Source organism: Tamandua tetradactyla, chromosome 5 (genome assembly GCF_023851605.1).
Source record: "Tamandua tetradactyla isolate mTamTet1 chromosome 5, mTamTet1.pri, whole genome shotgun sequence".
Classification (NCBI taxonomy): Eukaryota; Metazoa; Chordata; class Mammalia; order Pilosa; family Myrmecophagidae; genus Tamandua; species Tamandua tetradactyla.
Window position 1 is genome coordinate 194232585 of NC_135331.1, and position 72089 is coordinate 194304673.

The window sequence follows — 72089 nt, forward strand, 5'->3', positions numbered from 1 at the left end:
TCACATAATTCTGTGCTCAACACCATGATCATTTTTAGAACACTTGCATCACCACAGTGAAAAAAAAAAATCATGTACATCCCATACACTTTACCCTTCCCTCTCATTGACCAATACTATTTCAATCTTCACAATTTGTTTTACCCCTTATCCAACCTATTATTTATTTTTTATCCATATTGTTTTACTCATCAGTCCTTACCAGAGATAAAAGGAGCACAGACGCAAGGTTTCCACAGTCACATGTCACATTGTAAAAGCTATGTACTTCTACAATCATCTCCAAGAATCAAGGCTACTGGAATACAGCTCTACAGTTTCAAGCACTTCCCTCCAGCCACTTCGATACACCCTAAACTAAAAAGGGATATCTATCTATATAATGCATAAGAATAATCTCCAGGACAACCTCTGGACTCTGTTCGAAATCTCTCAGCCACTGAGATTTTATAATGTGTCATTTCTCTCTTCCCCTTTTTGGTTGAGAAGCCTTTCTCAATCCCATGATGTGGGACATGGTCTCCTGAAGGTTCTGTGACATTAGTAGCACTCCCTCTATCTGACCATTTAGAGTTCCCATTGATTCAATTATAGAACATGAAATTCCCAAGTGGTACCCCAGAAAATCCCCTTGCATTCAGACATATTCCTCCCTAACTTCAGGGTGCAGTAGCAATGCAACTTGTGAAAATGACCTGCAAGCCTGTGAATCATTTTGACAAAAATGACAACACTTCAAAGGGAAGACAGGGAAATGCATGGGGACCTCTAGGCTGTCCATCAAAAGCTCTCCTGACACAGCTATTTGAGCACACCAGAACATTTCTGCAAATAGTTTCCCAGCTGCCAAGTTTGGAAGCCCCCAGGGTCTTTGAGAGAAGTCATTCCTCACCCAGTCTTTATCCATGAGGACATGGTGGGCTCCTCAGGGATGAAGAGCTGGCTCACAGCTCTCAGAGACTAGTGACCAAAAGGACCTTCTCCAGGCAGGGCGGATTGGATGGTGTGAAAGGGGAGGGCAGGGCAGGAAATACAGAGTGTGATGCTTTCCTTCTTCAGTCTGTCAGTTGACCCAGGCGTGGGAGAGAGAAGGGACGGGGTGACAGAGAGAGGAAAATCCTAAAGGATCGTCCCAGGGCACCTTCCTTTTTTTTTTATTTTTACTTTGGTGGTCTTTTCTTTTTGGTGTGACTTGTGAATGTTCCAGTGTGCAGTGCTTCCTGCTTAAGATTCAGGAGACCCAGCATAGCATAGCCTTTGGTTAGGGAAGATCCTCTGTTGCGTTAGGGATTATGAAAAGTTAACTCCCGAGAGTGGGATGGAGGTGCTGGGGATCGAACCCAGGGCCTCGTGCATGCTAAGCACGCGCTCTACCACTGAGCTACACCCCCTGGGCGTTGTCCCACGGTATGCACGGGAAGTGGTGTTACCTGATCTCTTGGTGTTTGAGGATTTACTGAGTAACTGAAGTCCACGCTGCTGTTTCTGAAACCCTCAAGAAAGGGACTTAGCATTGTGGAGTGGAAGACCCCGTTCCTGCCACTTGCAGCTCGCTCAGCTGTCAGCCGCTCCAGGGACTGCGCCGAGCGGACCTCATCGCGGCGTGGGAGCTGCAGCCCGCCAAGGACAGCGGCAGGATGGAGCCTTCTCCTGACACTCCACATCGCTGCCTCTCCACCTGGACCAGGTAGAGTGCAAGGATGATGTGAAAACCGGGACCGCGAGAGCGTCGCAGGAAATTTAGGGCCAGGTGGGGAGAAAGAGCGAATTGGCATGAGCTCACAGGACTGGGTGTGGGGCCAGACGCCCCCGGCCCTCCTCAAGGCCCAGAACAGGGGTCAAGAGAGCAGACGGTCTCCCCGGAGGGCAGGACGGCAGCGCGGAGGGGAAAGGCCTTGAGTGCCCCTCGGTCTTCCACGCCCGTCTCAGGAGACCTGGGCGCTGTGGTTCCCTAATGGTTGCGCTGGAGACCCGGGCCGCGCCGGTACGGACGTCTCGGTGGTGAAATCCTCTACCGCCTCGTGCTTTTCCGTCCCCTCGCGGGGCGCAGAGCACCCCACGGCCGCCGCGGAGAACTTCTCTCTTCCAAGCCCCGGCGAGGCCAGGCCCGCTTCTGGGCATGGGGTGACTCGGGGTCTCGCAGCCGCACCCCCAGCTCCGCACCAACCCGGACCCGGCCCGAAGTGGGATGAAAGCGTGCGTCGCAGAGACCCGGGCGTCCTGTGCGCGGGGATCCCGGTGGAGAGCGCGGCGCGGAGAGCGCAGTGGAGCGCTGTGCAGGGCGCCCGGAGTGAGCATTTCTGTTGGCCGGGCAGGAGCTGCAGGGCCTGGTAGCTTCGCAGAGCCGCGGGACCTCTGTCTGTCCTGCTGTCCGTCTGCGGTGGTAGTTGTCCTGTGCATTGCAGAATGTTTATCAACATCCCTGACCTCTACACCCAACAGACGCCAGTAATGACCCTCCCCCCTTTATAGCCAGAAAGGCTTGACGTTGCCAATTGTCCCAGCACTTTACCCCCAAAGGTCCCCAGTCGAGAACCACTGCACTGGACCAAAGAACAAACTAGGGATGACTTATATGGCTGCCTCATCCTGAAAGGAATATAAGGTTTTCTTTTGATCGTTACGTGGAGAACCCAAGGAGAGAGCTACAAGCATTGTTTTCCAGTCGTTTATTCACTAGAAAGTATTTATAAACTATGTGTAATGTGAGAATCATTGTAATCCTTCAAATTTCCATTGGGCATTGACAATTCAACTGGACGTTGAAAATTATTAAAGGATAAAGTGTCTGTGACTTCATAAAGATTTGCCTGGATCTGGAGGGGAGTGGGAGACAAATACATCAGCACTTACACTATTAACTCCTTCTGGCGCAGACTTGGCTGAGCAGCTGTAACTCCAGTGGCCTCTGCTTAGACTCTGGATTTCCTGCTCATTCTCTATCACGAATTCCGCAGCCACCACACCGTACTCCTGTACCTCCACTAGGGCTGGCTCAGAGCCACAGCAGAAAATGCTGGATGGAGGGGTCAGCGGAACACAGCCCAGCAGGTGAGCTTGGGAAATTTCAATCTGAACAGAAAGAGAAAACAGGTCCTAAGTGAGAAACAACAAGCACGTGACGTCACAGACAGTCACTGCCTTACTAATACCTGGGGACCAGCATCCTGCTTGGGAACCCTGACAGGGCTCTGCCTCGGAACACCTTCTCTACTTCCGAGACCCACAAAGAAGCTCATGTGTTGCTGTGGCACCGCAGGGGTGTGCAGTGCTCCACCCTCCCCTGGTTCCTGCTTCAGCTCCTTAACCAGGTGTGTGTTCAGTTCCATCATGGGCAGCACCTGCTCTGTCAATGACAGGAGAGTGATCCAGGTCAATTCTGATGGGTTCCAGGTCAATTCTGGTGGGTTCCAGCTCGCGCCTTCCTTTCCCAGCTGCCTCCTCCGCAGACTTCAAGCTCCAGCCTCAGAGACCAGGACAGCAGCCTTACAGAGATGGTAAACCAGAACCCACAGCCATGGTGGTCAAATTCGCATGATAAAGCAATCATGAGTAGAAAGTAAAGCTTTGGACCCACAGAAGATGAGGCTCTTTTGGCACAAGACTATGGTGGCTCTGGGAGTGCCCAAATGCTCCTCCTATCTCTGGAAATCACTTTCTCCACAGTGGATTTGCAATGCTCAGGGATTCATGAGAAGTGTCTTCCCTTGGACAGGATACTAACAGTTCTTCACCAAGGAAGGGCTGAGATCACAGGACTCTGACTAGTTGTTAGACCAACCTCTAGCCGGCCAGGAGTACGCAGACAGGCATAGAAATTTAGGCACCTGAGGGAAATGGAAAACAAGGAGGAAATTTTTCTACTGAACCTCCTATCTGTCCACTGACACAGGTACAGTTGAAGTTGGCGAGGGTGGAGGAATCTAATAAAATAATGGTGCAAGGACCTTTTATTTCATTCTCCTTCCACCTGCCTTTTATTTCTTCCTGCTTCATAATAATGAGAAACAGCAGCAAAACATAAGCCGTCTATTGTGTTATGACATGCTTGTTTCTTCATCTTCACTGAACGTTTCAGTTTGCTAAATCTATGGACTGCACTATACCAGAAATGGATTGGCTTCTACAATGGGGATTTATCTGAAAACAGGCTGCTGGCATCCAGGGGTCCTCTGTCAGGTAGCAAGGCAGAGGCGGGGTCTGATGGTGCTTCACTGCCAGGTCTCACTCTCTGCTGCTGGTTCCAGAGCCCTCTTCCCTGAACTTCTTTGGATCTCTTCTTAGCATCTGGCCTTTTCTCTCTAAATTTTCTGGGTATTTGTCTCTGAGCTCTCTGACATTTTTCTGTCTTTTATTCTCATAATGGTTTCCAGTAAACAATGAAGACTCACCTTGAGTTGGGTTGGTCATAGCTCAATTAAAACCACCTAATCAAAAGCATGCACCCACATGAGGGCTGCACCCACAGAAATGGATTAAAGGAGCATGCATTTTCTGGGGCACATAAGAGCTTCAAACTGAAACACGGAGTGAGCAGCATTTTTACTCCTGTTATTTCATGACTTCATTGAGCTGAAAAATTCAGGTTAAAAGATTTGTGGAGAGTCAGAGGCCATAATAGAAAATGAGTAAATACCAATGGGTTGACTTTGCTGTGAGGAGTAAAATTACAAGTAAAGATATTCACAGGGAAGAACAGGAAATCCTCATGCAAACTTAGCAGTATTTAGCTGTGAAGGCGTGTGGAAACAAGCCTAGGAGATGTTGGGGATTGAACCCAGGGCCTCGTGCATATTAAGTATGCACTCTTACACTGAGCCACACTCCCTGGCCTGGCTGTAAGCAAAGAGGATCCTATATGAGGGACAACCAGCATTTTCTCCAAGTGTGCAGATGTTTAATTCTTCACAAGTCCAACTCCTCCCTGTTCAACTCATTGTCTCACATCCATGAAGGAGAAATAGAAATGCAATCCCCACCCCCGTCGAGGACTGCTTTAAGCCTACTCCCTATACAGTCCAGGACTGAATATGCTGCTATGTGTTAAGATACAGCTTTCTCCAAATGTTTTCTTTCCTGCCTACAAGATGCCAAAAGACACAGAAAATAGTGCAAGGAAATACAAAGATGAGTCCTGCGTGTGATCTCAGGGGAAGGTAGGTCCAGGTGGGCAGGTATAACAGGAAATTAATGATTGCACAGTAGCTTTCCAAATGGAGCAGCACCGAAGGCTTCTATGGGTGGCCTGACCGCTCTTAAAAACCGCTGCATCCGGATTTGAACATGGCAGCAGCTTTGTCCTCACAATGTTGAAGGCAAGAAAACACAAAAGACTGAAGAGAAAGGAAAAAGAAGAGAAAGCTGGGGGCTTCTGTTGTTACGGCATTCTCACCTGCATATGCAAGAAACAAACAAACAAAACAGCTTTTGTCTTTTGGATGTGAATGAATTTTTATTTTCCTGAACAATTTATGCCTTAGACGAGCACACACCAGGGTTACACCCCCCAGACCGGTCTACCCACACAGCTACATCTTCCCTGGCCACTGGACGTGCGTTCACAAGCACCAACATAACATCCCAATCTGCACCATACCTGTCCTGAAACAAATCCCTGTACTGAGCGCTGCACCCAGTACCCTGCTGCCTGCTGTACAACCATCCCACAAACACAAAGCCTTAGACTACTGAAAAAAGTCAACTCCCAAAGTACATCAATCAAGATGTCTACATGCGATGAAGACAGCGTAAGATCACTAAGCATATCATAACGTAGGCAGACATAGTCCTGCCTGATGACCAAATTAAAACACCTGAGGAGACACGGACACTGGAAGAAGTAGTCAAAGATGCTCCTACAACTCTACTTAAAAAATAAGTGGGATAGCGAATGACATAAAGGAGATCAGGGAAGATGGTAGAAGAGCAGAAAGAGGAATTTGAAATAATAAACAGAAAAATAGCAGGACTATTTTTTTGACTAAATAAAAAACATACTAGAGGCACACAACACCAGATTAGAAGAGACAGAAGAAAGAATAAGTGATTTAGAAGACAGGATAATTGACTATGAAGACTCAAGACAGCAAATGGCAAAAAAAAAAAAAAAAGATGGAAAAAATGAATGGGAACTCAAGGAGATGATAAGCAAAACAAAGCACACAAATATAAGAATCATTGGTGTCCCAGAAGGAGAAGAGAGGAGTAAAGGGCTAGGAAGTGTAGTTGAAGATATAATGGAGGAAAACTTCCCCACACTTATAATGGACATAAATGTACAAGTCAAAGAAATCCAAAGAACTCCAAACAGAATAAATCCAATCAGGCTTTCCCCAAAGAACATACTAATCAGTCTGTCAAATGTTAAAGAGAAGCAGAAAATCCTGAAAGTGGCAAGAGAAAAGCAATCTCCTACATACAAGGGAAATCAAATAAGACTGAGTTCAGACTCCTCAATTAGCACCCTGGAGGCGAAAAGGCAATGGTATGTTATATTCAGGATCCTAAAAGAGAAAGACTTCCAACCAGGAATTCTGCACCCAGCCAAACTGTCCTTTAAAATTGTGGGAGAGATTCAAGCTTTGACAGAAAAAGAAGTCTTGAAAGAATTTGTCAACAAGAGACTGGCCCTACCAGAAATACTAAATGGAATTCTGCTGGTGGAAAAAAAACAGACAGGAGAGGGAGGTCTGGAGGAGGGCACAGAATTCAAGAGGACAACTAAGGGCAATATAAAGAATACAAAGAGAAGGAGAGAAAAGAATACATAGATCTGACAAATAAAATAAAAACAATAAGATGGTGAAATCAAGAAACATCTTTTGAGTAACAATTTTGAATATTAACAGGCAAAACTTACCAATTAAAAGATACAGATTGGCAGAATGGGTTAAGAAACATAATGCAGCTACTTGCTGCTTACAAGAGACTCATGTTAGACACAAGAATACAAAGAAATTGAAGTGAAGGGATAGAAAAAGATCTTTCACACAAGTTGTAACCAAAAGAAAGCAAGAGTAGCTATACTAATATTGGACGAAATAGACTTTAAATGTAAAGACATCATAAGAAACAGTCTAGTTTGCTAGTTGCTGGAATGCAATATACCAGAAAAGGAATGGCTTTTTAAAAGGTGAATTCAATAAATTGCTAGTATACAGTTCTAAGGCTGAGAAAATGTCCCAGTTTAAGCAAGTCTATAGAAATTTCCAATCTAAGGCTTCCAGGGAAAGATACCTTGATTCAGGAAGACCGATGAAGTTCAAGTTTCCTCTCTCAAGTGAGAAGGCACATGGCAAACAGAGTTTCTCTCTCATTTGGAAAGGCACAGGGTGAACACAGTCATGGGTCCTCTCTCATCTGGAAGGGCACATGGCAAACACGGCTTCATCTGCTAGCTTCTTCTGCTGGCTTCTGTTTCATGAAGCTCCCTGGGAGGCATTTTCCTTCTTCATCTCCAAAGGCGCTGGCTGGTGGACTCTGCTTCTCGTGGCTCTGTTATTCTGCTCTGCTCTCAGAATCTCTTTCATTCTCCAAAATGTTTCTTCCTTTATAGGAATCCAGAAAATGATCAAGACCCACCCAAATGGGTTGAGACATGTCATCACTTAATCCAGCCTAACAACTACTCTTGATTCAATCACATTTCCAGGGAGATAATCTGATTACAGTTTCAAACATACAGTATTAAATAGGGATTATTCTGCCTTTGTGAAATGGGATTTAAATTAAAACATGGCTTTTCAAGGGTACATACACCCTTTCCAACCAGCACAAGAAATAAAGAAGGACACTGTATACTAATGAAAGGGTCAATTCACCAAGAAGATATAACAATCATAAATATTTATGTTCCCAACCAAGGAACTCCAAAGTACATGAGACAGACATTGCAAAACTGAAGGGAGCAATTGATGTTTCAAGAATAATAGAAGGAGACTTCAATACACCACTCTCCTCTATAAATAGAACAAGCAGACAGAAGATCAACAAGGAAGTATATAAGTTAAATAACTTGATACAGGAAATAGACCTAACAGACATATATAGGTCATTGCACCCAAAGCACGGGGTTACACGTCCTTCTCTAGTGCTGATGGAGTATTTCCAGGAGAGGTCATATGCTGGGGCACAAAACAGTCTTTATAAATTTTAAAATACTGAAATTATTCAAAGCACTTTCTCTGATCACAATGGGATGAAGCTGGATCACATAACCACCAAAAATGAGAACATTTACAAATATATGGAGATTAAATAACACACTTCTAAACAACCACTGGGGCAAAGAAGAAATTGCTAGAGAAATCAGCAGCTATCTGGAGATGATTGAAAATTAGAATACAACTTATCAGAACTTATGGTAACTTATCAGTATGGTAAAGGCTGTGCTCAGAGGAGAATTTATTGCCTTAAATGCCTATATTAAAAAACAAGAAAGAACAAAAACTGAGGACTTAACAGGAAGCCTGGAGCAGCCTGAGAATGAACAGCAGATTAACCCCAAAGCATACAGGAGGAGAAAAATAACAAGGTTTAAAGCAGAGATAAATGAATGGAAGAACAAAAGAACAATAGAAAAAATCAATAAAACCAAAAGTTGTTTCTTTGAGAAAATCAATAAAGTTGATGGGCCACTATCAAGACTGATAAAGAAAAAGAGAGAGGTAATGCAAATAAACAAAATTAGAAATGAGAAGGGCTGCATTACCACAGACCCTGAAGAAATAAAAGAAATCATAAAAGGATACTATGAACAACTATCCACCAACAAACTAAACAACTTAGATGAAATGGACAAATTCCTGGAGACACACAAACAAGCTACACTGACTCAGGAAGAAATAGAAAATCTCAACAAACCAGTCACAAGTAAAGAGATTCAATCAGTCATCAAAAATCTTCCTACAAAGAAAAGCCCAGGCCAGATGGCTTCACAGAGGAATTTTATGAAACATTGTGAAAAGAACTAACATCAATCCTGCTCAAACTTTTCAAAAAAAATGAAGAAGAAGGAACTCTACTTAACTCATTTTCTCAAGCTAGTATCATTTTAATTCCAAAACTGGGGAAGCATGGTATGAGAAAGGAAAATTAAAGGTCAATCTCCCTAATGAACATGGATGCAAGTATTCTCAATATAATATTAGCAAGTCGAATCCAACAACACATTAAAAGAATTATACACCATGACCAAGTGAGGTTTATATCAGGAATGCAAGGATGGTTCAACATAAGAAAATCAATTAATGTAATACAGCACATTAACAAATCTAAAGGAAAATCTCATGATCATCTCAATTGATGCTGAAAAAGCATTCAACAAAATTCAGCATCCTTTTCTGATAAAAACACTCTATAAGATAGGAATCAAAGGTAACTACCTCAGGATGATAAAGGAAATATATGAAAAACTAATAGCCAGCCTTGCACTCAATGGAGAGAGAGACTGGAAGCCTTTCCCCTAAGATCAGATAAAAAAACAAGCATGTCCACCACCAGCACTATTATTCAACATTGGCCTAGAAGTTCTAGCTAGAGCAATAAGGCAGGGCAAAGAAATAAAAGGCATCCAAACTGGAAAGGAAAAAGTAAAACTCTCATTACTTTCAGGTGATATGATACTATACTTGGAAGATCCTGGGAAATCTACAGCAAAGCTACTTGAGCTAATAAACAAATTCAGCAAGGTGGTGGGATATAAAATTAATGTGCACAAATCAGTAACATTTCTATACACAAGCAATGAGCTACCTGAGGAGTCAGTCAAAGAAAAAATTCCATTCAAAATTGCAACTGGAAGAATCAAATACTTAGGAATGAACTTCACTAGGGATGTAAAGGAAAAGAAGGCTAAATATAGATAAGATGTCAATTATCCCTGAATTGGTCTACAGATTCAACATAGTACCAATCAAAATTTCAACAACCTACTTTGAAGATTTTGAAATGCCAACTACCAAATTTGTCTAGAAAAGAAAGATCCTGAATAGCTAAAAGCATCCTGAAAAAGAAGAATGAAGTGGGAGGATTAACACTATCTGATTTTAAAACCTCTTAGAAAGCCACAGCGGTCAAAACAACCTGGTTCAGGCACAAAGACAACAGCATTGACCAATGGAATAGAATTGAGAGTGCAGAAATAGACCACCAAATCTCGTCAATGGACTTTTGACAAGGCTCCCAAATCCTCTGAACTGGGACAAAATAGTCTTTTCAATAATTGGACTTGGAAGAATTGGATATCAATAGCAAAGAGAATGAAAGAGGACCCCTGTTTTATACCCTACACAAAAATTAACTCAAAATGGATCAAACACCTGAATATAAGACCTAGAACCATAAAGCTTCTAGAAGAAAATGTAGGGAAACATCTTCAAGATCTAGTAATAGGAGGCAGCTTCCTAAAGTTTACACCCAAAGCACAAGCAACAAAAGAAAAAATAGATAAATGTGAACTCCTCAAAATCAAATGTTTCTGTACCTCAGAAGACTTTGTCAAAAAGGTGACAAGGTAGCCAACTCAATGAGAGAAAATATTTGGAAATCACATATCAAACAAAGGTTTGATCTCCTGTATAAACAAATAAATCATACAACTCACCAAAAAAAGAACAAATTATCCAATTATACAATGGGCTAAAGATAAAATAAGCATTTTTTCTGAAGAACAAATACAGATGGCTCAAAAGCACATGAAGAGATGCTCATTTTCATTAGCTATGAGGGAAATGCCGATGAAGACCACAATGAGATACCACCTCACACCTATAAGAGTGGCTGCTATTAAACAATCAGGAAACTATAAATTTTGGAGAGGATGGGGAGAAACTGGGACACTTATACACTGCTGGTGGGAATGTACAATAGTACAGCCACTATGGAAGACTGTTTGGTGGTTTTGTAGGAAACCAAATATTGAGCTGCCCTATGACCCAGCAATAACAGTACTTGATATATACCCAGAAGACCTGAAAGTAACAACACAAACAGACATTTGCACACCGAGGTTCATAGCAGCAGTAGTCATAATCGCCAAAAGATGGAAACAAACCAGTGCTCATCAACGGATAAGTGGATCAATAAAATGTGGTATACATATATGATGAAATATTGTACAGCAAGAAGACAAAATGACATCCTGAAGCACATGACAAGATGAATGAGCCTTGAGGGCATAAGGCTGAGTGAAATTAGCCAGACACAAAAGGACAGATACTGTATGATTCCACTTTTATGACCAGCATACAGATATAATCAGAAACTAATAATATAAAATACAGGGGACTTAGAGATACATAAAAGCTAGAGATGGGTGAATCATTAGCTAATGAGGTTGAACTCTAATGTCCTTACATTAGATAGGAGTGAAGATAACTCTCTAGTGGGTCTAGAAGTAATATTGCCATATTGAAGTTGAACAAAATTGAAAGGGGTTGTATAGACCTACATGTCCCACTGACTCATAGTAGAAATATGAATGAGTTCTTGTAAATAATTACGTTAAAGATATGATTCTTGTATAAAGAGTGTTTAAGTCCAGGGGACAGGGGGAAAACTGCTATTGCATGCTATGAGCTATGTTCAGAAGGAAACCATCAGCACTACCACAGCAACAGCAAAGGAAAATAATGGGGTGAGGGACAAGAGTTAAGAGGAGGTTTAGATCTCCTATTTGGTGAGGGTATGTTTATTGCTTTTCTGTCTCTTGGGAAGAATGAAATTATCTAAAATTAAGAATGTTGATGGACTGTGGACTTTGGGCTCTCTACGTGATGCCTGATGAATTCAGGTGGCTGAAGGATGCACTGATGAAGAATTAGAATGGTGAATGATGGTGTATACTTATGAAGGAAGGCTGTGCTGCTACAAATGGAATATTGTTGTGAGGCATGCAACAGTGTGAATGAACATGTGGGATATTTGGTGAGACAAAATAAGCCAGAAACAAAAGAACAATGGTATGGTCACCTTTAGAAAATGCTTATAAGAAAACATGGCCTGGATTGTAAACTTTTAGATGAGACACATTAAGTCCTGAGTGGTGATTATTATTTCTGGATTTTGGGAGGTTGTTATATAGATGTATATATAACCCGATATTTAGAGAGAAGAATGAAGCCAAACAGGTTGGGGTTAAATATAGGGATAAGGAAGACATTGTCTATATTTTAGAACCACACATACTCTTTGAGACCAATGGAAGAAAGATTTATTTGGTCTGGAACTGAAATTTTCTGTAGTGCATAATCTAATTCAACTTATATGTATAGTTCATTTCAACAACTGAAACAGAGAGCACAGAATGAGAAAGAGGTCCTTTAATCCTGTATATATTATTGTAAAGCCTGGAAACATCCTGGAGTACATTAACCAGATAATCAAAAAGTCTTGGCAAAGTCCCCTGAGGGAGGAGAGAAAGACTTTGGAGCTATTAAACCTCATCATCAGGGAACCCACTCATACTGTGTCAAACTTTAGGGACTCCCAAATCAATAGGCCATGCCCTTGATCATGAGGCTTACTCTTGTGAAGTTTATGTAGGTAGCGGAGAAACTTAGAATACCTATAAGCATGCATAAGAGTTACTTCTGGAGGACCTCTGTTTTTGCTCAAATGTGGCCTCAGTCTCTCTATGCCCAACTCTGCAAATGAAATCACTGCCTTCCTCCCTATGTGGGACATGATATTGAGGGATGAAAGTCTCCTTGGCAAAGTGGGAGAGGACTCACAGGGATGAATCCAGACTTGGCACCATGGGATCAACATTTCCATCCGGACCAAATGGGGGGAAAGAAGTGTAATCAATAAAATATCAGTGGCAATAGAGTTCAAATAGAGTTGAAAGGCTACTCTGGAGGTTGCTCTTATGTAAGCTTTAGGTATTTTGTTCTCATTTTCTAGCTGCTGGAATGCAATATACCAGAAATGGAATGGCTTTTAAAAAGAGGAATTCAGTGAGTTGCTACTTTACAGTTCCAAGGCCAAGAAAATGTCCCAATTCAAAGAGGAACCTGAGTGGCGACCTCTAGACTGTCCATAAAAGCTCTGCAGACACAGCTATTTCTTGCAAATAGTTTCCCAATTGTGGAGTTTGGAAGCCCCCAGGGTCTTTGAGAGAAGTCATTCCTTACACAGTCCTTATCCATGAGGACATGGGTGGACTCCTGTAGGTTGAAGAGCTGGCTCACAACTCTCAGAGACTACTGACCAAAAGGACCTTCTCTGGGCAGGGAATGTGGATGAATGTGAAAGGGGAGGGCGAAGCAAGAAACACAGAGTGTGAAGTTTTCCTTCTTCAGCCTCTCAGTTGACTTGGGCATGGGAGAGAGAAGGAGGGGGAAGGAATGACAGAGAGGGGAAAATCCTATAGGGTTGCCCCACAGTACCTTTCTTTTTTTGACTTATGCTTTGGCAGACTCTTCTTTTTGGTGCGACCTGTCTGGTGCACAGTGCTTCCTGCTTAAGATTCAAGACACCCAGAGTCGTATTTGGTCAGGGATTCAAGACACCCAGAGTCGTATTTGGTATCCCTGTTGTGCTAGGGATTATGAAAACTAAACTCCCGAGCGTGGGATGGAAGTGCTGGGGATCGAACCCAGGGCCTCGTGCATGCTAAGCACATGCTCTACCACTGAGCAACTCCCCCCACCCCCACCCCCACCCTGGGCGCTATTCTATGCTGTACACAAGTGATACTTTATCTCTTGGTGTTTGAGGATTTACTGAGAGTTTTAAGTCCACGCTGCAGTTTCTGAAACCCTCAAGAACGGGACTTTGCATTGTGGAGTGGAAGACCCCATTCCCGCACCTTGCAGCTCGCTCAGCCGTCAGCCCCTCCAGGGACTGTTCCTAGTGGACCTCATCGCAACGTGCCAGGTCCAAACCACCAAGGACAGCGCCAGGATGGCGCCTTCTCCTGAGACTCCACATCGCTGCCTCTCCACCTGGACCAGGTAGAGTGCAGGGATGATGTGAAAACCGGGACCGCTAGAGCGTCACGGGAAATTTAGGTCCAGATGGGGAGAAAGAGCGAATTGGCATGAGCTCACAGGACTGGGTGTGGGGCCAGACGCCCCCGGCCCTCCTCAAGGCCGAGACACAGCTGCGTTAGCCCAGAACAGGGGTCAAGAGAGCAGACGGTCTCCCCGGAGGGCAGGACGGCAGCGCGGAGGGGAAAGGCCTTGAGTGCCCCTCGGTCTTCCACGCCCGTCTCAGAAGACCTGGGCGCTGTGGTTCCCTAGTGGTTGCGCTGGAGACCCGGGCCGCGCCGGTACCGACGTCTTGGTGGTGAAATCCTCTACTGCCTCGTGCTTTTCCGTCCCCTCGCGGGGCGCAGAGCACCCAACGGCCGCCACGGAGAACTTCTCTCTTCCAAGCCCCGGCGAGGCCAGGCCCGCTTCTGGGCCTGGGGTGACTCGGGGTCTCGCAGCCGCACCCCCAGCTCCGCACCAACCCGGACCCGGCCCGAAGTGGGATGAAAGCGTGCGTCCCAGAGACCCGGGCGTCTTGTGTGCGGGGATCCCGGTGGAGAGCGCGGCGCGGGGAGCGCAGTGGAGCGCTGTGCAGGGCGCCCCGAGTGAGCATTTCTGTTGGCCGGGCAGGAGCTGCTGGGCCTGGGAGCTCCGCAGAGCCGCGGGACCTCTGTCTGTCCTGCTGTCCGTCTGCGGTGGTAGTTGTCCTGTGCATTGCAGAATGTTTATCAACATCCCTGACCTCTACACCCAACAGACGCCAGTAATGACCCTCCCCCCTTTATAGCCAGAAAGGCTTGACGTTGCCAATTGTCCCAGCACTTTACCCCCAAAGGTCCCCAGTCGAGAACCACTGCACTGGACCAAAGAACAAACTAGGGATGACTTATATGGCTGCCTCATCCTGAAAGGAATGTAAGGTTTTCTTTAGATCATTATATGGAGAACCCAAGGAGAGAGCTATAAGCATCGTTTTCCAATCGTTTATTCACTAGAAAGTATTTATAAACTATGTGTAATGTGAGAATCATTGTAATCCTTCAAATTTCCAGTGGACATTGGAAATTCAACTGGACATTAAAAATTATTAAAGGATAGGGAGGCTGTGACTTCACAAAGTTTTGCCTGGAGCTGGACAGGAGTGGGAGACAAATACATCAGTACTTACACTATTAACTGCTGACAGGGTGGCAACAGGCCTCTCTCTGATTCAGTTATTTGGATGATGAAGCCGTTTCTCTAGGGACAGTGTTGAGGAGGGGTAACACTTTGATGGCATAAGATAATTGTTTTTATATCCCACATGCTCAGATTGAATACCTTTTTATTTCCCTAGTGCATTTGTCCAGTAATCAGATCAAAATACATATCCAGGTGTGTCAGCTAAGGTTCTCTACAGAAATAGAATCAGCAGAAGATGGCTGTGAATCTTAGATTTATTAAAGTGTCTCACCTGACCATGGGGATGTTGAGTCCAAGCTCTGTAAAGCAAGTCCAAAGCTGACAGCTCCAGTAAGGTCTTCAAGGAATTCACGGGAGATGCTGGCTGGTTGAAGCAGAGACAGTGATTGTATCTTCTGAATCCTCCTTAAAAGCCTTCCGGTGATTAGATTAAGCATCGCTCATTTCTGAAGACACTCCCCATTAGTTGATTGCAAATGTAATCAGCTGTGGATGCAGCCAAATCCATGAAATGTCCTCATAGCAACAGCCAGGCCAGCACTTGCTTGACTAGACAACCGGGCACCACCACCTGGTCAAGTTGAGATGAACCTGACCATGCCATCAGGCTTGATATAAAAGCTGGGCAGTGTAAGAATTTGGAGAGGAAGAAGGAGATTAACTGCAGGGAAAATGCACTTAAATGTAAGTATTTATGGAAAAGCGGGTCCAGGGATGGGTTGTATATAGGGAGAATATACATATATGACAGAGGACATAACACAGAGAATCACTAAAATGTTAGCAGTCCACTGTAAAGAAGCCCTAGAATGAGCTTGAAAAAGGTATTTTAAAGAAGTTGGAGGAAAACAGGAATCCAAGGAGCTCCAGGAGGATTGAGATGTAAGAAAGCAGTCAAGGACAATATGTTCAATTCCTAGCTTTGAATGCAACCTTATTTGGAAATAGGGGTTTTTTTTTGTTTTTTTTTCCTTGCAGAAATTATCAAGTTAACATGAGACAATACTGGATTAGGTTAGGCCCTAAATCCAAAGACTGGTGCCTTCATAAGAGAACAGAGAGGCGGGTTTGGATACAGAGATGAGAGGAGACAAAGGTCAGCAGGCATGTGACAGTATGGGCAATGATGGAACTGGCTCAACTACAATGTAAGAAATGTCAAAAATTGCTCGGAGACTTCTGGGCCAAGATGGCGGCTTAGAAATGTGCACATTTTAGATCGTCCTCCAGAGCAACTATTAAATAACCAGAAACAGTACAGACCAGCTCCTGGGGCCACGTCAGTGACTGGACACACAGTGCACCCCAGTCTGGACCAGCTGGACAAATGTGAGCCCCCCAGAACTCTGAGTTCCCCAAGCCACAACAGTCGGCACCCCTCCACCACAGGCTACTTCCCAGAGGGGAAAGGAAAGAGGCTTTACCAGCAGCAGGAACTGAGCCAAACTAAACACTAATTGTGGAATTAATTAACAAATTCTGACTACTAAAAATAGGCCACCAGCTCAGGTGAACCTGGTCAAAGTCGAGGTTGCTCATTTTTGCCCCGGTACCAAGGGGACAGGGCTGATGGAAAAGGAAAGAAAAAAAAAAGAAACAATGGTTTCTGTGGCTGTGTTTCTACAAAGGCTTGACTGCCTTTTGATACAGCGGCAGGACTTCTCAGGCTGCAACTGCCCCAGGCATAGGCAGAAACAAGCTCATTTGATGGCTTGTCTGGAGGCTGTGCCTTCCCCAGGGGAGGGGTGAAGCCCAAATCAGGTGGAATCCCTCCTTCAAGCAATTCAGACAGCAGGGTTTGATAATTTGAAGCCATTAAAACCAGCCTAAAACCATTCTTCTGTCTCCACCCTGCCACCAGCAGGGATAGTCTGCCAAAGTTAAAGGTACCATATCATCTTATGCTAGTGGGACCTGCAGACAAACAGTGCCACATATGGGCAGGATAAGAAAAACAGAGTCCGGAGACTTCACAGGAAAGTCTTTCAACCTGCTGGGTCTCACTCTCAGGGAAAACCCATGCAGGTCACTCTTTCCTCCTGATAGGAGTCCAGTTTGGTCTAGAAAAATCTGGCTGGGGTCTATACTACCTAAGTAGACCCTCCTAAGGGTGGGGGGTTGGGAAGGCACCATTCAGGCAGGGAAAGAAACCAGAAAACAAGAACTGAAAAGGTCTCCTCTGTTAAACAAAACCTAAACTAGAGGTCCAGAAAAAGCTGAACTGAATGTCAAAGAACAGATAGCAACAAATTCATCCAGCAAGAAAACCCTAGGTAAAACAAGTGAAAGCAATCTCCAGAATAAACTAATTAAGGTAATTAAATGCCTAGAAGTCAGCAAGAAATAACAAATCACACTAGGAAAATTGAAGATATGGCCTAGTCAAAGGAACAAACCAACAATTCAAATGAGATACAGGAGTTGAAACAGTTAATTCAGAATATACGAACAGACAAGGAAAACCTCATCAAAAACCAAATCAATGAGTTGAGGGAGGATATAAAGAAGGCAAGGAATGAACAAAAAGAAGAAATGGAAAGTGTGAAAAAACAAACCACAGAACTTATGGGAATGAAAGGCAAGGTAGAAGAGATGAAAAAAACAATGGAAACCTACAATGGTAGATTTCAAGATGTAGAACACAAGATTAGTGAACTGGAGGACGGAACATCTGAAATCCAACAAGCAAAAGAAAATATAGGGGAAAAATGGAAAAATATGAGCAGGGACTCAGGGAATTGAATGACAATATGAAGCTCACGAATATACATGTTGTGGGTGTCCCAAAAGGAGAAGAGAAGTGAAATGGAGGAGAAAAACTAATGGAGCAAATTATCACCAAAAATTTCCCAACTCTTATGAAAGACTTAAAATTACAGATACAAGAAGTGCAGCATACCCCGAAGAGAATAGATCCAAATAGACATACTCCAAGACACTTACTAATCAGAATATCAGGTCAAAGAGAAAGAGAGGATCTTGAAAGCAGCAAGAGAAAAGCAAACCATCACATACAAGGGAAGCCCAATAAGACTATATGTAGATCTCTCAGCAGAAACCATGGAGGCGAGAAGACAGTGGGATGATATTTATAAATTATTAAAACAGAGAAACTGCCAACCAAGAATTCTATATGCAGCAAAATTGTCCTTAAAAAATGAGAGGGAAATTAAAACATTTTCAGACAAAAAATCACTGAGAGAATTTGTGACCAAGAGACCAGCTCTGCAAGAAATACTAAAGGGAGCACTAGAGACAGATACGAAAAGACAGAAGAGAGAGGTGTGGAGAAGAGTGTAGAAAGGAAGACTGGGAGTAAAGGTAAAAACAAGGAAAATTAGATATGACAGATAAAATCCAGAAGGCAAAATAGTAGAAGAAAGTACTACCCATGCAGTAATAACACTAAAAGTTAATGGATTAAACTCCCCAATCAAAAGACACAGACTGGCAGAATGGATTAAAAAGCAAGACCCATCTATATGCTGTCTCTAATAAAAGGACATGAGGGCAAGGACACAAACAGACATTTGCACATCAATGTTTATAGCAGCATTATTTTCAGTTACCAAGGGATGGAAAGAGCCAAATTGTCCATCAATAGACAGTGACTAAACAAACCGTGGTATATACATGCAATGGAATATTATGCAGCTGTTAGACAGAATAAAGTTATGAAATATGTAACAACATGGATGGACCTTAAGGACATTATGCTGAGTGAGACTAGCCAAAAACAAAAGGACAAATACTGTATGGTCTCACTGATATGAACTGACATTAGTGAATAAACTTGGAAAATTTCACTGGTAACAGAGACCATCAAGAGATAGAAATGGGGTAAGATATTGGGTAATTGGACCTGAAGGGATACAAATTGTGCAAAAGGACTGAATATGAAAACTCAGAAATGCTACCTAACTGTAATACAATTATGTTAAAATACTGAATGAAGCTGCATGTGAGAATGATAGAGGGAGGAGGGCTGGGGGCATAAATGAAATCAGAAAGAAAGATAGACAATAAAGATTGAGGTGGTATAATCTAGGAATGCCTAGAGTGTATAATAATAGTGACTAAATGTACAGATTTTAAAAATGTTTTTGTATGAGGAAGAACAAAGAATTGTAATTACTGCAGGGTGCTGAAAATAGATGGCAATTAATATTTATAAAAATTCACCTTATGTGTGAGACTAAAGCAAAAAAATGTTTATTTGGTACAAAATTTATATTTTGACTAGTACATTTTCTAATATAACTTATGTAGACAGCTTGGTTGAACACCATAAGTACTTGGAATCTTGGGTAGGACATGAGATTTTGTTGGTTTGTCCAGAGTGATGTCCCGATGAATCCCAGAGTGATTCAATCAGGGAGTGGGAAAGTATTTGCAAAGTCCCTTTGGGGAATGGTGAGAATGGGGAGAAATTCAACTTCCCCAAGTTGAATTCTTGATATTCTTACAAGCAGTGGGGACAACCAAAGCTATAGGCTGAGTCCCCAGTCTTGGGGTTCATTCATATGAAACTTAACCCCACAAAGGACAGGTCAAGTCTACTTAAAATTTAGGCCTAAGATTCACCCCCAAGAGAGCCTCCTTTGTTGTTCAGCTGTGGCCTCTCTCTCCAGCCAACACAACAAGCAAACTCACTACCCTCCCCCTGTCTACATGGGACATGACTCCCAGGAGTGCGAACCTTCCTGGCAATGTGGGACAGAAATCCTAGAATGAGCTGAGACTCAGCATCAAGGGATTGAGAAAAAACCTTTTCAACCAAAAGGGGGAAGAGTGAAATGAGACAAAGTGTCAAGGGCTGAGAGATTCCAAACAGAGTCTAGAGGTTATCCTGGAGGTTATTCTTATGCATTAAGTAGATATCACCTTGTTATCCAAGATGTAATGGAGAGGCTGTAAGGAACTGCCTGAAAATGTAGAGCTGTGTTCCAGTAGCCATGTTTGTTGATGATGATGAAATAAGGATATAGCTTTCACAATGTGACTGTGTGACTGTGAAAACCTTGTGCCTGATGCTCCTTTTATCTACCTTATCAACAGACTAGTAGAACATATGGAATAAAAATAAATAATAGAGGGAACAAATGTTAAAATAAATTTAGTTTGAAATGCTAGTGATCAGTGAAAATGAGGGGTAAGGGGTATGGTATGTATAACTTTTTTGTTTTCTGTCTTCATTTTATTTCTATTTCTGTTTCTTTTTATTTCTTTTTCTGAATTGATGCAAATGTTCTAAGAAATGATGAATATGCAACTTTGTGACAATTGTGAATTACTGATTGTATATGTAGAACGGAATGGTCATATGTTAATGTTTTTGTTTGTTTGTTGTTAATTAAAAATTAACAAATAAATAAATTTTTAAAAAAATTTCTGGGACCCCTTCTTCCCTAGAGCCTGCAGAGCACGGCACCTCTGGCTACTTGATTTCAGACTTGTAGCCCCCAAAACTGTCACAAGAATATATTTGTGCTGTTTTAGCCACTCAGATTGTGGTACTTTGTTATAGCAGCCCTGGGAAACTAATTAATTACTCATGGCTACAGAAGGAGTTAATGGGAAAACATGTGAAAGAATCTCCAGACCTTACACAGAGCTGGGATTATTTCACTTTCTCAACAGCTGAAGCACAGAACCATTCTCTACATGAGCATCAAATGAAGGGTAAGCTTTGGGGTAAGGCCAATTTAGCACTAGATGAAATATATTCTTGTCCTGACTAGCAAAGTTTAAAATGAAACCTCAAAGGATAGAACCAGTTTCAATGTTTTCAAACAATTTAATTATACCTCAGAAAATGCCTAAAATTATTTAAAGGAATACATTAAAAATTCCAGCTATTAATGGAAAATTGACACTTCCTGATAGCTAATAAAAATCTCTAGACATGCAAAAAAGCATGAAAATATGTCATAAACTAAAGATTAAAAAATCAGTCAAAAGGAGACCCAGAAATTATTTTGTGATAGGATTTGTAGATCAGAACATGGCCACAGCTAATATAAATGTATTCCTTATGTGCAAGAAGGGAGATGAAAGTGTGGGCATGTTACAGACAGACGTGAAATAGTATAACTTTAAAAAGATCAAAATTGAATTTGTAGAGATGAAGTACATAGTGTACATCTGGAAAAATACACCAGTGGGTGGAGGATGGATTAGAAACCAAGACCTGGCACTGGGTGTTCTCAGATTCTTCTTTCTTTAAGGATAATCTCTCCCATTAGCCTCCCAATTATGCAAATTTAGGGCATTTAGAACTGATCTGCTTTGCCCATCCTGGAAACTGCCCAACATCTACTAGCCATAGATAAGAGAAAACCCTGTAGTCAGAGACCCTCAGCCACTTCTGGTCCTCAGGGTTCTCTGACTCAGAGACTCCTTGCCAAGATGACTGAAGTGGCACTTCAAGACACATAGCTCCCCATTTGGGGTTCCCCTCTTCCCCAGGAGTTTCCTGAACCCTACATTCCCTCTGGGGGGCTCCCTTGTACCACAGCCTCTGAAAGCTCACCTGCTGTGAGATTTCCCCTCCCACCCAACCATCAACTGGTCATTCCTTTGCCTTGATCAGCTCTGAAATCCTCAAGTCCAAGGTCTCAAGCACATGAAGAGAAGACAAATCACCCAATCAAATCCAAGCCAGAATTGAAACAGACACATTCCAGATATTCAAAAAGCTAGATATAGTCACTATATAACTATTTAGAAGCTATCAAAAGAGGCCCAAATTTACCTTTTATAAAGAAAACTGCAGCACTTGAGATGAAAAAAAAGATGCACTTGGTGAATGAAACAGCAGATTTGACCTTTCAGAAGAGATTAGGGAGGTCAAGGACATAGCATTTAAAAATGTGAAGCACAGAGAGAGAGAACATCAGAACTGAAGGAGGAACAGTGAGATGTGGGACAACTTCAAGTTGCTTAATAAATGGATTTGGAGTTCTCAAAGGATGGAAGAAAGAGAGTGTGAAAAACAAAATATTTGAAAAATAAATGACTGTAAAATATCCAAACATGATGAAAAATATACACTCACACATGCAAGAAATTCACTGTACACCCCACATAAGAAATATGAAGAAATCCACACAAAGTAGCATCATAACCAAATTACTAAATACCAGTGATAAAGAGAAAATCTTAAAAGCAATCAGCAGAAAAAAAAATTTTACCTACAGAGGAACAAAGGTAAGAATTGTTGTGGTTACCTGTCAGAAAGAATGCAGGTGAGATGACAGGGGAGCAACATCTTAAAGTACTGACAGAAAAAATTAGCCTGTATTTTATATCCAGTGAAAAATTTCAAACATTACGGCAAACTAGAGGGTTTTGCAGACATATAAAAAATGAAAGAACTCAGCATGAGCAAACCCACACTTAGGAAATGTTAAAAGAAGTGCCCCAGAAAAAAAAATGACAGCAGATTAAAATCTTTTCTACATAATGGAATGAAGACCCTAGAAATAGTAATGTTGTTGGTAAATATAGAAGTTTTTGTCATTATTTACATATCCTTAAAGATCATTGTTAAAATTTAAAAAATAATAACAGTGTATTGTGGATTTCTGGTGAATGGAAGAGTAAAATGATAAAATGGCACAAGCTCTGGGGGAGGGAAATGAAGGTATAGTGCTGTAAAGTCCTTACACTATACACAAAATAGTGTAGCCAACTGACATTGAGGTGCAGTGTGCTCACATTAACAAGTGTACAATATAGCTTAAAGCATCCACTACAATTGGATCATGAACTCAAATGTACAACATAATGCTATAAAAGCTCTAGAAGAAAACATAGGAGAAAATCTTTGTGACCTTGGGCCCAGCAAGGGTCTCTTAGATATGACAACAAAAGTGCAAACTGTAACAGAAAAATTCATAAAATCCACTCACAAAAATGTAAAAATTCTGCTCTGTGAGAAACATGGGTAAGAAAAAAAGGACAAACCACAGACTAGGAGACTTCTTTGCAAAGCATCTATCTGTTAAAGAATTTGTAGTTTGAATAAATAAAGAAGTTTAAAACTTCAAAAATAGTTATATTCAATTTAAAAGCGAACAAAATATTTGAACAAGTTCTCCACCAAAGAAAGTACAACCGTGGCAACTAAGCACATGAAAAATGCTCAGCATTATTAGTCATTAAGAAAATAAAAATGAAAACCATAATGATAAATCACAGCATACCTACTAGGGTGGGAAAAACTAAAAGCAAGTGCTGACAGAATCGTGGAGAAAATGGAACTTTCTTACCCTACTGGTCAAAACAGAAAACAGAACAACCACTTTGGAAAACAGTTGGGATGTTTCTTAAAAGTTCACCATGCACCAGCCATATGATTCCACCATTCCACTCCCACATCTTACCCGAGTGAAAAGGAACTATTTGTCCATGCAAGACTTTTCCACAAGTGCTTGAATAGCTTTATTTGTAACAGCCAATAACTGCAAACCCCTCAAAGGTCCATCAAGGGGTGAATGGATGAACAAATTGTGGTAAATCCTACAATGAAATACTACAAAGAAAACAATGAAATAGCCCTTCATCCCACTAAAATTTCTAATATGAACAACTGACAACACAAATTGTGGCGAGGAGGTGGACCGACTGGAACCCTCATGCATTGCTGGCAGAAATGGAAAATGACGTGAACACTGTGGCCACCCAAGGCTCGGGACCCCTCCCTTAGGAGAAGAGGGAAAAACAGAGCTTTCAGCACATGGCAGCCTGTGGGACCAGAGCACAGGCCAGAGGGAAACCAGCTCAGCTGAGGGGGAAAGATGTTCAAGCCCCTTAAGTAGACCTTCAGAAAGCTCTTTGAAGGGTGTCTGCCCTCCCCTATGATGCATCAAGGCTGAGTCTACCTTCTGCGTGTCTCAGGAAACCTTGAAGCTCTCCTGATCCTAAGAGAAGAGTCACTGTGCTGGCAGCCCGTGTGTGCCCTTTCTGCTGGCCTGGCCCCATAAAGCTCCCCTGACCAGGGTGCAGCACTGACCTCCGGGCACAAGGGTGCTGATTCCACTTCCCCACCCACAGGCACTGGGAAGAGACCTCCACGGTGAGTAAGTTCCTAAGGAATCCTCAGGGGTGACTCTTGGCCTAGTGTTTCCTGGCCTTGGGGCTGTGCTGGGTTGGAGCAAACCCTTTAGAGAACAGCTGGCCAGTTTCTTATGAAGGTCAACACATACTTACCATGACCCAGTCGTCCCTCTCCCGAGAGAAAGAACAGCACGAGTCTGCAAGAAGGTTGTGGAAGTGTTCATGGAAGCTGTGATTGCCTGTCCCTAAAGAGAAATCACAATAAAACAATGGGGATCTTTTTCCACCACCACAGCTCAAAGGAATCAGACACTGTCCTTCTCTCCCTTGAAGAATCAGAAGTGGCCACACACACTGACTTCCTAGGTTCAGTTAAAGACATCTACTAACCTTTCATTATGGACAAACCATCACTTTGCTCAGAGGTGAGGAGGAAGTGATGCCTGACCTGATGGAGTTTGGAGGGGTCACAGGGAAAACCTGGAAGGCCACCAGATCACCTGGGAATGGGGGACACACTGTTCCCTCCCTGGAGTTGCCGGTTACAGAGTGAAACCCTTTCTCAAGAAATGGGATTGAGGGAAACAACATAATGGAAAATATAGATGATGTATTTCCTTTTGCACATATTGATGTGGAGACTGGTTTTTCCAGATGAAACTATACTGGGCTTTATTCACAGATGCTGGTGAGAAGGGCAAGGCTGTGGTAAAAGGGGAGGCAGGGATGAGCTGCAGATGATGTTTATTGAAGACACACAGGGTTGTACAGAGAGACCAAGAAGGAGGTGGTGGAGCAGTCTGCAGGAGAAGATGCAGAGAGGATGATGCTGAAGGAATTCCTTCCTGGCAGTTTCTGTGGATGTGGTTCCAGCCCCACAACACCAAAACAGGCAATCTGAGGGAACAAGGACTTGGAGAGACTGGTGGGCTGGGAAGAACTAGGAGTGGGGACCTGATGCTCTGGTCTGGAATTCCTTTATCCCTGAGCACTGCCGGAAAAAGGATCCAGTTGAGATTGTAGAAATAGTAGAGTGCAATGTACTGACAACAGATAGCTTTTCAAAGAATGACAGAAAACAGGTGATGTGCTTCCGAATTCTTCTGGAAAACTCCACACTCTGCACTGGGCTGTGCCTCAGTGGTAAAGTACATGCTTTGAGTGCAGGAGCCTCTGGGTTTGGTCCCTAGTAACTCCACAGGAAGTTCAGGTTTTCAATCCTAGCAGACGCTTTACAAGACATACTCCAAATATTCTTTTCTTTTCATTTCCACTCATTATTGCTGCAATAGCTGGGGAAAAAATGAAAAAATGTTCAGACTTGCTCAATATCCACCAAGTGCTATGAAATTACCCAGAGTTTTTGTTTTGTTTTGTTTCTTACCTAGTCTCCCATTTGGCAAACTTACTATGCTTTTTAGAGGTTTTTTTGCAGCACCTTTTGTGTCTTGGCAGTTTGTGTGGTCTGAGGGAAGGAAATTGCAGGAAAAACAACTGGAGACAGAGCACATATGCCAGCCTAGGACTCTGGTGGTGGTAGAATGGAACTGGCTGTCGGGTAACCTGTCAGTTACCGAATGTGGAGTGCACTAACTGGAATGGGACATCGGAAGGGGTTTCAGTCTTGCATTCAGTTATCCTCATCGTGCCTTCACTGCCATAAAATAAATGATTTCAGTTTGGATTTTTTTGAAATTGTTAATTACACTTTGTCCCACTAAATACTAGGTCCTAGAATATCAGAAATCAGGGGATCATGAGTTATAAAAGATTTCCTGAAGTACAGAGGAAACACAAAAGTGGGAGAAATTATCAGTGCTGCTGAAAGCAGAGGTGTGAACGACAAGCCTCATTCAGGAGAGCTCTAGACCAAAGCTCAGAGACTCACCCCAGGATTTGAAATGTCCTCAGTTTACATCAAACTGGATTTTCCCTCCTGCTTCAAGTCACCCGAGCACAAACACCCTCCTCCGCTCACTCCTCAAGTCCATTTTCTAGAGAAGAAAGGCAAGGAGGTCAGAATTCTGTGCCTTCATTCTCCCGTACCTTCACCAGTAAACATGTGTGCTCAGCCTTGTAAACCTTGAAATGAAAACATGCCCCACACATTCCACCAGTGTCTGATGGAGGATCTTGGATGAAGAAGCAGCATAAGGCTTTGGGTGTCGGGCTGGAGACACTGGCCCTGTGCACAGAGCATGAAAGCATCCCAGTGAGAGAAGGGCTGTCACAGCTGCTCTTTCAGATCAATCCAACCCTAACTTCTTTGTCTTATCCAGGACCCCCTCACACTTTCCAATTCACTGGGGGCCCCCTTGGAAGTTTCCTGGGCTCCTTGGCTTTAGTCTTTCAAATATCTATGTCTCTGGCAACCTATAACAACCTTTATGTTTTGATCGTGGATTCTCAGAGGTAGGACATGCAACATAATGTGTTTGCATTTTCCAGTAACCCCCAACTCTTCCAACTTTATCAGCAACTGTGCGCATTCCTGCATGGCTCTCTCAGCTGTGCCTTTGCTATTGTTCCCCAAGGTTGGCTCCATGGGAGGTTGTGCCCAGAGAGGCAAACATTAAGAACCAGTCACTTTTGTTGGCACACATGCAGACCCTCTCTTGGCTCTGCACCCCTTTGTGCCCACTGTAAAGCCCTCCCCTCTGACCAGGGTGGAGCCCTGACTTCCATTCCCAACCCACCCCCCTTCATGGGGAAGAATCTCCTCCTATCCCTCAGTCCTCTAATAAATTTCATGTCTCAGTGTATGCCTAGCGGTTCTTGATGTTTGGGCTGGACAGGCTCCTGTGGGCAGGAGCAGACAGCTGTACAGCTCTGCTGGGCTCCCCAACCTGGCTCCATGTCCTGCCATTGTTCTCACCCTGTTCCCTCCTCTCAGTTTCATGGAGTTGGGAAGGTCAGTTTAACTTGGAACAGTGTGTGGACACAGTCCTCATGTGAGGGACAGACAGGAAGGTGTGCCACAGAACTCCCCTTCCACGGTGTGGCTGGGTGAGCAACGGGAGCTGCTAGAGAGTGACTTAGCTGATGCTGGACCCATGTGGTGGCAGGTCCACTTCCCCGCTGGGCTAAGCCCCGGATCTCTCTCTGGACGGAGGGCAACTCCATTTGGTCAGTATTGCTGGAGGTGTGTGTAGGAGAGCTATAGTTTTTCTAAGACTTTCCTGAGAAAAGGCAAGCTGCTGTGACCTGTTTGTTATTGAGTGGACTCTGGAGCAGGCTGACGGGACTGGGAAAGTCTACAGCATCCAGACTGAGTCCGTTGGAGTCACTCCAATGCCCCTTCCAGCGAGGCCCGGGAGAGCCCAGTTACTGAGTGCGCGAACAGCAGAATTTAACTGCGGGCTTTGTCCATCAGAAAATAGAAGCAAAGAACATGTTTTATAAGAATTCCTAAGTCTACCATTTGTGCTGGGGGAGCAGCTCTGTGGTATAGTGTGTTCTTTGCATGCACAAGGTCCCAGGTTCAATCCTTGGCTCCTCCGCTGGGAACGTTTCCTTCTTTTCCCTCCAACGACAGGGAAATGGAATAACCCTCCCTTTCTTCTCCTAATTCTGGTCACTGTTTCCTTGACCCCCTCCCCCCGCCTGAGCCAATGAACTGCTTCTGATATGCCATGTCCCTCCCGTAGTCCAGGTCACCTCTCAAGGACAGAGCAGAAGGAGCAAAGAGGGCAGCGAAGTGCTGGAAGCAACTACGCCCACAGCCTGTGTCACCCATTTCCTCTAAACGTTCACGGGGCGAGGGGGGAGCCCCACGAACACGAGTCTTGCCCTCAGCTGTACAAGTTGTGAGTCTTAGGAGGAGGAGGGGCAGGAGGGCAGCCTGATTAAAGCATAGGTAAATGAATGGAAGACCAAAATAACAATAGAAGAAAATCAATAAAACCAAAATTTGGTCCTTTGAGAAATTCAATAAAATTGATGGGCCACTACTAAGACTGACAAAGAAAAAAGGAGAGGATGCAAATGAACAAATTCCGAAATGAGAAGGGATGCATTACCACAGACCCTGAAGAAATAAAAGAAATCATAAGAGGATACTATGAACATCTATCCACCAACAAACCAGACAACTTAGATGAAATGGGCAATTCCTGAAGACACACAAACAAGCTACACTGACTCAGGAGGAAATAGAAGATCTCAACAAACCAATCACAAGTAAAGAGATTTAATCAGTCAACAAAAATCTTCCTACAAAGAAAAGCCCAGGGCCAGATGGCTTCACAGGGGAATTTTATCAAACATTGTGAAAAGAACTAACACACATCCTGCTCAAACTTTTCCAAAAAATTGAGGAAGAAGGAACTCTACCTAACTCATTTTCTGAAGCTAATATCATTTTAATTCCAAAGCCAGGGAAACATACTTTAAGAAAGGAAAACTACAGGCCAATCTCCCTAATAAACATATATGCAAATATTCTCAATAAAATATTAGCAAATCGAATCCAACAACACATTAAAAGAATTATATACCAAGACCAAGTGGTATTTATAGCAAGAATGCAAGCATGGCTCAACACAAGAAAATCAGTTAATGCAATACAGCACATTAACAAACCTAAGGAAAAAATGCTGTGATCATCTCAAAAAGATAGGAATCAAAGGTAACTACCTCAAGATGATAAAGGAAATACATGAAAAACTAATAGCCAGCATTGTACTCAATGGAGAGAGACTGGAAACCTTCCCTCTAAGATCAGATACTAGACAAGGATGCCCACTGCCATTAACTCTCATTACTTTGCAAAAGCTCTCATTATATGCAGATAATATGACTATACTTGGAAGATCCTGAGAAATCTACAACAAGGTCATTTGTACTAATAAACAAATTCAGCAAGGTGGTGGGGTATAAAATTAACACACACAAATCAGCAACATTTCAATATACAAGCAATGAGCTAGCTGACAAGTCAGTTAGGAAAAGGTCCATTCAAAATAGCAACTAAAAGAATCAAATACTTAGGAATGAACTTAATTATGCATGTAAAGGACTTGTACACAGAAAATTACATATATTGCTAAAAGAAAGCAAAGGAGATCTAAATAGGTGGAAAGACATTCCCTGCTCATGGATAAGAAGGCTAAATATAGTTAAGATGTGAATTCTCCCCAAATTGATCTACAGGTTCAACACAGTACCAATAAAAGTCCAACAACCTACTTTGAAGATTTGGAAAAGCTAACTACCAAATTTGTCTGGAAGCAAAAGAGACCCCAAACAACTAAAAGCATCCTAAAAAAAAAAAAAGAACAAAATGAGAGGATTAACACTATCTGACTTTAAAACCTATTGTAAACCCACAGCAGTCAAAACAGCATGGTATTTGACATTAGTGGATAAACTTGGAATATGTCATTGGTAACAGAGACCATCAGGAGATAGAAATAGGGTAAGATAATGGGTAATTGGAGCTGAAGGGATACAGACTGTGCGACAGGACTGGATACAAAAACTCAGAAAATGGACAGCACAATACTACCTAATTGTAATGTAATTATGTTAAAACATTGACTGAAGCTGCATGTGAGGTATAGTGTTATTTTTCTTTTTTTCTCTCTATTATTGTTTTATTTCTTTTTCTGTTGTCTTTTTATTTCTTTTTATAAATCGATGCAAATATACTAAGAAATGATGAATATGCAACTATGTGATGATATTAAGAATTACTGATTGTGTATGTAGATGGAATGATTTCTAAATGTTTTGTTAGTTAATCTTTTTTAATTAATAAAAAAATAAAATACAATAAAGTAAAAAAAAAAAACCAGCATGGTACTGGCACAAAGACAAAAGCATTGACCAATGAAATTGAATTGAGAGTGCAGAAATAAATCACCAAATCTCATCAATGGACTTTTGACAAGGACCCCAAATCCTCTCACTGGGACAAAATAGTTTTTTCAATAATTGGGCAAGGAAGTATTGGATATCAATAGCCAGGAGAATGGAAGAGAACCCCTAATCCATCACCTACACAAAAATTAACTCAAAGTGGATCAAACACCTAAATATAAGAACTAGCACCATAAAGCTTCTAGAAGAAAATAAAGGGAAACATCTTCAAGACCTAGAAATAGAAGGGAGCTTCCTAAACTTTACACCCAAAGAGCAAGCAACAAAAGGAAAAGTAGATAAAAGGGAACTCCTCAAAATCAAATGCTTCTGCACCTCAAAAGACTTTATCAAAAAGGTGAAAAGGCAGCCAACTCAATGGGAGAAAATATTTGGAAATCACATGTCAGACAAAGGATTGATTTCCTGTATGTACAAACAGATCATACAACTCAACAAAAAAAAGTGTGCTGCTCTAAATCTGTGGTGGACCCCAGAAAAGCCATGCCCTTTGATCCTCATTCAATATTGCTGGGTGGGAGCATTTGGATTGTTTCCATGAAGATATGATCCACCCAATTGTGGGTGGTAACTTTTGATTAGATGATTTCCATGGAAGTGTGTCTCCACCCACTGAAGGTGGAGTTGCTTGCTAGAATCCTTTAAAAGAGGAAACATTTTGGAGAGAGTCCTTTTTTGGTAGAGCCATGTGAAAGCCAGCAGATATTGCCATGTTCACCATGTGCCCTTCAAGCTGAGAGAGAAACATTGAATGTTGTTGGCCTTCTTGAACCGGGATGTCTTTCCCCAGATGCCTTAAATGGGACATATCTATAGACTTGTTTTAATTGGGACATTTTCTCGGCCTTAGAACTGTAAACTAGCAACTCATTAAATTCCCCTTGTTAAAAGCCATTCTGTTCCTGGTATATTGCATTCTGGCAGCTAGCAAACTAGAACAAAAAGAACAAATAATCCAATTATAAAATGGACTAAAGATAAAATAGGCATTTTTCTGAAGAGCAAATATAGATGGCTCAAAAGTACATGAAGAGATGCTCATTTTCATTAGTTATAAGGGAAATGCAGATGAAGACTACGATGAGATACCACTTCACACCTATAAGAATGACTACTATTAAATAATCAGAAAACTGTAATTGCTGGAGAGGATGTGGAGAAACTGAGACATTTATACACTGCCAGTGGGAATGTACAATGGTACAGCCACTATGGAAGACTGTTTGATGGTTCTGTAGGAAACCAAATATTGAGCTGCCCTATGACCCAGCAATAACACTACTTGGTATATACACAGAAGAGCTGAAAGTAACAACACAAACAGACATTTGCACACCGATGTTCATAGAAGCATTATTCACAACCACCAAAAGATGGAAACAAACCAAATGCCCATCAACAGATGAATGGATCAACAAAATGTGGTATATATATATATGATGAAATATTGTGCAGCAATAAGACAAAGCTACATCCTGAAGCACATGACAAGATGGATGAGCCCTGAGGACATCATGCTATGTAAAATGAGCCAGACACAGAAGGACAGATACTGTATGATTCCACTTTTATGACCAGCATAAAGATATAATCAGAGACTTATAATACATAATATAGGGGACAAAGAGATACATACATAGAGATGGGTGGACCATTAGCTAATCAGTTTGAACTCCAATGTAAGGGAATAGATAGGAGCAAAGGTGATTCCCTAGTAGGTCTAGAAGTAATATTACTATATTGAAGTTGAACAAGGGTTGTATAAACCTACATGCCCCACTGACCCACGTTTGTAATATGAATGAGTTCTTGTAAGAATTACTTCAAAGATATGACTCTTGTATAAAGAGTGTTTAAGTCCAGGGGACAGGGGAAAAACTGCCATTGCATGCTCTGAGCTATGTTCAAGAGGAAACCATCAGCTCTACCACAGCAACAGCAGAGTAATGATGGGGTAAGGGACAAGAGTTAAGAGGAGGTTTTGATCTCCTAGTTGGTGAGGGTGTGTTTATTGATTTTCTGACTCTTGGGAACAATGAAATTATCTAAAATTGAGAACGTTGATGGCCTGTGGACTTTTGGCCCTCTACATGATCCCCAATGAATGCAGGTGGCTGAAGGATGTACTGATGGAGACGTAGAATGGTGAATGATGGTGTATACTTATGAACGAAGGCTGTGCTGTTACAAATGGAATATTGCTGTGAGGCATACAACAGTGTGAATGAACATGTGGGATATTTGGTGAGACAAAATGAGGCAGAAACAAAAAAGGTAGGGTCACCTTTAGAAAATGCTTATAAGAACACTGGGGCCTAGATTGTAAACTTTTAGAGCAGAAACATTAAGTCTGGTGTGGTGATTATTATTTCTTCATTTTGAGAGGCTGCTTTATATATATATATATATATATAAACTGATTTTTAGAGATAAGAATGAAGCCAAACAGGTTGGGGTTAAAGTAATTCAGAACATAGGGATAAGGAAGACAGGATCTATATTTTAGAACCACACATACTCTTTGAGACCAAAGAAAGGAAGGTTTATTTTGTCTGGAACTGAAATTTTATGTAGTGCACAATCCAATTCAACCTGTATGTACATCTCATTTCAACAACTGAAACACAGGGATCACACAATGAGAAAAAGTTCTGTTAATCTTGCATAGATTATTGTAATGCCTGGAAAAATCTGAGAGTATATTAACCAGATAATCAAAAAGTATTGGCAAAGTCCCCTGAGGGAGGGGAGAAAGACTTTGGAGCTATTAAACCTCATCATCAGGGAACCCACTCATACTGTGTCAAACTTTAGGGACACCCAAATCAATAGCCCATGCCCTCAATCATGAGGCTTACTCTTGTGAAGTTTATGTAGGTAGTGGAGAAGCTTAGAATACCTATAGACATGCCTAAGAGTTACTTCTGGAGGACCCCTGTTGTTGCTCAGATGTGGCCTCAGTTTCTCTATGCTCAACACTGCAAGTGAAATCATTGGCCTCCCCCCTATGTGGGATGTGATATGCAGGGGTAAAATTCTCCCTGGCAATGTGGGAGAGGACTTCCAAGAATGAATCCAGACCTGGCACCATGGGATCAACATTTGCATCCTGACCCAACAGGGGGAAAGAAGTGTAATTAATAAAGTATTAGTGGCATATAGAGTTCAAATAGTGTTGAGAGGCTACTCTGGAGGTTGCTCTTATGCAAGCTTTAGGTAGACTTTGCTACCTATCATAACCTGCCAACCCCAAACATGGACCATTCCAGCCAATCCTAAAGAACACCTCCAGGCACAAGAGTAACTCGCCAGAAACCTACAACTTCCAGATGAGTCCCTGGTTCAGATAAGTCCTGAAACCTTCCCAGCATCTTTATAATATCAGATTGTTCCATCTCCTTATCCCATATTACTCACAGACCCTTCTAATAGCAAAAATTTAGAATTGCCAAAGCCCAAACAACCCCATTGAGAGGTACTGAAAGATCAAAGGTGATGGTGGGATTAAAAATAGAAGAGAGGACTTAACAAATGAATATGAATGCTGAATCATTAAATTGATATCTCTTTCAGCCTCCACTATTTAGTAAAAACCTAAAATTGTGAAATTATAACCCTTGTCAAATCTGAAATATGCTTTACAACTAATTTTGGTGCTGTGCTTGGAAATTTATACCTTTTTTGTATATATGTTATTGTTCACAAATAAGAAGGAAAAAAGAGTCAGTTGTGATGATAAAAAAAGTATTTAAGCCTACTAGTCTCCAATATTATGGAGCAGTGAGAAGGAAAAATATAAGAGGATCATATAGTAGCCCATTACAAACTCTGGGGTCTATTCTCCAATTGCTTTTTTAATAGTTCTTTTCCAAAATGCTTTTTTTTTCTTTGCTTTGTACATAGATTATACTATACAAGAAAAAAAATTTGTAAAAAAGAAGATATAATTGACATGCCATAAACTGCATATATTTAAAATGTATAATTTGATGTGCTTTGATATATGCATACACCCATGAAACTATCACCACAATCTGGATAATAAACATACCTATCATACATAAAGTAAAAAAACACAAAAACCCAAAATAAAACTGCATTAAATATTCCTGTACAGCAAATTTGAATCAATAAAAAAAAGAATCACTGCCAATGTAGAAGGAGCATAACAGAGAAGACACGATTTAACAAATAACTGCTGAATCATTGTATTGATATTTCTGTTAGTCTCCAGTGTCTTGGAGCAGCTAGAAGAAAAACAAAAATTGTGGAATTGTAATCCATAGCAAACTTTAAAACCTCTTCTATAACTGCTTGTTAAAATGTGTTTGGAAATTTATTGCTTTTTTGTATATACATTATATTTCAAAAATTAAAATGTTAAAAAAACTGTCTTTTCATGGACATATACCCGCTTTACTCTTGCTGTTATATATTAAAGTGGCATTGCTGAATCATATGTTCATTTATGCTTATCTTTGAAAAGACATTACCAAACAGTTTTCCAAAGTGGTTGTACCAAATTACACCACCACCAGCAATGAATGGGAATTCCATTTGTTAAAGCCTTATCAACAATTGTTATTATTAATCATATTATATTCTTCATATGCATTTGCTTGATGAGTATTATATGGAACAACTTTCTATGTACTTATCAGCACTGGCAATATACTGTGTATATTCACATTTTGAACCCATTTTTTATTTGGTTTGTTTTTTTCTTAGTGATTTATTGTATTCTTGATTCACGTCCTTTGCTGAAATTTCTATAGCAAATATCTTCATCTCGTCCCTGGTTTGCCTTTGTACATTCTTAATGCTGTTTCTAATGCAGCAGAAATCCTTAATTTTAACAAACTGAAATTTATCAATCATTTTATAAGATGTAGACTTTTGTTTACTGTTGAACAAATGTTTACCTTTTCAGAGGTCATGCAGTAGTCTGCCATGCATTGCCACTTTGTCTTTCACATTTAAGCCCATGATGTAACTTAAATTAATTTTCCTGCAGGCCATTCTTTTCCTGATGTTTATTCTGTTATTTCCCCAATTTTCAGTAGTTTGCTTGCTTAAATCACATATATATGAACTTAATTTTGTTTCACTGATCCTTTTTGCACCAACATGGTGCCAATACCATGCTAAATTTACTTTCTTTCACTATTTTTTTAAAATTATATTGAAGAAAAATGCACACAAAACAAAGTACTTAAATGTTCAAATCAGTGGACATTGACCCATATACAAACCTATATAAGTACCACCAAGATATAACAAACCTATGTAAATACCACCAAGGTGAAGGTACTGGATTCTTTGAGAGAGAGATGGCTTCTAAGAGACATGATAGCTCAGGTAAAATGAGCAACACATGCCTGAACAGGGACTTGAACCCTGGACCCTCAGATTAAAAGTCTGATGCTCTACCAACTGAGCTACCCAGGCCTCTCCCTATACTTTACTCTGGCAGTCTAATCTAGTGTGATATACTTGAAGAATCCATTTTATATTTTATATTCTACTGCCTAAATGCCTCTTGAACTCTTATTGCAGGGAAATTTGCATTTGAAAGAGATGCCATGATTGCCATGAGCATTTTCTTTTCTTCTCTGTTTTGCTCCCATTCCTTAAATTTTTCAGAACCAGAGCTACAGCAGCCCACGGACAAAGCATGGTGGGGTGTCAGACCACAGTGCTAAACAGTGGATTTCATTTTTTGCCAAATACTATGACTTCATTTCTTGTTTCTTATTTCCTCACCTGCACCTAAATTTCTCGAGGCAACACTCAGCTACTCACTTTATATCCCTCATGGTCTTTCATGTCTTTCCTACAGTCTGTAGGCAAGAGAAGTTTCATACTGGATGTCCTTCTTGATGGAGGGAATTGCCACTCAGTCATTCCCTTGGCAAGTAAACCTCACAGCTAGCAGACTGGGGTCAGAAAACCATGTGGTTCTGTGTCTTTTGGTCTAGCATGAAGGATTGCTTTTCTAGTGTGGCCATCATGTAAAAGCTTTAGAAAAAGTGATGCTAAACATACAAGCCTTCTGCCAACTATTAATTTAGAAATACCCACAGGCAATGTCATAATTAGTGGCAGAGGTGTCCTTGGTGGGTATGTCTTCCAACCAAGAGCAGAATGGGACTCAGGTAAGCTACATACACTAAGCCCCCAGGATTAGTGACCAATTGACATGTGCCTTATGGTGTGGCAGTCTACATGGTCAACCCAGGGAGCACAAAGAGCACTCTCTAGTGATGTTCACTAACTTCTGTTAAGTGATTGGCAGCTGGAACCGCTGGGAAAGATGCCTCAAGGATTGATACCCTTGGTGTCTCCTTTTCTGATGATGCCAACCCACTGTTTCCCTGCTTTCATCTGTGGTGTTCTGAACCTGTGAGAATGCATCTGCTTCCACATTCCCAGGCAATGTGTTGGGAGTGTGGACAAGAACATGATAGACAATTACATTTCCTCACCGTCTGGTGTTCAGATATTTTTGCAAAACTTTTGTCCCAGAAGAACCATGGCTTGCTTCCAGGTTGCCATCCAAGTCATAAGGCCTTTGCAATCAGCCCAACTGCCAGCATAGATAGTATCCTGTGGTTTATTCACCATTACCATCCATATTTCTCCTGAGTCCATTCACTGCTTTGCACAACACCAGCCCCCACCATATGCTGTCAGTTCTGGGTTGTACTCCCACAGATGTCCATGTGGGAGGCTGCCTCCCTACAGACCCATAGTGTGCTAAGCAGATTCAGAAATGGTACCCGTGCCTTCTGTAATGGACTTTACAACAACTATTTCAGGTGCAATGACTTTAGCTGTTAACTCTACTAAATAGAACACTGACCCAAGGATCTTGTGCATTTCTGCACCCAGGGAGCTGGAATTGAACTTGCTCCACTGTAGCAGGGAGGATTTACATTTGGTCAGTGTACTCAGTTGAGCCCTGCCAGAGTGTGGCTTAGAAGCTGTGTCATTAAGCACCCCTAAATGCAGATGGCCATTTTCAAGGTGACTGGGCATGTCAGTCCTTCCACTTGCAAGAAGGCATTATAACAACACACCCTGCTTTTCCACGGGGCTGTATTTCAATTCTGCCCCATTTCCATTTATATGACCAGAGGCCAAAAGGCTTTCATTTAAGATGTTGCCTCTGCCACAGAACCCACCCAAAGTCATTATCACTGCTGGCTCCATCCAATTCACTGAGCAGATCTGTATCTATGCCCCTAGGGCTTGTGCCCTTTTGACTTTTTAAAAGCAGACTATTGGGAGGTAGCTCATTTCCAGGGATAACCTTTCCTAATCAAAACATACAAAGGTTGTCACATTGGGCTAAGTGAGGAACAAAATATCTCCAATACCCCAAAAACCAAAGAAGCCATTAGTTGATTTGGTATTTGTGGTGTGGGGAAACATTGCCCCTTATCAATTACAGAAGAAGGCTAAATTTTTCTCTTACCCATCCATACAGCATCCAAGAATTTGACAGAGCAGCCAGGGCCTTGCAGTTTGTTGCAATCGACTTTCCTTCCCTGATTCTTAAGATGAGATAACAATGAAGCTGAAGCTTCTTTTAATTCTGAAACATAATTACTAGCTGACATGACATCATCAATATAGTGAAATAGAGCTACACTTTTGATTTTTCTACCAATTGGCCAAGTCTTTTGATACTAAGCAATGGCAAATGGTCAGGCTATGTAAATAGCCTTATGGGTGTACAGTGAAAGTCTTATTATCCTTTGTAGGTGAAGGTAAAAGCAAGTTAACTGGATTTATCTAAGGGACATGAAAGAAAGCATCAACCAAAGTGTTCAAGTTAGACACCCCATGGTTCTGAACTGAACTCTTAAAATTTCCTCAATAAGACCTCCTACTACCATAGATGGTTCAGTGCAATAACTCTGAAGGATGACCTTTGGGCCTGCCTTCTTGATCCAGGGAGTAGAGACTTGTCCACCTTTGAATGGGAAAATCATTTCACTGGAAGGAGGCATCAATATAAATAGACAGTCTATCCCAAGCCATCAAAAAATGTCCCAATATCTTTGGGGAATTGGAGAGAGGGTTAGAAAAGTTTTCAATCCCATCTGGAATTACCTTTTTACAACATGTGGATAATCTATTTCTATCAGGTAAAGAAAGACAGGCAGTTACCTAGGTTACAAAGGACTTGTTAAACTTCCTTGGAGACAAAGGGCTAACAGTTTGAAAAAGTAAACCATGCTTAGTGGAAAAGGAAATTAGATACTTAGGCCATCTCATAAGTGAAATAAGGAAAATAAATTCAGAAAGAATTCAGGCCACATCCCTAAAACAATGGAACTTAAGAAGGTCTTAGGATTAGTGGGGTATTGTAGGTTGTGGATAGCTTCTTATGTCTCTCAAATGAAAAAACTATATCAAAAACTGCTAAATGAAGAGCCTGACAAATTGAAATAGAGGGAAAGGGAAATAGGGGTTTTAGGATGACTCAGACAGGCACTAGTACAGGCTCCTGTTCTGGCCCTCCACTCACTCGAGGGGCCTTTCCACCTATAAGTTACAGTGGTTAATAAAACAGCCTTAGGGGTACTAATCCAAACCTAGGGAGGCCAAAGGAAACCCACATTCTTCTTTCCTAAAGTTTTGGGCTGTCTCTAAAAGATATTCTGGCTGTGTTCAGGTTATTGTGGCAACCACTCTCCCAGCAAAAAAAAAAAAAAAGTAGAAAACTGACTGTGCTAGTTTGAAAGGAAGTATGCCCCCTAGAAAAGCCATGTTTTAATCAAAATATCATTTTGTAAAGGTAGAATAATCTCTATTCAATACTGTATGTTTGAAACTGTAATCAGATATGTGGGGACAGTGGTGATAACTGTAGAATGGGTCATCTGGGCTCAGGCCCTAGGACATGGTACTTCAGCCCAGAAGGCCAAACTAATAGCTCTGACCCAGGTTCAAAGGTTGGGAAAAGGGAAGGTTTTCAACATCTTCATAGACAGCAGATATGCCTTCACAACTGCGCACGTCCATGGGGCACTATAACAGGAGCGCAGACTTTTGACATCGGGAGGAAAGGAAATAAAAATTATACCAGAAATACTCACCTTCCTAAAGGCTATCTGGTTGCCAAAAAGGGCAGCCGTTATACATTACAAAGGACATCAGACTGCTGAAACTCAAGTTGCCAGAGGAAATGCCCTGGCTGATCAAACGGCAAAAGGGTTTGCCCAAATACCAGTGGGGAGACTGCAAATACTTCCTGTTTTACTGGGGTGAGTGCTGCTGAGCCCTCCAAAATATACCGGGGAAGAAATTAGAATGGGCAAAACTCTGGGCACTAAAACAGATCTGGATGGTTGGAAAATTCTCCCAGATGGGAGAATCCTAGTGCCAGAGCACCTGGGGAAAAGTTTGGTTACCCAGGTTCACCAAAGTACACACCTGGGCAGTACAAAACCAACTGAACTCTTACAGAGTGATCACTACATTCCCTGCTTGCAACAACAAGCCCGGTAGGTATCATCCAAATGCCACATCTGTGCCCAAGTAAATTCCATCTGAGGGAAAGAAATGCCCCAAGGAACCAGGCTGAGGGGGCAAGCCCAGGAAAACAGTGGGAAATAAACTTCACAGAAATATTGCCTGGTCCATATGAATACAAATACCTGTTAGTCTTCATCAACATTGAAACAGCATAAATAGTAATAAAAAAACTAGTTTCTGAAATTATCCCCCAATTTGGCCTCCTGACTGAAACAGGGTCCGACAATGGGCCAGCATTCATTGCCCAAGTTACCCAATTGTTAGCAAAAATATTAAACATCAAATGGAAATTACATTATACTTATAAGCCACAGAGTTCAGGGCAAGTTAAAAAAAATGAATAAAACAATAAAGGAAACTTTAAATAAACTAAAGCTCGAGACTGGCAAAATCTGGGCGCATCTTCTTCCATTTGCCATCCTAAAAACTAGATGTACTCCCTATGTTAAGGGAATTACCCCACATAAAATCATGTTTGGGCAACCACCCCCACTAATCCCTAAATTAGGGGTAAACTAGTTAAATTAAATAGCCATTCTCTTCTAAAATCATTACAGGCCCTGCAATCCAGCAAACTCAGGAACTGGTGAAGGCAGCCCATCCAGGACCAATAAATCCTGCCCCTAAAAAAAGATTTATTTCAGGTACAGCCCAGAGACCCAATCTGAATAAAGAAGCTGCAGCCAGCTGCCTTGGAGGCCCAGTGGACTGGACCCCTGCCAATGATATGAAAGCTTATTTTCCTGGTCCCCATGGCTGACCACACTCTTGTCAGCTGTAGCAGGGCCCCTAATTCTCATATTATTAGGGTTAATGTTTGGATCCTGTATAATCAACTGTCGAACCTCATACATGCAAAAAAACATTACAAACTATTAAATTATTAATCCATAGAACCCAATATCAGCAAATTTATAATCAAAATAAAGAAACAATGATTTAGTTCTCTCATAAAACCAGTGGGGAATGTGGAGGGCCAGGAGCAATCAATCAGGCCCAAGCACGGAAAGTCCCCACAACATTGGGGTGGAATGTCCCCGAAAATTAAACAATAACCAATGTTATGGAACTGAGGGAACGGAATGTGTTTTGGCAACAGCTTCTATGCTTGCGTGCTAGCAACTGCAAAACCACAACATGATTTTAGCTTTTATAAGCACACCATGAAAACCTCTGGGGGCTGCTGTCTGAATCTTCCTTCTTGAAAGTTTCTGAGGCAGTCACCAGCTGGCTAATAAAGACTCCAAATTGGCTTGCAGTTTTAAATTATGTGGTCTCTCTTTTGGTGCACCCCACAACACTGGAGATACATAGACAACTTATCAACTTAAGCTCTTGATTAACAAACCCAAGGAAGGGGGGTACTGCTCTGAAAAGGACTTTTTTCCCACAGCTGCAAGAATTCTCAGGCTCCAACTGTCCCAGGCAAGGGCAGAATGAAGCTTGTCTGAGAGACAAAGAGGCTGGGCGGTGAAAGGAGGTAATTCCCTGAAGGCTGTGCCTTCCCCAGGAGAGAGGTGGGGCCTGGCTCAGGTAGAATCTCTCCCTCAAGGAATTCAGACCCAAGAACTGGAAAGTTGAAAAATTAAAGCCAACATATAACCTCTCCTCTGTCTCAACCATGCCCCCAGCAGGAAGATTCTGCTGAGGTTCAAGGTACCCCATCACTTTATGCTGTTAGGACCCACAGGCAGAGAAGTGCTACATACTGGGCAGGGTAGGAAAAACACAGAGTCTAGAGGCTTCATAGGAAAGTCTGCCAACCTGCTGGGTCTTACACTCAGGGTAAACTGATGCAGGTGACTCTGTCCTCCTGAGAGGAGGCCAGTCTGGTTTCAGAAAATATGACTGGAGTTTGTAATACCTGAGTACACCCTCCTAAGGAAAAAAAAGGCACCATCCAGGCAGGACCAAAAACAAGAACTGAAATATTCTGATCCATTAAACAAAACCTGTGCTAGAGGTCTAGAATAAGCTGAACTGAATGTTAAAGAACAGATAGAGAACAAAGTCATCCAGCAAGATAATTCTAGGTAAAAGAGTGAAAACAATCTCCAGAATTGATTAATTAAGAAAACTTCCTTAATCGAATGTTTAGATGCTAGCAAAAAATAGTGAATCATACTAGGAAAATTAAAAATATGGCCAGTCAAAGGAATACACCAACAATTCAAATGAAATACAGGAGTTGAAACAATTAATTCAGGATGTTCAAAAAGACATGGAAAATCTCATCAAAAAGCAAATCAACAAATTGAGGGAGGATATAAAGAAGGCAACAAGCAGACAAAAAGAAGAAATTCAAAGTCTGAAAAAACAAATCACAGAACTTAAGGGACTCCTTTGGAGTCAGCAGCTTCACAGTCTGCCCTATGGATTTTGGACTCTATGTTCCCATGGTTATGTGAGACACTTTTATGAATTTTATATCTACAAATATTTTCCACTGATTCTGTTTCTCTAGAGAACCCTAGCTAACACAGTTTGTGTGAGGAGTGGTTCTTAAGAGACAGAGTCTTAAAAATGATTTCTACGATTGGTACTCTGACTGGACTCAAAGGTACTAAGGACTCTGATTCCCATAATCAGAATGATACTGCCAATCCATGGAGTGAGTTGGAAAACGAGATAGTCAAAATTTCACCAATGGATTCTTCTAATGCTTTGCTTGTATGAATGTAGGCTCTGGGGGGTAATGTTTTTTACACCTTTCTGGAGCTTTGTGGAAATAGGAAGTGCAGAGATATTGGCTGGTTGTTGTTAGATACACTGTATACATTAATGAGTGAAAGGGATGGGCTTATGGCTTCAAATGAGAAGCTTACACACTATGACAGATGTAAATATTTCTATGAGTGTCCTGAAGGAAAATCTTACTTCCTGTAGCTGTAGACTTAAGATCTCTGAAAATCAGACTCAGAATCTTATTGTTAGAGTAGCAACTTTACAATATAAACTGAAATCTCAATATTGCATGGTGTCTGCTGTTTAAGTGAGGGCATTGATTGGAAAGGAATGGGGCCCTGAAAATGTGATGGTGATGTATGGATTGATAATGATGTCAGTGGAGAAGTTGAAACCCTAGGCCATGCTGAGTCTTCTCTAGATAACCCTGTAATAGTCTGGCCTGAGGATATAGCTGCCCCACCTCCAGCCTGCCTTGAGGAGTTGGTCACCCAACCTCCACCTGAAGGAATTAGCCCTAGAGTGATTACTCCTGTTTCACCAGACGAAGCTGCAAATGAATGCCCTGAAGCAAATGTCTTGGAAGATACTTCTAATTCTTTTCATGAAGCACCCCCACCACCCCTCATTTCATCCAGACCTATAAATAGACTAATGTACCAACAGGTCGCAAAAGATGAGGAACAAAATATCACACCATGAGGAGTTTGTGGAAGTCAGGTAACGAGGAGGTACATCATACTCCAAACAAACTGTGTGAGTTTTCCAATTTATATAGACAGAAATCAGGGCAATATGTGTAACAATGGATTTTAAGGGTGTGGGATAATGGTGGGAGAAATATAAAGTGGAATCAGGCTGAATTTATTGATATGAGCTCACTAAAACTGACATTCAGGATTCAATATTATAGTTTGAGGGGTTAGAAAGTGCATTAGCAATTTGCTTGGATGGTTGGCTGAAATATGGTTCAAAAGGTGGCCTACATTACTAGAGGTTGAAATGCCAGAACTGCCATGGTATAAGATGGTATCCAATCACTTAGAGAGATTGGAATATTAGAGTGGATTTATCATGGAAAGACTGCTCTGTAAGAATGGAATGTCCAGAGGATGCACCTTTTACCAGAGCTGTGAGAAATAAATTTGTGAGACTAGTGTCATCATCCCTGAAGAAGACTGTAGTTGCACTTATTTGTAAGTTAGATATTACTATGGGAACAGCAGTCACTGAGCTGTAATCCTTAAACACTATGGGGATGACTGGAATCCGAATTGGCAGAAGCCAAATGGCAGCACTTAATCGACAAAGACAGGGTGGACATGGCTATTATAATAGACAGCAGACTCAAAGCAAGAGCCAAAAAAATCTGACATGCAGAGACTTGTGGCATTGGCTAGTAGATCATGGAGTACCTAGAACTACAATAGATGGGAAATCTACTAAATTCTTGTTTGAGCTGTATAAGTATAAGCAAAAGAATTCTAGGTTAAGTGAACAGGATTCTAACTTGAATTACAAAAACACAGAGTCATGGCCCCTTAACAAACTTCTAGATATGAGACAGTTTACAGACCCAGAGCCCCTTGAATGAGGGGGAGAGCAGATCACTTTGGGAGAGGACCCTGTTCCACGGCCACAAATTTATACTGTTAATCTTCCTCCAAGCCTTCCCCAAGGAGACTCACAGCTTTTTAACAGGGTAACTGTGCATTGGGGAAAAGAAATTATCAGATATTTCAGGGATTATTAGACACTGCTTCAGAAGTGACATTAATTCCAGGGGGCCCAAAACATCATTCTGGTCCACAGTCAGAGTGGGAGTTTGTGGAGGTCACGTGATTGATGGAGTTTTAGCTCAGATATCTCACAGTGGGTCCAGTGCATCCTTGGAACCATTCTGCAATTAGTTCCCCAGTTCCAGAATGCATAATTGGTACAGACATACTGAGAAACTGGCAAAATCCCCACATTTCCTCTCTACAACATGGAGTGTGAGCTATTATGTTGGGAAAGGCCATGTGGAATCCAATAGAACTGCCCCTACCTAGCAAAATAGTAAATCAGAAACAATACTGGGTTCCTGGAGGTATTGCAGACATTACTGCACTCTTAAGGAATTGAAGGATGCAGGGGTGGTGATTCCAACCATATCCCCATTCAGAAGCAATACCATATTCCTGGACGGGTTGCAGAGATCACTGCCACTCTTAAGGACTTGAAAGATGCAGGGGTGGTGATTCCCACCACATCCCCATTCAACTCTCCTATTTGGCCAATGCAGAAAACAGATGGGTCTTGGAGGATGACAGTGGATTATCATAAGCTCAACCATGTGGTAACTCCAATTGCAGCTGCTGTTCCAGATCTGATATTATTTCTTGAGCAAATCAATATATCCCCTGGTACCTGGCATGCAGCTATTGATCTAGCAAATGCTTTTTTCTCAATAGCTGTTAGCAAGGACTACCAGAAACAGTTTGCTTTCAGCTGGCAAGGTCAGCAATATACTTTCACTGTCCTACCTCAGAGGTATATCAACTCTCCAGCCCTATGTCAACATCTTGTCCACAGGGATCTTGATCCTTTCTCCCTCCCAGAAGACATCACACTGGTCCATTATATTGATAACATGTTGATGGTACCTAGTGAGCAAGAAGTAGCAACTACTCTAGACTTACTGGTAATGCATTTGCATGCCAGAGGATGGGAGATAAATCCAACAAAAATATAGGGGTCTTCCACCTCAGTGAAATTTCTAGGTGTCCAGTGGTGTGGGGCATGTTGAAATGTCCCTTCTAAGGTGAAGGATAATTTGCTGTATCAGGCCCCTCTTGCGACCAAAAAAGGGGCACAAGCTTAGTTGGTCTCTTTTTATTTTGGTGACAACACATTCCTCGTTTGGGTGTGCTACTCCAGCTCATTTATTGAATGACCAAAAAGCTGCTAATTTTGAGTGGGGATCTGAACAAGAGGAAGTTCTGCAACAGGCCCAGCCTGCTGTACAAACTTCTCTGTCACTTGGACCATATCGTCTAGCAGATCCAATGGTGCTGGAAGTGTGAGTGGCAAATAGAGATACTGTCTGCAGCCTTTGGCAGGCCCCTATAGGAGAATTGCAATGCAAACCCTTAGGATTTTGGAGCAAAGCCTTACCATCTGCTGCAGATAACTACTCTCCTTTTGAGAAACAGCTTTTGGCCTGCTATTGGGCCTTAGTAGAAACTGAATGCTTAACTATGATCCACCGAGTTACCGTGAGACCTAAGTTGCCTATCATGAGCTGGGGGTTGTCTGACCCACCAAGCCATAAATCTGGGCAAACATAGCAGCATTCTATCATAAAATTGAAATGGTATATATGTTATAGGGCCAGAGCACGTCCTGAAATCACAAGTAAGTTACATGTGGAAGTGGTCCAAATTCCATGGTCTCCACTCCTCTCATATTACCTTCTCTTTCCCAGACCAGAGCTATGGCCTCTTGGGGAGTTCCTTACAATGAATTTACTGAAGAAGAGAAAACTCAGGCCTGGTTTACAGATGGTTCTACACAATATGCAGGTACCACCCAAAAATGGACAACTGCAGCACTACAACCCCTTTCCAGGATGTTCCCGAAAGACAGTGGTGAGGGGAAATTCTCACAGTGGGCAGAACTTTGAGCAGTGTACCTGGTTGTTCATTTTGTTTGGAAGAAGAACTGGCCAGAGGTGTGTTTGTATATTCACTTGCGGTTTGTTGCTAATGGTTTGGCTAGATGGTCAGGAACTTGGAAAGACCATAATTGGAAAATCGGTGACAAAGAGGTCTGGGGAAGAGAAATATGGATAGACATTTCTGAATGGGCTAAAAACATGAAGATCTTTTTGACCCATCTGAATGTACACCAGAGGGTGACTTCATCAGAAGGAGCTTTAAATAATCAAGTGGATAAGATGGCCCATTCTGTGGAAACCAGTCAGCCTCTTTCCCCAGCAACTCCTGTCACTACCCAGTGAACTCATGAACAAAGTGGTCATGGTGGTAAGGATGGGGTTTATGCATGGGCTCAGAAACATGGATTTCCACTCACCAAGGATGACCTGGCTGCAGCCACTGCTGAGTGCCCAAACTGCCAGCAGCAGAGACCCACACTCACTCCCTGGTATGGCACCATTCCCCGAGGTGACCAGCTGGCTACATGGTGGCAGGTTGATTACATTGGAGCATCCCCTTCATGGAAAGGACAGCAATTTGTTTTAACTGGAGTAGACACATACTCTGGATTTGGTTTTGCTTTCTTTGCATGTAATGTTTCTGCCAATAATACCATCTGTGGACTTGCAGAATGGTTTATCCATCCTCATGGTATTCTACACAACATTGCTTCAGATCAAGGAATGCACTTCACAGGAAATGAAGTTCAGGAATGGGCACCTACTCATGGAATTCTCCGGTCTCACTGTGTTTCATATTATCCAGAAGCAGCTGGATTGATAGAATGGCAGAATGGCCTTTTGAAAACTCAATTATAGAGCCAACACCTTGCAACGATGGGGTAATGTTCTCTAGGAGGCTGTGTATACTCTGAATCCACATCTGGTGAATGGTGGTTTTTCTCCCCTAGCCAGGATCCATGGGTCCAGGAACAAAGGGGTTGATATGGGAGTGGCACCACTTACTATTACCCCTAGTGATCCACTAGGAAAATTTTTACTTTCTGTTCCTTCAGCTTTGTGCACAGATGGTCTACAGGTTTTAGTTTCAGAAGGGGAGTGTGCTTCCACTAGGAGAAGCAGCAATTATTCCACTGAATTGGAATCTAAGGCTGACACCTGATAACTTTTGGCTACTCATGCCCCTGGATCAAGAACTCAAGAGGAGGATTACTTTCTTGACTGTGGTGATTGACTCTGACTATCAGAAGGAAATAGGGTTACAACTACACAATAGAGGTAAAGAAGCTTTTTTTTTAAGATTATAGGAGATGTCCAGGGCATCTTTTAGTACTACCATGACCTGTGATTAAAATAAATGGAAAACTGTAAAAACCCAATCCAGGCAGGACAACCAATTGCTCTGAAACTTCATGAATGAAGGTTAGGGTCACCCCATAAGGCAAGGAACCACGGCCATCTGAAGTGCTTACTGAGGGTAAAGGGAACATGAAATGGGTAGTGGAAACTGGTAGTGACAAATATGAACCATGATCACGTGATCAGTTACAGAAATGAGGACTGCAATGTTGTTTTGTTCATGTTTTAGTATTTGAGTTGTAAGATATCCAGTTTAGTTTAAGAATGAATATTACCCAAGGACTTGCACCCTATCAAGGAGAGATTTAATGCCTTTCCAGTTGTATGTGGGACAGTTGAGTATTGTTAGGTGGAAAAAAGCCTTTTACTGTTTCTATTTAGAGATTAAGTATGGTTAAATATGATGTGTATAGCTGCCAAGCTGACAAGGGTTGGACTGTCATGGTCAGGTTCATGTGTCAACTTGACCAGGTGGTGGTGTCCATTTTTCTGGTTGGGCAAGTGCTGGCTTATCTGACACTATGAGGACATTTCATAGAATTAAATCATGATCATGTTGGCTGCATCCATGGATGATTGCATTTGTAATCAGCCAAAGGGAGTGTGTTCTGCAATGATTTAATCACATGGTGATTTAATCTAATCACTGAAAGTTCATAGCAAGGATTCAGAAGAGACAGTCTCTCTTCCTGCTTTGGCCACTGAGCCTCTTCTGTGGAGTTCATCCAGACCCTTCCTCAGAGTCATCAGCTTCACAGCCTGCCCTACAGATTTTGGACTCTATGTTCCCATGGTTACATGGGACACTTTATAAATTTTTCATGTATGGATATTTCCTGCTGATTCTGTACCTCTAGAGAACACTAGCTAACACACACACAATATTATGTTTCAAGAGGCATAAGATAGGATTCATGAACTGGAAGACAGAACATCTGAAATCCAACAAGCAAAAGAAAATATAGGGAAAAGAATGGAATAATATGAGCAGAGACTCAGGGAATTGAATGACAACATGAAGCACATGAATATACATGTTATGGATGTTCCAGAAAGAGAAGAGAATGGAATAGGAGGAGAAAGGCTAATGGAGGAAACTATTAATGAAAATTTCCCAACTCTTATGAAAGACTTAAAATTACAGATCCAACAAGTGCAGCATACCCCAAATGGAATAGATCCAAATAGACATACTCCAAGACACTTACTAATCAGAATGTCAGATGTCAAAGAGAAAGAGAGAACTTTGAAAGCAGCAAGAGAAAAGCAATCCATCACATACAAGGGAAGACCAATAAGACTATGCAAGAATTTCTCAGCAGAAACCATGATGTGAGAAGACAGTGATGTGATATATTTAAGATTCTAAAAGAGAAAACTGCCAACCAAGAATTCTATATCCACCAAAATTATCCTTCAAAAATGAGGGGGAAATTAAAACATTATCAGATAAAAAAAATCACTGAGGGAATTTGTGACCAAGAGACAGGCTCTGCAAGAAATACTAAAGGGAGCACTAGAGACAGATAGGAAAAGACAGGAGAGAGAGGTGTGGAGAAGAACACTGAAACAAAAATAATCGATAAAAGTAAAAAGAGGAAAATTAGATATGACATTTAAAATCCAAAAGGCAGAAAGAAGATGGCCAACTAGAGTGGCTTGAGATTAGCCCTGCTCCAAGGAAAAGTTAGAGAAGGGACTGGAGGACAACTGAGATGGCCATTTTGGGAGTGAGGCTGATCTGGGAGAGCCTTCTGCAACACATGCGGCAGCCCTCACTGCAGAGACCAAGGAACTGAGAGGCAGAAAGGAGGAGCCTGGAGTGGAGACACAGAGCCCACTAGAGTGCACAGGCAGGAGGGAACATGGGACTAGGAAGTAAGCCAGGCCGTGTTCCTTGGGCGCACTACCCTCACCAGGGCAACCTCATGACTGGCAACTCACTCCACAGACCACACATCTGAACCCCTTCAACCACTCTCATTCTCCATACTCCAGGTCCCTCCACCCCACTAGCCCCCAGTGTACATATCGGCCCCCCCATTCCCACCCCAAGTGCAGCCCAACCCAGTTCTCCTGCACCCTTCCTGAGCACTACCTCCCCCTCCCTGCTTGCTGCAGGCTGTTGCCAGTGCATAAAGTTTTGGGCACTAACCTCCATACCTAGGCTACCCCAGCCCACCACCCATGCTGTCGCACAGTCTCACCCCTCCGTCCCTGAGTTCAGCGATCTGTTTATGATACTCTCAGGCCCACGCATGTGCATCTGCCCCCAATCACATCATTCAGTTCTGACAACCACACTTTACAGCAGTCCTACAACCATGAAATTGCAGAAACCTCAGCCTCACTTCCTCGCTCTGAAAATGTGACTACCTGTGCAGTGGGTCACATCTGCACCCAATCCACGAAGGCATAATGCCAACCTGCTGCCACAACTCTACACATGTGCACAAAGGGCCCCCTGCCTCAGGCCAGTGCACATCAGGGTTACATCCCCCAGTCCAGTGCACCCGCACTACTACATCCTCCCTGGCCACAGGGCACTTACATTCACAAGCACCAGTGTAACATCCTCAACCTGCTTTCATACCCACCCTGAAACAAATCACCATACTGAGTGCTCCACTCCATGCCCTGCTCCCTGCTGTACATCCATCAAGCAAACACAAGGCCTTAGACTAATGAGAGAAATCAACTCCCAAAGTAAACCAATCAAAATATTTACATGCAGCAAAGACAGCAGAAGATCACTAAGCATATCACAATGCAGACAGATATAGCCCTACCTAATGACCAAATTAAAACAACTGAGGAGACACAGATATTGGAACAACTAATCAAAGATGTTCATATAACTCTACTTAATAAAATAAGTGGGATAGCAAAAGACATAAAGGAGATCAAGAAGACAGCAGAAGAGCACAAAGAGGAATTTGAAATGATATGTGGCATAATTTTATTTTTGGCCTGGTAGCTTAGTCTCTTTCTCTCCCTCCCTCGCCATTTTGGCACGTCCGGTTCTTCTAGACAGGCCTCACCAGCGACTAGTGATGATACAGCCTTGTCTCTCTAACCCTATTGGCCTTCTCCTTAGTCCTCCACCTACCCAACATCCTCTGCTACGGGTACACTCAGGAACAGCATCTCTATGCTCACAGTCACTCATCCGTCCTCCCTGTGTGATTGGCTACCCTCCCCTGGAGGCCACGCCCTAACTCCGCCTCTCCTCAAACTGTATATAATCCAGGGCTCGTCAAGCCTCGTGGTCTTTAGCTACTGGCGGCCCTGGCATAAGCGTCTACCAACAATAAAGCTACCTCGCTTCATGCCTTAATTGACTCGGCCTCCAGTCCTTTAGACCCGCAGCGAGGTCTCCTGTGTGCGCCCCTTGGACCCAGACCCCCGGCTCGAGCCCCTTTTCTGCGTGCGGCAGTGTCGTCTAGCAAGCAGTGAGAAGCTGAGGAGTAGAGGGTCCCCGATAGCTTAGCGGTTGGGCCAAACCGCAAGTGGCGCCCGAACAGGGACCCCTCTCTCCTCACCCGGCGAACTCCCACGGCACCCTAGGACCTTGTCCAAGGTAAGCGCCTTCGGCACTAGCCACCCAAATAAACTCCCAAGGAAGTCCTAGGCCCTGATCGGAGTGGCTAGTTGTCTCACTAAATTTTGGTTAACATGGGTAGCAGAATTACTTGGCAGCAGGCACCACAGGTCCGTGCCCTAGCAGCACTTTTAGACACTTATAAGTGTAAAGTCTCTGTTAAGCAGCTGCAGGTTTATTGGGATCTCCTGCTTCCTTTTAACCCGTGGCTAGTGACTTGCCACCTGTGGAGTATAGACACTTATGATCAGCTAATTGCGAGAGTAATGGACAAAATGGAGCACGAGGGTAAGCGTTTCCCTCCGGGGTTGCTCCCCACTCTCCTTGCCATTCGCTCCTGCCTTCAGGGTTCCTTGCCACCGACAGACGACCACCCGGCCCGAGCGAGGGCCGCAGAGACTGATGGCTCCGATTCTGAGTCAGACTCGGTCGCCGAGTCGCTGCTCGATCAGCTTAATAATCGGCTAGAGGTAGATCCCCCGAGGGATACAAATGGCGGCCTTCCGGCTTCTTCCTCAAGTAAAGAACAAAGCCACAGGAAGAACCTCTACCCCACCCTCCCAAAAGGGAGTGGCCAGGAGCCATCTTGTAACTCACTCCCTCCCAACCCACTTCCGCCTCCTCCGGAGTTAAAAAAGCGGAACGACACTCCCTCGACCCCTCCTCTCACAGGGGAGGAGCCTGGTCTGCCATCTTATGCCCTTCCTCCGCCATTTTCTAAGGGGGAGGAGCCTAATCCGCCGTTTTGTGAGACCCATCCATCATTTTGTGACTCCGGGGCCACGACCGCCGGCCCAGTCTGGCCTGGTAGCCCACCTGTTCAGTCCGCTCCAGCGGCATGGCCTACTGAGCCCCAGCGGCCCCTCCCACCGCCCGTGGTTGGATGCTTCCCTATGAATCTCCAGCCGATGCAGCAGCGCCCACTTGCTTGGTATCCTCACAGTGCAGAGGCAATCAAGCAACTGCGCAAAGCGGTGAAGGAAGACGGGTTTGCGAGTCCATACGCAACCCACCTGCTAGAGGAAATGTCCACGCAGCTTACGATTGGACAACTCTAGCCAGAGCTATTCTCACCCCAGGCCAGTATTTCGCCTCCTTTGTCTCTAGGGTACAAGCGGCTTGCAAAAACAATAGCAGCCAGTGCGGTTGCCGCCGTGACCCTCACTCAAGCCTCTGTCACTGCGGACCCAAACAACCTCTCAAGCTTTGGAGACACAAAAAATGTCAACCATCTGTTGCATAGCGCTGTGTTCAATGCACAACAGCAAAGAGACTTAATTGCTCTAAATGTAAAAGCTCCTTGTAAACTTGCCTCCTCTATTTGCAATGGACGGTACCCCTTCACTAAAATCTGTGTTACTCCTATCCTGGCTAACCATTCTATGCCCCGTCTCACCTTGCGAGACTAAATCTTCACCGCATACCTAAAAACTTCTTGCTCTAGCAACTCTAAACCCTTTCTTTTATGCAGACAACCGGCAGCAAGCGCAGGTATAGTTAGCTAGCGTTGCTCGCCCTCGCAACTTATAGCACTACTCCTCAACATTTCTCGTTTCTAGGCTGCTCATTCTCTGTCGCCGGTCTCGAGCTGAGGCCCAGTTTTGGCTGCTGTTATGCTCAGCCTTCTCGCCCGGACCGTTCTATGGAGGAACGCAGACAAGCCCAGGTTTGACTCGCAGGCCTAGCCTCGCCTGAGGACTGATCACCCTCGAGTTGGGGACAGATGAGGACCGGTCTCTCCTGCTTCCCCTAGGCTATAACAGTCATCGCCTGCCCACATTCCTCACACTCCCCCACGGGGGCTGCATGTTACCAGAGTACATGTATCTGGGTCCACCAGATGGGCACCGCTGGGTGTAACGCAAGGATCGCAGAAGAGGGTCACTCTAACAGACCTCCTCTGGCTCTTCTGGGGCACATGAGATTTGCATAACGGTCAGCTCAGCACATACCCTTCCCATGAAACCCTGAGCCTTGCACACAAGGGGAATCTTATCACTGCCCCTCCCAGCAAAGGTTCATGCCCGCCACTTGTCACACAAGTGTGTTCTTTAAAAAAGAAAAAGAGAGGAATTGTGGCATAATTTTATTTTTGGCCTGGTAGCTTAGTCTCTTTCTCTCCCTCCCTCACCATTTTGGCACGTCCGGTTCTTCTAGACAGGCCTCACCAGCAACTAGTGATGATGCAGCCTTGTATCTCTAACCCTATTGGCCTTCTCCTTAGTCCTCCACCTACCCAACATCCTCTGCTACGGGTACACTCAGGAACAGCATCTCTATGGTCACAGTCACTCATCCGTCCTCCCTGTGTGATTGGCTACCCTCCCCTGGAGGCCACGCCCTAACTCTGCCTCTCCTCAAACTGTATATAATCCAGGGCTCGTCAAGCCTCGTGGTCTTTAGCTACTGGCGGCCCTGGCATAAGCGTCTACCAACAATAAAGCTACCTCGCTTCATGCCTTAATTGACTCGGCCTCCAGTCCTTTAGACCCGCAGCGAGGTCTTCTGCGCGCGCCCCTTGGACCCAGACCCCCGGCTCGAGCCCCTTTTCTGCGTGCGGCAGTGTCGTCTAGCAAGCAGTGAGAAGCTGAGGAGTAGAGGGTCCCCGATAGCTTAGCAGTTGGGCCAAACCGCAATGATAAATAGAAAAACAGCAGAAATCATAGAGATTAAAGACTCTGTTGACCAAATGGAAAACATACTACAGGCACACAACACCAGATTTGTAGAGACAGAAGAAAGAATAAGTGATGTAGAGGACAGGACAAATGACTTTGAAAACTCAAAACGGCAAATGGCAAAAAAAGATGGAAAAAAATTCAACAGGAACTCAAGGAAATGATGACAATGCAAAACACACAAATATAAGAATCATTGATGTCCAAGACAGAGAAGAGAGGATAAAGGGATATGAAGAGTTGTTGAGGGCATAATGGGGAAAAACTTCCCAACCCTCACAAAAGTCAAAGAAGCCCAATGAACTCCAAACAGAATAAATCCAAATGAGCATTTCACAAGGCACATACTAATCAGTCTGTCAAATGTTGAAGAGAAGCAGAAAATATTGAAAACAGCAAGGAGAAACAATCTACTATGTACAGAAGAAATCAAATAAGACTGAGTTCAGACTACTCAACTAGCACCCTGAAGGCAGGAAAGCATGGTATGATATATTCAAGGTCCTGAATGAGAAAGCCATTCAGCCAAGAATTCTGTACCCAGCCAAATTGTCCTTCAAAATTGAAGGGGAGATGAAAGTTTTCACAGACAAAGAAATCCTGAAAGAATTTGTCAACAAAAGACCAGCCTTACAAGAAATAATAAAAGGAGTTCTACTGCCTGAAAAAACAGACAGGAGAGGAAGGTCTGGAGGAGGGCACAGAATTGAAGAGTACCACTAAGGGTAATTTAAAGAATACAAGGAGAAAGAGGAAAAAGATTATATAGGTCTGACAAATAAAATAAAAATGATAAGATAGTGGAATCAAGAAACACCTTTTCAGTAATAATTTTGAATGTTAACAGACAGAATTTACCAATTAAAAGATATACATTGGCAGAATGGATTAAGAAACATAAGGCAGCTATATGCTGCTTACAAGAGACTCATCTTAAACACAAGGATACAAATAGATTGAAAGGATGGAAAAGATTTTCCATGCAAGGTGTAACCAAAAGAAAGAAGGAGATGTTATACTGATATTGGACAAAATAGACTTTAAATGTAAAGACATCATGAGAGACAACAAAGGACACTACATATTAATTAATTCACCAAGGAGATATACCAATCATCAATGTTTATGCTGCCAATCAAGGGGCTCCAGAGTACATGATACAGACATTAGCAAAACTGAAAAGAGCAATAGATGTTTCAACAATAATACTAAGAGACTTTAATTTACCACTCTCCTGTATAGACAGAACAACAAGACAGAAAATCAGCAAGGAAACAGAGAAGTTAAATAACTTGATAAAGGAATTAGACCTAACAGACTTATATCAGTCATTGCACCCTATAGCTCAAAGTTATACATTCTTCTCTAGTGCTCATGAAGCATTTCTAGGATAGATCATATGCTGGGGCACAAAACAGGTCTTCATAAATTTAAAAATATGGAAATTATTCAAAGCAATTTCTCTGATCACAATGGGAAGAAGCTGGGTCTCAATAACCACCAAAGAACGAGAACATTCACAAATATATGGTGATCAAATAGCACACTGTTAAACAACCCGTGGGTCAAAGAAGAAATTGCTAGAGAGATCAGCAGCTATCTGGAGATGAAATGAGAATACAGCATATCAGAACTTATGGGATGCAGAAAAGATTGTGATGATAGGGAAATTTATTGCCTTAAATGTCTATATTAAAAAACAAGAAAGAGCAAAAATCGAGGACTTAACAGCAAGCCTGGAGGAACTTGAGAACGAACACCAAACTAACCCCACAGCAAATAGGAAAGAGAAATTATAAAGATTAGAGCAGAGATAAATGAATGGGAGAACAAAAGAACAGTAGAAAGAATCAATAAAATCGAGTCAGTTCTTTGAGAAAATCAATGAAATTGATGGCCCACTAATAAGAATAACAAAGAAAAAAAGAGGATGCAAATAAACAAAATCAGAAATGAGAAGAGCTCTGTTACCACAGACTTTGAAGAAATAAAAGAAATCATAAGAGAATACTATGAACAGCTATACACCAACAAATTAAACAACTTAGATGAAATGGACATATTCCTGGAGACACACTAAAAAGCTACACTGACTCAGGAAGAAACAGAAGATTTCAACAAACCAATCACAAGTAAAGATATTCAATTAGTTATCAAAAATCTTCCTACCAAAAAAAGCCCAGGGACAGACAGCTTCACCGGGGAATTTTATCAAACATTCCAGAAAGAACTAACACCAATCCTGCTCAAACTTTACGAGAAAATTGAGGAAAAAAAACTCTACCTAGGACTTCCTGGAAGATGGCGGCTTAGTAAGACGCGCGGATCTTAGTTTCTTCTCCAGGACACCTACTAGGGGAGTAGAAACGATACAGAAAGCGCCCAAAGCCACAACAGAGATAAAAAAGACAGCGTACCCCATCCTGGAACGGCTGGCTGGCTGAGAGAAGCAGCTCGGGTGAGATCGCCGAGGCGCGCGGGCCTTACCGGGCGGGGTGGCAAGCGGCCGGAGTTACTCCCTTCCCCCTTCCCGGGCCGGCTGGGAGAATTGGAGAGGTGGTCCCCTGAAACCAAGGTGACTGGCGCCCACACCACGCGCAGCCCCCGGACCAACTGAGAGAATTGGATCGGAAACCCCCAGGCCGCGGAGAACGGTGACGGGTGGGGGAGGCCCCTTCCAAACCCGTGACTCCCGGGGAACGTGCACTCTCTCAGGCGGGCCGCTGCCGCTGGCGCCCTCCCGCCACGCTTGTTGCCCAGGGCCGACTAGGAAATTCGGACGGGCTCTTTCCCTGGCTGCGGCGACCAGCAACCCTCCCTGCGTTCGGACACCCTCCCTGCGTTCGGACCGAGGGCCGGCTCAAGCCGCTTCGGCTAGCGAACCCCCAGGACTGCGAGAGTTGTCCAAAGTTTAAGGTCCCACAGCACCTTTTACTGGTGGGACCCGCAGACAAACGTGTGCCACGAGCGCCACCTACTGGGCAGGATAAGAAAAACAGAACCCAGAGATTTCACAGAAAAATATTACAACCTTGCTAGGTCCAACACCAAGAGAAATCTGAATAAATGCCCAGACGCCAGCAGCAGAAGATAACTGTCCACGCTCAAAAGATTGAGAATATGGCCCAGTCAAAGGAACAAACCAATAGCTCAAATGAGACACAAGAGCTGAGACAACTAATCCTGAATATACGAACAGAAATGGAAAACCTCTTCAAAAATGAAATCGATAAATTGAGGGAGGACATGAAGAGGACATGGGCTGAACATAAAGAAGAAATAGAAAAACTGAAAAAACAAATCGCAGAACTTATGGAAGTGAAGGATAAAGTAGCAAACATAGAAAAAATAATGGATAGCTACAATGATAGATTTAAAGAGACAGAAGATAGAATTAGTGATTTGGAGGATGGAACATCTGAATTCCAAAAAGAAACAGAAACTATCGGGAAAAGAATGGAAAAATTTGAACAGGGTATCAGGGAACTCAAGGACAATATGAACCGCACAAATATACGTGTTGTGGGTGTCCCAGAAGGAGAAGAGAAGGGAAAAGGAGGAGAAAAACTAATGGAAGAAATTATCACTGAAAATTTCCCAACTCTTATGAAAGACCTAAAATTACAGATCCAAGAAGTGCAGCGCACCCCAAAGAGATTAGACCCAAATAGGCGTTCTCCAAGACACTTACTAGTTAGAATGTCAGAGGTCAAAGAGAAAGAGAAGATCTTGAAAGCAGCAAGAGAAAAACAATCCATTACATACAAGGGAAACCCAATAAGACTTTGTGTAGATTTCTCAGCAGAAACCATGGAAGCTAGAAGACAGTGGGATGATATATTTAAAATACTAAAAGAGAAAAACTGCCAACCAAGACTCCTATATCCAGCAAAATTATCCTTCAAAAATGAGGGAGAAATTAAAACATTCTCAGACAAAAAGTCACTGAAAGAATTTGTGACCAAGAGACCAGCTCTGCAAGAAATACTAAAGGGAGCACTAGAGTCAGATACAAAAAGACAGAAGAGAGAGATATGGAAAAGAGTGTAGAAAGAAGGAAAATCAGATATGATATATATAATACAAAAGGCAAAATGTTAGAGGAAAATATTATCCAAACAGTAATAACACTAAATGTCAATGGACTGAATTCCCCAATCAAAAGACATAGATTGGCAGAATGGATTAAAAAACAGGATCCTTCTATATGCTGTCTACAGGAAACACATCTTAGACCCAAAGATAAACATAGGTTGAAAGTGAAAGGTTGGGAAAAGATATTTCATGCAAATAACAACCAGAAAAGAGCAGGAGTGGCTATACTAATATCCAACAAATTAGACTTCAAATGTAAAACAGTTAAAAGAGACAAAGAAGGACACTATATACTAATAAAAGGAACAATTAAACAAGAAGACATAACAATCATAAATATTTACGCACCGAATCAGAATGCCCCAAAATACGTGAGGAATATACTGCAAACACTGAAAAGGGAAATAGACTCATATACCATAATAGTTGGAGACTTCAACTCACCACTCTCATCAAGGGACAGAACATCTAGACAGAGGATCAACAAAGAAATAGAGAATCTGAATATTACTATAAATGAACTAGACTTAATAGACATTTATAGGACATTACATCCCACAACAGTAGGATACACCTTTTTCTCAAGTGCTCATGGATCATTCTCAAAGATAGACCATATGCTGGGTCACAAAGCAAGTCTTAACAAATTTAAAAAGATTGAAATCTTACACAACACTTTCTCGGACCATAAAGGAATGATGTTGGAAATCAATAATAGGCAGAGTGCCAGAAAATTCACAAATACGTGGAGGCTCAACAACACACTCCTAAACAACGACTGGGTCGAAGAAGAAATTGCAAGAGAAATTAGCAAATACCTCGAGGCGAATGAAAATGAAAACACAACATATCAAAACTTATGGGACGCAGCAAAGGCAGTGCTAAGAGGGAAATTTATTGCTCTAAATGCCTATATCAGAAAAGAAGAAAAGGCAAAAATTCAGGAATTAACTATCCATTTGGAAGAACTGGAGAAAGAACAGCAAGCTAACCCCAAAGCAAGCAAAAGGAAAGAAATAACAAAGATTAGAGCAGAAATAAATGAAATTGAAAACATGAAAACAATAGAGAAAATCAATAAGGCCAGAAGTTGGTTCTATGAGAAAATCAATAAGATTGATGGGCCCTTAGCAAGATTGACAAAAAGAAGAAGAGAGAGGATGCAAATAAATAAGATCAGAAATGGAAGAGGAGACATAACTACTGACCTCACAGAAATAAAGGAGGTAATAACAGGATACTATGAACAACTTTACGCTAATAAATACAACAATTTAGAGGAAATGGATGGGTTCCTGGAAAGACATGAACAACCAACTTTGACTCAAGAAGACATAGATGACCTCAACAAACCAATCACAAGTAAAGAAATTGAATTAGTCATTCAAAAGCTTCCTAAAAAGAAAAGTCCAGGACCAGATGGCTTCACATGTGAATTCTACCAAACGTTCCAGAAAGAATTAGTACCAATTCTCTTCAAACTCTTCCAAAAAATCTAAGTGGAGGGAAAACTACCTAATTCATTCTATGAAGCCAACATCACCCTCATACCAAAACCAGGCAAAGGTATTACAAAAAAAGAAAACTACAGACCAATCTCTCTAATGAATACAGATGCAAAAATCCTCAATAAAATTCTAGCAAATCGTATCCAACAACACATTAAAAGAATTATACATCATGACCAAGTAGGATTCATCCCAGGTATGCAAGGATGGTTCAACATAAGAAAATCAATTAATGTAATACACCATATCAACAAATCAAAGCAGAAAAATCACATGGTCATCTCAATTGATGCAGAGAAGGCATTCGACAAGATTCAACATCCTTTCCTGTTGAAAACACTTCAAAAGATAGGAATACAAGGGAACTTCCTTAAAATGATAGAGGGAATATATGAAAAACCCACAGCTAATATCATCCTCAATGGGGAAAAATTGAAAACTTTCCCCCTAAGATCAGGAACAAGACAAGGATGTCCACTATCACCACTATTATTCAACATTGTGTTGGAGGTTCTGGCCAGAGCAATTAGACAAGAAAAAGAAATACAAGGCATCAAAATTGGAAAGGAAGAAGTAAAACTATCACTGTTTGCAGACGATATGATACTATACGTCGAAAACCCGGAAAAATCCACAACAAAACTACTAGAGCTAATAAATGAGTACAGCAAAGTAGCAGGTTACAAGATCAACATTCAAAAATCTGTAGCATTTCTATACACTAGTAATGAACAAGCTGAGGGGGAAATCAAGAAACGAATCCCATTTACAATTGCAACTAAAAGAATAAAATACCTAGGAATAAATTTAACTAAAGAGACAAAAAACCTATATAAAGAAAACTACAAAAAACTGCTAAAAGAAATCACAGAAGACCTAAATAGATGGAAGGGCATACCGTGTTCATGGATTGGAAGACTAAATATAGTTAAGATGTCAATCCTACCTAAATTGATTTACAGATTCAATGCAATACCAATCAAAATCCCAACAACTTATTTTTCAGAAATAGAAAAACCAATTAGCAAATTTATCTGGAAGGGCAGGGTGCCCCGAATTGCTAAAAACATCTTGAGGAAAAAAAACGAAGCTGGAGGTCTCGCGCTGCCTGACTTTAAGGCATATTATGAAGCCACAGTGGTCAAAACAGCATGGTATTGGCATAAAGATAGATATATCGGGCGGGCCGCGGTGGCTCAGCGGGCAAAGTGCTTGCCTGCTATGCCGGAGGACCTCGGTTCGATTCCCGGCCCCAGCCCATGTAACAAAAACGGAGAAACAGAATACAATAAAACAAGAAAATGTTTAAAAGATGTTTCCCTTTCTTCCTTCCTTCTATCCTTCCTTCCTTCTCTCTGTCTTTCCTTTAAAAAAAAAAAAAAAAAAAAAAGATAGATATATCGACCAATGGAATCGAATAGAGTGCTCAGATATAGACCCTCTCATCTATGGACATTTGATCTTTGATAAGGCAGTCAAGCCAACTCACCTGGGACAGAGCAGTCTCTTCAATAAATGGTGCCTAGAGAACTGGATATCCATATGCAAAAGAATGAAAGAAGACCCATCTCTCACACCCTATACAAAAGTTAACTCAAAATGGATCAAAGATCTAAACATTAGGTCTAAGGCCATAAAACAGTTAGAGGAAAATGTAGGGAGATATCTTATGGATCTTACAACTGGAGGCGGTTTTATGGACCTTAAACCTAAAGCAAGAGCACTGAAGAAGGGAATAAATAAATGGGAACTCCTCAAAATTAAACACTTTTGTGCATCAAAGAACTTCATCAAGAAAGTAGAAAGACAGCCTTCACAATGGGAGACAATATTTGGAAATGATATATCAGATAAAGGTCTAGTATCCAGAATTTATAAAGAGATTGTTCATCTCAACAACAAAAAGACAGCCAACCCAATTACAAAATGGAAAAAGACTTGAACAGACACCTATCAGAAGAGGAAATACGGATGGCCAAGAGGCACATGAAGAGAGGCTCAATATCCCTGGCCATTAGAGAAATGCAAATCAAAACCACAATGAGATATCATCTCACACCCACCAGAATGGCCATTATCAACAAAACAGAAAATGACAAGTGCTGGAGAGGATGCGGAGAAAGAGGCACACTTATCCACTGTTGGTGGGAATGTCAAAGGGTGCAACCACTGTGGAAGGCAGTTTGGCGGTTCCTCAAAAAGCTGAATATAGAATTGCCATACGACCCAGCAATACCATTGCTAGGTATCTACTCAAAGGACTTAAGGGCAAAGACACAAACGGACATTTGCACACCAATGTTTATAGCAGCATTATTTACAATTGCAAAGAGATGGAAACAGCCAAAATCTCCATCAACAGAAGAGTGGCTAAACAAACTGTGGTATATACATACGATGGAATATTATGCAGCTTTAAGACAAGATAAACTTATGAACCATGTAATAACATGGATGGACCTAGAGAATATTATGCTGAGTGAATCCAGCCAAAAACTAAAGGACAAATACTGTATGGTCCCACTGATGTGAACGGACATTCGAGAATAAACTTGAAATATGTCATTGGTAACAGAGTTCAGCAGGAGTTAGAAACAGGGTAAGACAATGGGTAATTGAAGCTGAAGGGATACAGACTGTGCAACAGGACTAGATACAAAAACTCAAAAATGGACAGCACAATAATACCTAATTGTAAAGTAATCATGTTAAAACACTGAATGAAGCTGCATCTGAGCTATAGGTTTTTGTTTTGTTTTGTTTTGTTTTGTTTTGATTTTACTATTATTACTTTTATTTTTTTCTCTATATTAACATTCTATATCTTTTTCGGTTATGTTGCTAGTTCTTCTAAACCAATGCAAATGTAGTAAGAAATGATGATCATGCATCTATGTGATGATGTTAAGAATTAATGATTGCATGTGTAGAATGGTATGATCTCTAAATGTTGGGTTAATTTCTTTTTTTCCGTTAATTAAAAAAAAAAAAAAAAGAGAAGGGATAATTGGAGATGAAGGGATACAGACTGTACAACGGGACTGGATATAAAAACTCAGAAATGGACAGCACAATACTACCCAATTGTAATGCAATTATGTTAAAACACTGAATGAAGCTGCATGTGAGGTATAGGTTTTTTGTTTTTGTTTTTGTTGTTTTTTTTTTCTTTCTATTATTGTTTTAATTCTTATTCTGTTGTCTTTTTATTTCTTTTTCTAAATCGATGCAAATGTACTAAGAAATGATGAATATGCAACTATGTGATGTTATTAAGAATTACTGATTGTACATGTAGATTGAAATGATTTCTAATTGTTTTGTTAATTCTTTTTTTAATTAATAAAATAAATAAATAAATAAATAAATAAATAAATAAATAAATAAAAAACTCTACCTAACTCATTTTATGAAGCTAATATCATTTGAACATGAAAACCGGGTAATGAAGCTATAAGAAGGAAAAACTATAGGCCAATCTCCCTAATCAACATGGATGCAAAAAAATCTCAATAAAACAGCAAATCGAGTCCAACAGCACATTAAAAGAATTATACACCATGACCAAGTGGAGTTTAAACCAGGAATGCAAGAATGGTTCAACACAAGAAAATCAATTAATGAATACAGCACATTAACAAATGAAATGGAAAAATCACACGATCATTTTGAAAAGGCATTCGAAAAAATTCAACATCCCTTTCAATGAAAACACTCCAAAAGATAGGAATCAAAGGTAGCTATCTCAATATGATAAAGGGAATATACGAAAAACTGATAGCCAGCATCATACTCAATGGAGAGAGACAGAAAGCCTTACCGCTAAAATCAGGTACACGACAAGGATGCCCACTGCCATTAACTCTCACTTTCAGCAGATGATATGATACAATATGATGGGAAAAAAAAACCCACAGCAAAACTGTTAGAGCTAACAAATGAGTACAGCAGAATGGAAGGTTACAAGAACAACACTCAAAAATCTATAGTGTTTTTATACACTAGTAATGAGCAATCTGAGGGGGAATCAAGATAAAATCCATTTACATTGCAACCAAAAAAATAAAATATTTAGGAATTAATTAACTAAGGATACAAAAGACCTATACAAAGAAAACTACAAGAAATTACTAAAAGATATCACAGAAGACCTAAATAAATGGAAGGGCATACTGTGTTCATGGATTCGAAGATTAAATATAGTTAAGATGTCAATTCCACTTAAATTGATTTATAAATTCAATGCAATATCAACTAAAATCCCAAAAACCTACTTTGCAGAAATAGAAAAACCAATGACAAAATTCACCTGGAAGGACAGGGTGCTCCCAATAGCTAAAAATATCCTGAGAAAGAAATATGAAGTCAGAGGTCTCACACTATCTGATTTTAAGGTGTTTTACAAAGCCACAGTGGTCACAAAAGCGTGGTATTGGCTTAAAGATAGGTATACTGACCAATGGAATAGAATAGAGTGTTCATATATAGACCCTCTAATCTATGGACAAGTGACCTTTGATAAGGCAGTCAAGCCATCTAACCTGGGACAGAACAGTTTCTTCAATAAGTGGTGCTTGAAGAACTAGATATCCACATGCAAAAGAATGAAGGAGGATCCATATCTCACACCCTGTAGAAAAATTAACTCAAAATGGACCAAAGTCCAAAACATTAGATATAAGACCATAAAACTTTTAGAAGAAAATGTAAGGAAATATCTTTAAAAATTGTAATAGGAGGCAGTTTCCTAGGTCTTACACCCAAGCATAAGCATTGAAGAACGAACTAGATAAATGGGAACTCCCCAAAATTAAACCCTTTTGTGCATCAAAGAACTCAGTCAAGAAAGGAAAAAGACAGCCTACACAATGGGAGACAATATTTGGAAATGACATATCCCATAAGGGTCTAATATCCAGAATATATAAAAGGATTGTTCAACTCAACAACAAAAGACAAACAATCAGTTACAAAATGGACAGAAGACATGAACAGACACTTCTCAGAAGAGAAAATACAAATGGTTAAAAAGCATATGAAAAGATGCTCAACTTTCCTGGCTATATTGGAAATGCCAATCGAAACCACAATGAGATATCATCTCACACCCACCAGAATGGGCATAATCAGTAAAACAGAAAACAACAAGTGCTGCAGAGGAGGAGGACAAAAAGTTGCACTTATCCCCTGTTGGTGGGATTGTAAAATGGTCCAACCACTATGTAAGGCAGTTTAGCAGTTTCCTCAGGAAGCTAAGTTTAGAATTGCCATATGATCCAGCAATATCATTGCTAGGTGTCTATTCAGAGGACATGAGGGCAAGGACACAAACGGACATTTGCATACCAATGTTCATAGCAGCGTTATTTACAATTGCAAAGAGATGGAAACAGCCCAAATGTCCATCAAAAGATGAGTGGCTAAACAAACTGTGGTATATACATACGATGGACTATTATGTAGCTGTAAGACAGAATAAAGTCATGAAGCATGTAACAATGTGGATGGACCTTGAGGACATTATGCTGAGTGAAATTAGCCTAATACAAAAGGACAAATACCTTCTGGTCTCACTGATATGAACTAATATTAGTGAATGAACTTGGAGAATTTCAGGTAAGAACAAAGGTCAACAGGAGATAGAAATAAGGTAGATATTAAGTAATTGAAAGGGAGGGGATACAGATTGTGCAACAGGAATTGTTGTAAAATTTCAGAAATGGATAGCAATATTACCTGATCGAAGCACAATAATGTAAGTACACTGAATGCAGCTGACTGTGTGAAGGATAGAGGGAGGCGTGCTGGGGGCACATATAAAATGAGAAAGAAAGATAGATGATAAAGACTGAGATGGCATAATCTAGGAATGCCTAGAGTGTACAATGATAGAGACTAAATGCACAAATTAAACAACATTTTTCCATGAGGAAGAACAAAGGAATATCAATATTGCAGGGTCTTGAAAATATATGGTCATTCATATTCTAAAACTTCATCTTCTATGGGAGACTAAAGCAAAAAATGTTTATTTGGTACAAAATTTATACTTTAACTAGTGTGCTTCCTAATACAACATACATGGACAGGTTAATTGAACCCCATAAGTATATGGAACCTTGAATGGGGCATGAGATTTTGTAGGTTTGTCCAGTGCGATGCCTTAATAAATCCAAGAGTGATTTGAACAATGAATAGGAAGAATATGAAAAGTCTCATTCAGGAAATGGCAAGAAAGGGGGAAAATATGGCTTCCCCATTTGGAGAATTCCTGATATTCTCAGAAGCAGTGGGGACAACCAAATCAGTAGGCCAAGCCATCAATCTTGGGGCTTATCCCTGCAAAGGATAAGCTAAGCTGACTTAAAATTGGGGCTAAGAGTCACCCCCAGAGAACCCCTTTTGTTGCTCAGATGTGGCCTCTCTCTCTGTCAGCCAAGGCACCAAATAAACTCACTGCCCTCCCCCTCTCTATGTAGGACAAGACTCCCAGGGTTGTAAACCTCCCTGGCAATGTGAAACAGAAATCCTAGAATGAGCTGGGACTCAGCATCAAGGGATTGAGTAAACCTTCTTGACCAAAAGTGGGAAGAGAGAAATTTTAAGACAAAATAAGGTGTTAGTGGCTGAGAGATTTCAAACAGAGTTGAGAGCTTATCCTGGAGGTTATTCTTATGCATTATATAGATATCCCCTTTTTAGTTTAAGGTGTGTTAGAAATGCCAGAAGGAAATGCCTGAAACTGTAGGGCTGTATTCCAGTAGCGTTGTTTCTTGATGATGATTGTATAATGCTAAAGCTTTCACAATGTGATTGTGAAAAGCTAGTGTCTGATGCTCCTTTTATCTACAGAATAGACAAATGAGAAAAAATATGGATTAAATATAAGTAAATAATAGGGGGAACAAATGTTAAAACAAATTAAGTAGATTGAAATATTAGTGATAATAAAAGGGTGTGGTAAGGGGTATAGAAAAAAATAGGGGGAACAAATGTTAAAATATATTTGGTATATAGAAATAGTAGTGGTCAATGAGAGGAAGGGATAAGGTGTATGGTATGTATGAGTTTTCTTTTTATTTCTTTTTCTGGAGTGATGCAAGTGTTCTAAGAAGTGATCGTGGTCATGAGCATACAACTGTGTGATGACATTGTGAGTCATTGATTATACACCAAGAATGGAATGCACATATATTAAGAATGCTCATGTTTATGTGTTGTTTTTTTGTCAATAAAATTATATTTAAAAAAAAAGAATTATATACTGGCTTTGTCTTCTACTCTGTCGTCTCTCAAACACTGTATTTTGCTGTCCCGAACTTCACTTCTTCAATTTGCTATCCATCAACACCAAACCAGCAGTTGGGTCCTCATCAAATTGTATAAATAGTCCATACTCCAACCAGCCAAGGAAGTACCCTATCACGTTCTGTTGACAATTGAAATGGTTGTACAGAGAGCAGAGAAAGGCTAGATTCATTACATTAAAGTAAAAGGACGAATACCTGAGCCAGACAAAAAATACTCAACAATGTAGTCTGTTTCCTGGGAAAGATCTCCAACTTTGGACCCTTTTAAAATTACTTTTAAGAGACAATAGTTGGGATGAAAGAAAAAAAAAGTAGGTTACTTGTTTGGAGTTCTTTATTTTAGTTGAACATAGTTGATAGTAGCCGTGTTCAGAATATCTTACCCAAAGAAGACAAATACGAAATTCGAAGCCCAATCAAAAATGAAAGCAATGATTCTAGCTAAGATGTTTCAAATTTGGGAAGCAACAAACTCCATCAAATTTGTAGAGAATATAAATGAAATTTTAAAGTCTGAATCTGTAGAGTTCCATGCTTGCTGAATAATAGACTATGGCACTTTATGCCATAACTTAACAGCAATTAAGTTGGGAAAACAAGTACCTATACCCAGAACCAATAGGGGAGGGTTACAATTGATCCCTCCCTTGCAACACTTAATGGGAAATCGGATGGACTACCCAGTTTTCTGGATGGATGGAAGATATGGAATTGAAATGGCAGTCATTAAAGAATGAAATAATCTTTTATAAGGGAACTGTACCACCAAGTTGCAAAATTCTTCAGTGTAATCTGGTGATCATAACCATCAGAAAAGCAGGCAAATATGAGACAGGGCATTAATCAAGGAAGACCTGCTCATGTGCCCTGGAATTAGCTAGGGTGCTCTAGAGGACACATCTTTCACCAAAACCTTGACAAATAAATTCATGAGACTAGCTCCATCATCTCTGAAGAGCTCTGTTGGTGGCCTTCTCTGTAGGTCAGATATTACTGTGGGAACTGCTGTCACTGAGCTGAAATCCATAAATAGATTGAGGATGACTAGATCCCAAGTTGGCAGAAGTTATGTGGTGACAGTTAGTCACCATTCTCAAGGTGGGTGTGGACACCATAATGGAAAGCAGACTCAAAGCAGCAGTCAAAATAATCTGACTCACAGGAACTTGTGTCATTAGCTAGTAGATCATGGGGTACAAAGAAGTGAAATAGATGGGCAGTCTAGTAAACTCTTACTTGAACTGTGTAAGTAGAAGAATTCTAGGTCAAGTGAACAGAAGTCTAACTTACAAAATTAAAGAGTCACCACCTCCTAATCAATTTCCAGACTTGAGACAGTTTACAGACCCAGAGCCCCAAAGATGAAGAGAGAGCAGGGTACTTTTAGGGGTGGACAATTTTACACTGTCCAGAATTTACAGTGTTAACCTTCCTCCCAGCCTTCCCCAAGGAGAACTATGGCCTTTTACCAGGGTGACTGCGCACTGGGAGAAAGGAAATGGTCAGATATTTCAGGGATTATTGGATACTCTCTCAGAAGTGACACTAATTCCAGGAGACCCAATACTTAAGAGTAGGGGCTTATGCAGGTCAGGTGACTGATGAAGTTTTAGCTTAGGTCCATATCACAGCGGGTCCAGCAGGGCCCTGGGCCCATTCTATGTTCATTTCACCAGTTGCAGAATGTATAATTGGAATTGACCTACTCAGCAACTAGCAGAACCCCACATTGGTTCTCTGACTGATGGAGTGAAGGCTATTATGGTAAGAAAGACCAAGTGGAAGCCAATAGAACAGCCCTAAACTAGCAAAATAGCGAATTAAAAGCAGCACCACATTCCTGGAGGGATTGCAGAGATAAGTGTCACTCCTAAGGACTTGAAGGATGCAGGGGTGGTGATTCCCAACACAACCCCATTCAACTCTCCTATTTGACCTGTGTAGAAATCAGAGGGGACTTGGAGGATGGCAGAGGATTATTGTAAAGTTAACCAGGTGGTGACTCCAATTGCAACTGCTGTTCCAGAGCTGGTATTATTGCTTGAGCAAATCAACACATCGCCTGGTATCTGGTATGCAGCTACTGATTTGGCAAATGCTCTTTTCTGAACAGTTGTCAGTAAAGACCACCAGAAATGGTTTGCATTCAGCTGTTAAGGCCACACTATGCTTACCCTGTCCTTCCTCAGGGGTATATCAACTCTCTGCCCTATGTCACAGTTTTTCTGTAGGAAACTTGATCATTTCTCCCTCCCACAAGACATCACTCTGGTCCATTATATCAATAATATCATGCTGATCAGAACTGGTGAGCAAAAAGCAGCAATTATTTTGAATTTATTAGTATGGGACTTGCATGTCAGGGTTTATGAGATAAATCCAATAAAAATACAGGGATCTTGCACTTCAGTGAAATTTCCATGTGTCCAGTGCTGTGGGGAATGTTGGGATATATAATTTTTAAACATTTTATTGTATAATATAACATATATACAAAGCAAAGAAAGAAAAAAGCAATAGTTTTCAAAGCACTCTTCAACAAGTAGTTACAGGACAGATCTCAGAGTTTGCTGTGAGCTATCATAACATCATCTCAATTTATTCCGCCTAGCTCCTTCAGAACATAGGAGGCTAGAAGCAATAAATATTTTTTTATCATCACAATTTACTTTTCCTTTTTTCTGAATAATAAAATATGGAAAAAAGTAATAAATTTCAAAACACAGTGCACCTATTACTTGTAGAATGGATTTCAGAGTTTGGTATGGGTTGCAATCCACAATTTTAGGTTATTATTTCTAGCTGCTCTAAGATACTGGAAATTAAATGAAATATCAATATAATGATTCAGCAATCATAGTCATTTGTTAAACACCACCTTCTCTGTACTCCACCATCACCTTTGATCTTTCTATCCCACTCTTTACAGGTATTTGGGCTATGTCCATTCTAACTTATTTATGTTGGAAGAGCCTGTCAGTAGTATGAAGTAGGGAGATGGAAATAGGTGATGCTCTTGAAAGGCTGGGTCTTCCAGGTTCCAGGACTTATCTGGTCCAGTGATCTATCTGGAGGTTGTAGGTTCTGGAAAGTTACTAGTGCATGGAAACTTTATAGAATCTTATATTTTCCCCTAGGTGTTCTTTAGGATTGGCTGCAATGGTTTTTGATGGGGGGTTGGAAAATTTTGATGGTAGCATGGACTAACTGAAGCTTGCATAAGTGTCCTCCAGAGTAGACTCTTGACTCTATTTGAATTCTCCTAACCACTGCTACTTCATTATATACACTTCTTTTCCACCTTTTAGTCAGGATGAACATATTTTATTCCATGGTGTCAGGGCTGGACTCATCCTAGGGCATCATCTCCCATGCTGCCAGGGAGAATTTCACCCCTGGATGTCATGTCCCATGTAGGGGGGAGGATAATGATTTCACATGCAGAGTTGGGCTTGGAAAGAGGCCACACTTGAGTAACAGAAGAGGTCATTCAGAAGCAGCTCAGGTATACCTTTAGGTAGGCTAAGCTTCTCCACTACATGCATAAGCTTCACAAGAGTAAGCCTCAAGATACAGAGCTTGGCCTACTGATTTGGGTGTCCCTAATGTTTGACACAGTATCAGGGATATTTCTGATAGTTAAATTTAATAGTTCTATATTTTTTCTAGCATCCATCAAGAGACTTTGCCAATACTTTTGCATTATCTGCTTAATATATTCTTGGATGTATCCAGGCATTTCATTAAGCTATATAGGATTAAGGCCCTCATTCTTATTCAGGGATCCATGTGTTTCAATAGTTCAGTTGAGCTATCCAGACAGGTTGAGTTAGATTATGTGATACACAAAATTTAGGTCCAGATAAAATAGTCATTTCTTCCTGTGGCCTCAAATAGTAGGTGCAGTTCTGAAATATAGACAATGTCTTTCTTACCTCTGTGTTCTGAATTGTCTTAATCCTGATCTGATTGGGTTCTTTCTTATCTCTAAATATCAGATTATATGTATATAAAACAGCCTCTCATAATCCAGAAATAATAATTACCCCCATCCTGGCTAAATGTGTCCGCTACAAGAGCTTGCAATCTAGGCTTCTGTTTTCTTCTAAGCATTTTCTGAAAGACCATACAATAAAGCAAATGTCCCACATGCTACTTCACATTATTTCATGCCTCACAACTTCATTCCTTTTTGTAGTAGCACAATATTTGATTTTAAGTATACACCATCATCCTCCAATCAACTTCTCAGCCAGTGCATCCTTCAGCCACTTGCATTCATTAGGCATCCTTTATAACACCCAAAGTCCACAGTCCAACACTCTCAATTTTAGATAATTTCACTTTTCCCATGTGAAAGATAACCAACAAACACACCTCACTAAATAGGAGATCTAACCCCCCCCCCTTAACTCTTGTCCCTCCCCACATTTTTGTGGTGGTGGTATTGTGGTGGCACCCCTACTGTTGCTGTGGTATTGCTGATGTTTTCCCATTAAACGTAGCCCATAGGATGCAATAGCAGTTTCCCCCTGTACCCTGGACTTAAAAACTCGTTATACACGAATCATACCTTTAAGTAGCTCTTGCAAGAACATATTTATATTTCTAGTGCTAGTCAATGGGACACATACATCTAAACAACCCCATTCAATCATGTTTACCTTCAATATGGTAATATTACTTATAAACCCACTAGAGAACCATGTTCACTTCTACCTACTTCCTTACATTTGAGTTCAGTGTCATTGGCTAATCGTTCATCCACCTCTAGCTTCTCTACATCTCGAAGACCCCTGTATTCTGTTTTATATGCCTCCAACTTCACCTTTACCATGGTCGTAAAAGTGGAGTCATACAGTATCTATCCTTTTGTGTCTCCCTCAATTCTTTCAGCATTATGACCTCAAGTTTCATCCATCTTGTCATGTGCTTCAAGACATCATTTCCTCATACTTCTGCATAATATTCTATCATATATATATATATCACATTTTGTTAACCCACCCATTTGTTAATGGGCATTTGGATTATTCCCATCTTTTGATGATTTTGAATAATGCTGCTATGAACATCAGTGTGCAAATACCTGTTTTTGTCACTGCTTTCAGCTCTTCTGAGTCTATACCAAGTACTGCTATTGCTGGGTCATGGGGCAACTTAGTTTACTAAGGAACCACCAAACTGTCTTCCATAGCAGATGTACCATTATATATTTCCACCAGCAGTGCCTAAGTGTCCCAATTTCTCTAGATCCTCTCCATTTACAGTTTCCTGTTGGTTTAATAGCAGCCATTCTTATAGGTGTGAGGTAGTATCTCATTGTAGTCTTGATCTGCATTTCCTCTATAGCAAATGAAAATGAAAATCTCTTCATGCCCCTTTTTTTTTTGTCTTGGGTAAGTAACAGGAATCAAAGCTGGACTCCAGAATGGCTGGCAAGAATACTGCCACTGAGCCACCATTGTACCACCTCTTTTACGTGCTTTTGAGCCATCATATTTGCTCTTCAGAAAAAAATGCCTAATCATATCTTTGGCCCATTTTATAATTG

The 72089-nt window shown here is 41.4% G+C and overlaps 3 non-coding genes across 3 annotated transcripts; all 3 read right to left on the bottom strand.

Annotated features, from left to right (window-relative positions):
* Nucleotides 1-1319: 1319 nt before the first annotated feature.
* Nucleotides 1320-1391, bottom strand: TRNAA-AGC (transfer RNA alanine (anticodon AGC)). The gene has a single exon. It is a non-coding gene; the product is annotated as a tRNA-Ala (tRNA).
* Nucleotides 1392-13576: 12185 nt separating this feature from the next.
* TRNAA-AGC (transfer RNA alanine (anticodon AGC)) lies at nt 13577-13648 on the bottom strand. Its single transcript has one exon. It is a non-coding gene; the product is annotated as a tRNA-Ala (tRNA).
* A 21822-nt stretch (nt 13649-35470) lies between these two features.
* On the bottom strand, nt 35471-35543 carry TRNAK-UUU (transfer RNA lysine (anticodon UUU)). Its single transcript has one exon. It is a non-coding gene; the product is annotated as a tRNA-Lys (tRNA).
* Between the last annotated feature and the right edge of the window lie 36546 nt (nt 35544-72089).